General features: G+C 36.5%; 1 protein-coding gene across 1 annotated transcript; it reads left to right on the top strand.

Annotated features, from left to right (window-relative positions):
- The first annotated feature begins 49,552 nt into the window (after positions 1 to 49,552).
- On the top strand, positions 49,553 to 70,464 carry ERRFI1 (ERBB receptor feedback inhibitor 1). Its single transcript, XM_053690420.1, has 4 exons — positions 49,553 to 49,724; positions 67,024 to 67,219; positions 68,274 to 68,350; positions 69,096 to 70,464. The coding sequence occupies exons 2-4, from the start codon at positions 67,104 to 67,106 to the stop codon at positions 70,292 to 70,294; spliced, it is 1,392 nt and encodes a 463-aa protein (XP_053546395.1). The 5' UTR covers positions 49,553 to 49,724; positions 67,024 to 67,103; the 3' UTR covers positions 70,295 to 70,464.
- The last annotated feature ends 1,625 nt before the right edge of the window (positions 70,465 to 72,089 follow it).

Here is a 72,089-nt window from a genome sequence, read left to right as displayed (position 1 = left end):
CAATATAATCTTTTGTTTTATTATGTATTTTCCATAAACAAATTAAAGTTTTAAAAATGTAGAAATCAGGTAGTTTAAAATGAGGTCCACCACGGTTTTCACCATTAACCTCTCATTTAGCTATGTGATCAGCATTGTAAGCATTTACAAATGTTATGATCTATAGGCATTTCTGCAACTTATTCTGCAATTCGGTTTTCTGCTCCACCTGTCTGAACTATGTGCTCTCTCTAAATATTAATCAATTATTTACATTTATATTTACATTTCTTATGTGGACGAGATGCATATAAAAAAAACAAAAAAAAAACATACCCTCTATTAAGTTATTCCTTTAAGCAAAATACAGAATCTTCTGATGTTCTTTTGTTGTTATTTTTTTCTTTGTAGGATAGATTGGCTCCAAGGCTTTATTAGTTCAAAGAAAATAACGACAAAACGATACAGGCAGTTTTGACAAAACATCGTAATTGTTTGATGATTTTTTTATTTCACACTGATAAGGACTCAAATTCATAATACGTAATTCTGTGGACAATCATTCTAATGTAACAAAGAGTCCTTATATTTTGTAATTTTTTCGTGGAATTGTCTGTATCACATGTAACAATCAAAAATAAAATACACACACAACACACATCTGGCATTCTTGCACTCGAACAGCTGGATTAAAAGCAAAATGGAAGACTTAGTTACAGCATTTAGCTAAATGGTAATAGCCCTATGGGCTTTGCACCCAGGCTTGTCTGTGGTTAACTGTCTGAGTTACTGTGCAGCTGTCTATGAGTGCTGGTGATTACACCAAGCTGTGAGTTTTGCAGTGTCAAAGGATTAGTATATATGAGCACAGGCGAGAAAAGTAGTTGGTGCTAAGATTCTCTCACACAGGAATATTTTAAAGATAATTTGATCTTTGTCCAGCTCTCAAATATAAATATTAGTAAGACATGGTTAAAATAGAAATATATAAGGTCTTATTCATAATTATTCTAAGGGTCTGCACCAGTATTTTCCTTTACTGGGAATTTACTTTAGCGCTTTATTCAATATGATATAGAAAGATTATAGGCCTCTTTCCAAAATTCAATATTGTTTATATATAGATATATGTTTCCATACATATTTACCTTTGACAGTGGCTATGTAGTTTTGTGCCATTAGAAGAATGCAGATATTTCCCAGAAATCTGTGGGTTCCTCTGCTGCTTTTACATTTTTCTTCCAAAACCATGCCAGAACCTATTTGGAGGAAAAAAATAGATTTTGGCCCAACAACTCAAGAATGAGTCAGGCATGAGACACATACACACTCACATCCATGTTATAAACTGAATCTTTATTGTGGGAGCTTTTACAAATCATCCCATCACTATTCAAAAAAGGGCCTCATTATGCCTAGTAGATGAAGAAATCAAAAATGTGCTACCTCCTAAAAAGGTTGGTCTTCTTTAGCTTATAATCTATAAAGATAAAGGAACTAATCCAGGTGGTCTAAGAAGCCTTGTAAGATTAATTGCCATCTTTTGGAACTGAAATGAGGGAAAAACAGGTTTATAAATCTTTGTGTAAACTGTATAAAAGTTGTAACTATCCAACTCATTAAGCTTCCATTTTATTCATTCCATTTAATTCCGAATGAGAAGATATTATGGAAATGTCATTAAAGCAAGTTTATTTTGATGGTAAATCAGAAAAATGAGGGACAAGATCTCTGTTTGGGCAGAGGCAGGCATGGTTGGACAGTTTGCTAGCATATGGATGGAGCTTGTTCCTTAAAACTGCGATGCCAAGAAGCTAAGAAAACCTCCCAACCCATGGAAATCCCACAGGAACCAAGATAGTTGAGAGGTCAGCTTTAATATGCCCCTTTAAGATTCTTTTCAAGGATGATGTAGCAAAATCTCTAGAGCCAAAATTCAATCTCTCGGAATAGTAAAGATTTTAAAAACAGAACCTTTTTTCCAGAACCCTGGAAGAAAATCAAAGAATTCATCAATTAATAAAAAATAAATAAAAATATAAATAAAGAATAGAAAGTTTATCTTTCTGAGAGTTGATAGTGAACCCCTATCTGCACCAGCCTGAAAACAGTTTTCAAGAAAGTTCAGATCTGAGAAGCAGGTTCTTCCTGGCCAAAATGAGACAATTAAAAACTTCTGCTTATATTGATTAAACCAGAAGAAGGAAGGAAACTGTGAAGTCATACGCCAGTATAAACATGCAATAAGCTAATGTTAATGAGCACTATCAGGAAATGCACACATTACACAATTATAGAGTTTCAAGGTAAACTAAAATAGCTTTTATATCACGTTTTCAGGCAAAATAATTAACATGTTTAAATTAAAATTTTTATTTCATGATTCAGATAGAGAATACAATTTTAAACAACTTGCAAATTTACTTCTATTATCTAATTTGTTTCATTTTTTAGATATTCTTTGTTAAAGAAATAGCAATGCACATGGGTGAGCCAATCACACGAGGCATCTATGTGCAGCCACCAATCAGTAGCTACTGAGCCTATCTAGATATGCTTTTCAGCAAAGAATATCAAGAGAATGAAGCAAATTAGATAATAGAAGTCAATTAGAAAGTTGTTTATAATTACATGCTCTTTCTGAATCAAAATGTGGGTTTCATGTCCCTTTAAGCTCTTTCATATGAATGATAGAAGATCATTTGAGTGAGTACTGATCCCTTTAACCTTTCCCCTGGAAGAAACAAAAAAGAATTAGCATGTTTAATTTGTGTCCTTTTATATGAATGATATGAAAAGGGATATGAAACGCAAAATCTTATTTTATGATTCAGACATCATAGAGATGAGGTGATATTTTCTAGTCAGATTTTTACAGCTATGTTGCATTACTTTCAAGTGTTTCAACATTTGGGTATCATATCATGTCCCTTTAATATACCCATACCTAGTTTTACCCAGATTTATACTTAAAGGGACATGAATTTACTTCTATTATTTAATTTGCTTCCTTCTCTTGTTATCCTTTGCTGAAAGCTTTATCTAGGATAGCTCAGGAGCAGCAGAGAACCTAGGTTCTAGCTGTTGATTGGTAGCTGCATATATATATTGATTGTGATTGGCTCACCCATGAGTTCAGTTAGAAACCATTAGTGGATTGCTGCTACTTCAACAAATGATACCAAGAGAATGAAACAAATTAGATAATAGAAGTAAATTAGAAAGTTGTTTAAAATTGTATTCTCTATCTGAATCATGAAAGAAAAAAATTGGGTTGTATGTCCCTTTAATTTGAAATATTTTTTTATGATGTTTTTTTCTATTCTATTGATATTTAAAATATTACCACTTCTACCTGTTTTCACTTTCTTAAGGGTTAAAAAAAGACAAAACTTCTACCTACTGTTAATTAGCCAATTAATAGCAATCTTTTTCATTCTTCTTAGTTTTCCAGTGTTGGCAAGATAATGATGTAAGTGGTTGATAATGAAATTCACCCAAAGAAATGTGTAGTGCAAAATTGCATCAGCCTAGATTGTAGCCAAAATGTCGCTGCCAATTCAAACAATAGGTCAGACGACTCATACACTGCCTGTTTGAAGAGGTTGAGATGACTAATGGTTATAACTTACTTGGCATTCTGCTTTTTCTTAATTTCCAACAGGGTAATTAATGACAGTAAGTAAGCCAAATTACTCTCAAGGTTTGCAAAGCTGCATGTCCCATTCAAGCAGGCAAATTGGTGGAAATTGATAACCATAAATTGTCAAATTGATAAGGCAACAATAGGTTTACTTAGCATCATAGTAAATGCCCTTATTCGGACTTTGATCATTTATAGGTTTATGTCTATAACTGAATATTATTAAATGGTTGTTTAGATTAATAAAGTCCACCCAATCTTTTGTTTAAAGATATGCTTAAAAACTGAGCCCCCAAACACCTTGCAATTTGTGTGAAATTCTAAGGAAAGTGTTTTGGCTTTCCTTTACAAATACAGATATACCTCACTCATACAGCGGGTTAGGGACCGGAGCCCCGCTGTGAAGTGAGAACCGCCTTAAAGTGAAACAACGTTGTTTTAGCTTTCTTTCACTTTCCCTTTTTTTATTAAAAACTTGAAAACGTGTTTGAACTAACATATATTAGGGGTGCAATAGTGCTACATTTAGTTTAACACTATTCAATAAAAACTGTACATGTAAAATAGTGACAATTACTGTAGTAAAATTTGCCAGACTACAACACTGAGACACAGATTGCACTGTAATGCTGTAAACAGAGTGAACTGTGCATAATAAAATGGTGCCAGTCACTTTTCTTGCAATCTCACAATGAATATAGCACTGTTTTAAAATTCTTGGAGGTTGAACTTCAGCTCCACAAAGCGCTGTATTAGCGAAGCGCTGTAAAGTGAATCGCTGTAAAATGAGGTATACCTGGTTTTCAGTTGTGACCTCTTGTCACAAACAATTGCCATGGAATAAACATTGTGCTGGCCAACTCTGTTTATGTGCCTTGAATATATTTAACCCCTTAAAGGGACAGTAAACCTTAAAAATAATGTGATATAATTCTGCACATAGTGCAGAATTATATAACATTATTTAAGTGCTATAGTTGTAAATGCCTTTTTTCCCTTTTAATATTTGAAAAATATGGCGTTTTTACAGACCCGCTCTCTGCTCTCTGCTGAGCGGGTCTGTTTTTTTTACTCAGCGCATCGGGCCAGCTGTATAGTCACAGCCCGGCCCCACCGCGCCATAAGACTAAGTGCAGCTCGCTCCTGCTCTGTCTGACAGCAGGAGCGAGCTTCACTTAATGCTATGGCGCGGTCGGGCCGGGCTGTGACTATACAGCTGGCCCGATGCGCTGAGTAAAAAAAACAGACCCGCTCAGCAGAGAGCAGAGAGCGGGTCTGTAAAAGCGCCATATTTTTCAAATATTAAAAGGGAAAAAAGGCATTTACAACTATAGCACTTAAATAATGTTATATAATTCTGCACTATGTGCAGAATTATATAACATTATTTTTTAGGTTTACTGACACTTTAAGGACAAAGCCATTTTTCAATTTCTTTCCCTTAAGGACCAGGGTCATTTTTACATTTCTGCAGTGTTTGTGTTTAGCTGTAAATTTCCTCTTACTCATTTACTGTACCCACACATATTATATACCGTTTTTCTCGCCATTAAATTGACTTTCTAAAGATACCATTATTTTCTTCATATCTTATAATTTACTATAAAAAAAATTATAAAATATGATGGAAAAACTGAAAAAAACCCACACTTTTTTCTAACTTTGACCCCCAAAATCTGTTACACATCTACAACCACCAAAAAAACACCCATGCTAAACAGCTTTTAAATTTTGTCTTGAGTTTAGAAATACCCAATGTTTACATGTTCTTTGCTTTTTTTGGAAGTTATAGGGCAATAAATACAAGTAGCACTTTGCTATTTCCAGACCATTTTATTTTCAAAATTAGCGATAGTTACATTGGAACACTAATATCTGTCAGGAATCCCTGAATATCCCTTGACATGTATAAATATATATTTTTAGAAGACATTCCAAAGTATTGATCTAGGCCCATTTTGATATATTTCATGCCACCATTTCACCGCCAAATGCAATCAAATTAAAAAAAAAATCGGTCACTTTTTCACTAACTTTTTTAACAAACTTTAGGTTTCTCACTGAAATGATTTTCAAACAGCTTGTGCAATTATGGCACAAGTGGTTGTAAATGCTTCTCTGGGATCCCCTTTGTTCAGAAAGAGCATATATATATGGCTTTGCTTTTTGGTAATTAGAAGGCCGCTAAATGCCGCTGCGCACCACACTTGTATTATGCCCAGCAGTGAAGGGGTTAATTAGGGAGCTTGTAGGGTTAATTCTAGCTTTAGTGTAGTGTAGCAGACAACCGAAAGTTTTGATCTAGGCCATTTTGGTATATTTCATGCCACGATTTTACTGACAAATGCGATCAAATAAAATCGTTCACTTTTTAACAATTTTAGGTTTCTCACTGAAATTATTTACAAACAGTTAGTGCAATCATGGAACAAATGGTTGTAAATGCTTCTCTATGACCTTGGCATTACTTTCTGGTAATTAGAAGGCCGCTAAATGCTGCTACGCACCACACTTGTATTATGCCCAGCAGTTAAGGGGTTAATTAGGTAGCTTGTAGGGAGCTTGTAGGGTTAATTTTAACTTTAGTGTAGAGATCAGCCTCCCAACTGACACATCCCACCCCCTGATCCCTCCCTGACCCCTCTCAAACAGCTCTCTTCCCTTCCCCATCCCACAATTTTCATTGACATCTTAAGTACTGGCAGAAAGTAAAATAAAATCCTTTTTTTTTTTTAAAGCATTTTTTTATATATATAGTTTCTGCATTGTAGGTTCCCCCCTAACCCCCCAACCTCTATATCTCCCCCAAACAGCTCTCTTAATATCCCCCTTCTTCCTTTTTGTGGCCATCTTAGGTACTGGCAGCTGTTTGCCAGTACCCAGTTTCTTAAAAATTTGCTCATTTTTATTATTTTTATAACCCATTTTTTCCATAGTGTAGCTGCCCCCCCCCCCTCAATATCCTATCCCCTCCCCCTCTCAGATCGATTTTAAAGAAATTATTTCCCTCCCCCTCTCCTTCAGGCAGTACTTGGGAATGCCAGACTGGCGATCGGTCGCGAGTGTGCTCCCCCCTCGAGTGCACGCTCCCCCCCCTCGCACACTCCTGCCCCCCCTTCCCGGCACCCACCCGCCTCCCTGCAGCTGCTTGCACCCACCAACGATCGGCACCATCGCTGTGCGATGTAGAGAGGGCCATAAAGCATATCTATTTCTGCAGTGCCCCACTCGTGGGTCATGCAGAAATAGCCCAGTCTCGCTCTTTTTAGCAAGATTGCAGCAGAGAGAAGTCCAGGGCTGCAGCGACATATAGGGTACATCGCTGGTCCTTAAGGGAATAACGAGCTGGTCGTTAAAGGGATATGAAACCCAATTTTTTTTTTCATGATTCGGATTGGGAGTAAATTAGAAAGTTGCTTAAAATGTCATGCTCTATCTGAATCACGAAAGAAAAAATTTGGGTTCAGTGTCCCTTTAAATACCCTTTTTGCATATGTTTGAGTATAGTGCGCATGTAACCATTTTCTCTTGTTGGTAAAGAATTTGACCACACTATACAACTTCATGGTAAATACATTTCAGAAACCTTTGAACCACAAAATGGAGAGAGTGGTCACTATTATATGCAGGTTTTATCACAGCAGAAATCACAACCGTAAAATACATTGTCATATAATATTTAATTTAGGAAGAGGGAAACCACAAATTAAAGTAAAAGTATCATCCAATGAATGACACAGCATTCTATGAACGTTTCTGATGTTAAATGCAAATAATGTATTGCCCTATGGTTGGCACATAAATATGTGTTTAACCTCCACAAAGGCGTTAAACATATAGTAAAAGTCAGCCCTGGATCAACATTATGCTTCAACTCCAGATTTCAAAATGGCCGTCAAAGTACATATGATGCCCCAATTGGCCGTATTTGGCTCAAGACCAGTAGAGATTCCTTAAACCATGTTTTAAATCCTTTGTGTGGCTTATTGTGCAAGCAATAGTGCAATAATAAAACACTCTAATGCATAAAACCATTTTATTATTGCTCTTTAAAGGGACATTATACACTCATTTTTTCTTTGCATAAATGTTTTGTAGATGATCTATTTATATAGCCCATAAAGTTTTTTTTTAAATAAATGTATAGTTTTGCTTATTTTTTAACATTGCTCTGATTTTCAGACTCCTAACCAAGCCCCAAAGTTTTATGTGAATACCGTCAGCTACCTTCTCCAGCTTGCTCCTGTTTGTGTAAAGGGTCTTTACATATGCAAAAGAAGGGGGAGGGGGGAGTGTCTTATTTGCCACTTGCAGTGGGCTTTCCAACTACCTTTTCAACAGAGCCAAACTGTCAGCTTCTAAGTAGGTTTTTAAACAGTTTTATACTGGATTTTTATATCAGTATCTGTGCATCTTATTCTTTATAGTAGTGTCTATTACATGCAGTTATATGAAAATGAGTGTATACTGTCCCTTTAATGTCTTTTTAATTTTCAATAGCCAAACTTCATTTACCACTTGCCTGACTTGGAGTAGCCATTCCCGGTTTGAGTTTGCAGACAGCAAGGCTAGCCACAGTCATAATGTTAGTATACAATGCATTGTTTTGCAGTTGTTATCAGTTAAAGCCAATTAAAGGGTTATTAAAAGAAATGAAACCCGAACTTTCTTTTTTTCCCCAATGATTCAGATAGAGCATACAATTTTAAACAACTTTCCAATTTACTTTTGTTATCTAATTTGTTTTGTTCTTTTGGTATATTTTGTTGAAAACCATACCTAGATATCCCCAGAAGCTGAGAGCTAGCTGCTGATTTGTGGCTGCAGATCTATGCCTGTTGTCATTGGCTTACCGGTGTGTGTTCTGCTAGCTCCCAGTAGTGCACTGCTTCTCCATCAATAAAGAATACCAAAAAATTAAACAAAATTGCTAATGGAAGTAAATTGTAGAGTTGTTTAAAATTGTATGTGCTATCTGAATTATAAAATAAAAATGTGGGGTTTCATGTCCCTTTAAATACTATGAAATTGTCTTAATTATGTGTAGTTAAAAATTGTGGGTAATACTTTAATTATTTATTTTGTCCCCTTTTCTTGTAAATTAACTCTGAAATTTTTTTTTTTACATTTCACTAAATCTCTATGAAGTAATGAGCATCACCATGTTTGAACTTAAGATTTCCCATTATCTCACATAGGGACATTTATAAAACAGGCAATATATGAGACTGTCCAAACAACTATGTGGAACGTAAGATTATCTAACATGGTTTCCACGCAGCCTTGTTTGTACAGACTCTAAGGGCTTGATAACAAGCCCTTAGAGTCTGACAAGATGATCTAATACGTCTCGTCAGTACTGCGAGGTCCCTTAAAGACTTTTAAGACATGATTTTTTTCTTGAGAGTTGTTTATCTCTCTATGCAGCGTTCTGGATGTGAAGAAGAGACACCTTCCATTTAGTGTACCAGACTATCCCACGTTGGTTCGTTCCTCTTACACTGACAAATCGAGGGGTGTAGCAATAGTCTTCCATAGAAATTTAGGGGTCGAACAGTTATATCTTGAATCTGACGCAGAGGGTAGATTCCTGATCTTTCAATGTAAATTAAATGGTGCCCTTTACACCTTGGTTAACTTGTATGCCCCCAACCAAGCTCAACCCAGCTTCTTGAGAGACCTTTGGCTTAAGGTAGATGCGATAAAAGTGGGAACTCTGATCCTGGAAGGGGACTTTAACATGGTCTGGGATCCGGAGGTGGATAAGAGGCTAAAAAAAGGTAAAAACTTGGACTTATAAATGGTTAATTCAGACTCTAAGTTTAGATCCTATATTGTCCAATATAATCTTTATGATATCTGGCGGGCTCTTCACCCCAGCGATAGGGACTTTACTTTTTTCTCTAAACCATATAACTCCTACTCCAGATTAGATCACTTCTTTACAGATTTCTGGACTCTGGACAAAGTCACTAAATCCACAGATACCCAACTCTCTTCCCTTTCATCTTGGAAACTTCCAAAGGGCTTGTGGGAAGACCCGGATTTCAAACCCTTGATCCAGTCTTCCATAGTAGAATTCTTATCCTTTAATGAAAACCCACAGACCTCATACCAAATTCTTTGGGGCTCCCTTAAAGCCTACCTTAGAGGAATCTGTATCCAAAAGCAAGCAGCACTTAAATCACAGAGGAGTGCCCCGTTAGGTCTCCTAGTGACTAAATTAAGAGTTAAAGAGTCTCTCAATAAGTCCAACCCCTCTCCAGCCATTGCAGAGGAGATAACCGCTCTAAAAACCCAAATTAAGAATAAAGAACTGGAGAGAGTACGACATGCCTGTGATAGATTCAAACAACTTTTATACTACCAAGGAAATAAAGCCTCAACCATTCTGGCCCATAAACTCAGGGGCAGAACTGTGGCCTCCAGAATTCTGGCTATAGATAGAGAAGGTATGCTATAGAGAAGGTATGCTAGTCTCTTCGCCTAAGGGCATTGGAGATACCTTTGCTAGCTACTATGCCAATCTGTATAATTTGAGCCAGTCTGGAACTACTCCTGAGTTGCCGTTGGACCCTATCACAGCACTCCTGCGGAACCTCAACCTCTTTTCCCTAGAGGAATCTGTTAAGGAGGACCTGTTGGCTTCCTTTTCCCCCGATGAGCTCCAATTAGCATTAAAGCATATGCAAAACACAAAAGCCCCGGCCCAGATGGTTTCACGACATGTTTTTACAAAACATTCCGTCCCCTGCTCTCCCCGGTTCTTCTAAACTTGTTTGCTGAGGCATGAGATAGCGGCTCCTTTAACAAGGAATTCCTCAAAGCCTCCATCCTGGCAATTCCGAAAGACCCAACCCAATGCAGTAGCTACCACCCCATCCCCCTGATCAATTTAGATGTGAAGTTGTACGCAAAACTTTGGGCAAATCGCATTTGCCTTTTACTCCCAAAACTAATTCATCCAGATCAGGTAGGGTTCACTTTGTGTAGAGAAGGCCCAGATAACACCAGAAGGGTCCTTAACATCTTCTTGGAGGTGGCGAGACGGAAGATGCCCATGATGGCCCTGTCTCTAGATGCCGAAAAAGTGTTTGACAGGGTCAGATGGGTATATCTATGGGAGGTATTCACTCAATTTGGATTCCCTAGTGAAGTAGTTAAAGCGCTACAGGCATTGTATTCTGCCCCCCCATGCTAGAGTCAGGGGGATGGGGTTTTCATCTCCAGAATTTCAAATATCAAATGGAACTAGGTAGGGATGCCCCCTCTCCCCGTTGATTTTCACTTTAGCAATTGAGCCGCTAGCTCACGCGATTCGCAACTCCAAAAAACTCCAAAGTGTCCAAGTCAGCAGAGAAGGCGAAAGGATTGCCCTATTCGCCGATGATATTACCTTATTCCTCACAAATCTGATAGTTTCTCTCCTGGAAGTGTTTGAAATTATCGACCACTTTAGCAAACTTTAGTTGTTATAAAGTAAACCTCTCCAAAACGGAGGCCCTCCCTCTTAATTTTACAAGGTTTGAAATGGAGATCCTTCATTCTACATATGATTTTAAGTGGTCTACAGATTCATAACATGTCAGAGATTCCAACTATTCTTTCCTAATACTCAAGGTTCAAAATTTACTAACCTCTTGGAATTTTCAAGAGGAGTCCTGGTTAGGCCGTATAGCGTCCTTAAAAATGACAATTCTTCCTAAGGTACTTTATTATTTTATATGTTTGCCACTGAATGTACCAAAAAACATCCTACATACCCTTCAATCCATGATTTGGAAATTTTTCTGGCAGAAAGGAAAACCAAGAATATCAGGCTAAACTCTTCATAGAAGATTCGAAAGAGGGGGTGTCTCTATGCTGAACATAGTAAGCTACTATGAAGCGGCAAGGCTGTCTCATATACTGGCATGGGCTAATTCTGGGGAAACTCAGAGATGGAAGGGTGTCAAACAGTTCTCACTGCCAGTGGGCATGCTACTAAATGATCTACCTTGGGTGCCCACTTATAAGTAGAAGGAAATAAAAGTACGTAATGATGTTGTCCGGGAGGGTCTCGAGGCGTGGAAAGACCTGAGGCATTATCCTGACATCCCCCCACATCCATCCCCTATCCACTCGATCCCTGGTCTCCTTACCACTCTTCCAGACTCACATGGATCCCAATGGAGGTTGAGAGGTATTCTGTCGATCTCCCAACTCTACTCTTGGAACTCTTTGAAGACCCTAGACCAGGTCAATTTTGATCTTCCCAACAACCACCCCTGGCTCGAGTTTGAATACACAAGTCTGTGTAGTCTCTTAATTTCCTGGGGGTTCCCCAAAGGAGGATTGAGAGACCTAACTCTTTGGGAGAAGATTTAGGAAAGTGGCTCCAAATTACCAAATCCTCTGTCATGGCACTATGAAGCAATCCTGAAATGTTCTAGCACTGATAGGCTTTGGCAGGTCAGTTTGGTCAAAATATACATGAAGATCCTCCTTCGCTGGCACTACACTCCCCTCAGACTTTCCCAGATGTTTCCTTCTCACTCTCCCCTCTATTGGAGGCAATGTGGAGAGAGAGGCTCAGATCTCCACATCTGGTGGTCTTGCCCGGTTCTGACCCCTACCTGGAGACAGGTGTTCCTACTTTGCAAGAAGCTGGGTGGTAAGGTTGACATAAACCCAGAGGTGGCTCTGTTCAATTTGTTCCCTCTTAAGTTGCCAAAAAATTTGAGACTCCTGATTTTCATATTCGCAGCAATGAAAATATTCTTTGTGCATCTTCCCTCTCCTTACCTCGCCTTCCCTCATACGCACCCTCTTACACCTGGAGATCCTAACTTGGGCCAATGCACTGTAGGCCTAGATGAACTAGATGAGACCGGACCGACCTAAGGTCTCCAAATCAATGAATAGTCAAGCATATGTTAAATCTTCACCTTGACATACATCTAAGGCACGCTACGTTATGTTGCCATATTTCGACCGATACCCAAAAAACTTTAGATGCTATGGTAGATTTTGGCCATTACCATGGGTAGCCCACATCTCACTAAGGGTAGAAATTTAGTTAATTTAAGGGCATAAGCTCCCCTTCTGAGGAAAATGATTTATTTCAGGTCTACCTAAGTCGAAAATTGTTGATTTTCTTTCCTTTTCATTCCATAGTTATCATCAGTAAATATACTGTATGTATTACAATATAAAAAACAAAAAAACAAAAAGAAAACTTGTTTTTCACACATTGAAATTAAATTCAGATGTTAGCAAATGAAAAAAAAAAACTAGGTAGGCTCATAAGAGCTCAGGGGGGTGCACATATCTTTAGTACTCTATGGCAGCAGTGTTTTTTATCTGTAGCTTTTTTATACAATGTTGTAAAACACTGCTGCCATAGAGTACTAAAGACATGTGCACACTCCTGAGCTCTTATGAACCTACCTAGTTTTATTCTTCAATAAAAGATACCAAGAGAACAGCAAATTTGATAACAGAAGTAAATTGGAAAGTTGTTTAAAATTGCATGTTCTATCTGAATCATGAAAGTTTAATTTTGACTTTACTGTGCCTTAATGTTATATGATTTACTAGTTAGTGCTAGACTTTTGTCATCTCATATTTATATAAGGCAGGTGTGTTTCATATAGTTTTGCAAGCTACTTATATGATAAATTAATTTTTCCTTAACATTCCCCCTAACATGAATGACATGAATGACTTGTATAGAGGCCCATTTCTCAATTGGGGTAAACAATATTGTCAAATCTATAGATCCATCTAAAGATAACAGGAATATTATATTCATATATATCTATCAGTTACCTTCTTTAAAATTGAAGCTTCCTTTACTGGAGTTAGAGTGGCCATTACGCTAGATTGAAGGTTCCCCTATATCTAAAAATACAAAATTGAGGTTTTACCACAAGGTTGGAGCCAAAAGAGGTCCCCTATTTATCATCTTTAGGTCCCCTATTTATCTACTCTAGCTTGTAAGTCATCTCGCAGTATGGAGAGTCCAACCCCTAAACCGCCAGCCCCCCACATTGCCATAAACTAAATTAAGCTATTAATTCCTATTGGCTGATAGAATTCTATCAGCTAATCGGAATGTAAGGGACGCCATCTTGAATGACGTCATTTAAAGGGAAACTTCATTGTTCCAGAAGACGTTGGAAGAAGAGGATGCTCCGCGCCGGATGTATTGAAGATGGAGCCGCTCCGCACCGGATGGATGAAGATAGAAGATGCCGTCTGGATGAAGACTTCTGCCGGCTTGGATGAAGACTTCGGCCCGCTTGGATGAAGAATTCTGCCGGCTTCGCTGAGGACTTCTGCCGCTTCATTGAGGATTGATGTCCGGTCTTAAAAAACTGTAAGTGGATCTTTGGGGGTTAGTGTTAGGTTTTTTTAAGGGTTTATTGGGTAGGTTTTAATTTTAGATTAGGGACTTTGGGCTGAAAAAGAGCTAAATGCCCTTTTAAGGGCAATGCCCATCCCAATGCCCTTTTCAGGGCAATGGGGAGCTTAGGTTTTTTAGATAGAATTTTATTTAGGGGGTTTGGTTGTGTGGGTGGTGGGTTTTACTGTTGGGGGGTTGTTTGTATTTTTTTTTACAGGTAAAAGAGCTGATTTCTTTGGGGCAATACCCCGCAAAAGGCCCTTTTAAGGGCCATTGGTAGTTTATTGTAGGATAGGGGGTTTTTTAATTGGGGGGGGGGGGCTTTTTATTTTGATAGGGCTATTAGATTAGATGTAATTAGTTTAAATATTTGATAATTTATTTTTTATTTTGTGTAATTTAGTGTTTATTTTTTTGTAACAGTGTTTTTTATTTTGTGTAACTTAGTTGTTAGTTTTTTGTAACTTAGTGTTTTTTATTTTGTGTAACTTAGTTGTTAGTTTTTTGTAAATTAGTAATTCTTTATAGTAGATTTAAATAATTTAGGGTTAGGTTTTTAAATATTTAATATAGTTAAAGGGACACTGAACCCAAATTTTTTCTTTCGTGATTCAGATAGAGCATGACATTTTAAGCAACTTTTCTAATTTACTCCTATTATCAAATTTTCTTCATTCTCTTGGTATCTTTATTTGAAATGCAAGAATGTAAGTTTAGATGCCAGCCCATTTTTGGTGAACAACCTGGGTTGTTCTTGCTGATTGGTGGATATATTCATCCACCAATAAAAAAAGTGCTGTCCACAGTTCTGAACTAATAAAAAAAGCTTAGATGCCTTCTTTTTCAAATAAAGATAGCAAGAGAATGAAGAAATAAATGATAATAGGAATAAATTTGAAAGCTACTTAAAATTGCATGCTCTATCTGAATCACAAAAGAAAAAAATTGGGTTCAGTGTCCCTTTAATTTAATTTGTAGTTTAATGTAATTTTAGTATAACAGTTAGGGTAGATTAATTAATAGTTTAATATAGATTATTGTAATTTTAGTATAATAGTTAGGGTAGGTTAATTAATAGTTTAATATAGTTTAATGTAATTTTAGTATAATAGGGTAGGTTAATTAATAGTTTAATATAGTTTATTTTAATTCTAAAGGTAAGTTTAAATGTATTATAAGATAGGGATGAGGTAATTTTAATGTAAAGTTAGCGGGTTGTTAGGTTTAGGGGTTTATAGCTTAATTTAGTTTATGGCGATGTGGGGGGTTGGCAGTTTAGGGGTTAATAGGTTTAGTAAGTGGTAGTGATGTGGGAGGCCAGGGGTTTAGGGGTTAATATATTTAGTTAGTTGCGGTGGGCTCCAGGAGCGGCGGTTTAGGGGTTAATAACTTTATTTAGTTGCGGCGGGGTCCAGGAGCGGCGGAATAGGGGTTAATAACATTATGTAGGTTGCAGTGGGGTACAGGAGCGGTGGGATAGGGGTTAATAACTTTATTTAGGTGCGGCGGGGTCCGGGAGCGGCTGAATAGGGGTTAATAACATTATGTAGGTGGCAGCGATGTCGGGGCGGCAGATTAGGGGTGTTTAGACTCGGGGGTTATGTTAGGGTGTTAGGTGTAAACATTACTTTTATTCTACCATAGAAATCAATGGGATATCAGGCAGCAGCGAACATAAGCTGTCGCTGCTTTCAGATTCCCATTGATTCCTATGGTATCCGCAGCCTCCAGGGTGGCGGATTGAAAAGCAGGTACGCTGGGCCGGAATAGTGGCAAGCGTACCTGTTAGCAGTTTGATAACTTGCAAAAGGTCTCATATAGTGCCGAATTCGTATTCAGAACATCTGTAATGACGTAACATTCGATCTGTGTCGGATTGAGACCGGCGGATCATATGTTACGTCACAAATTTCAACTTTTGCCGGTCTGTAGGCTTTGCTAAATAAGGCAAATCAGGCTTGCCACAATTACGCTGCGGAATTCCAGCGTATTTGCGGTTGACGGCTTGATAAATAGGCCTCTATGTGCACTGTATATACATGCGCATTACAGCACACTTCTTCCTGCGCGGCTGGCCAATCCGGATCGTTTTATTTCATCACACATTGTGCGCGTGCTTGTGAACTTAGCGTGTGCTCATTTTCTTATAAGGGGGCGATTTCTCACTAGCTTGCAGTGATCATGGGTAGGTTTGCTCTGCAAAACCAAGTAAGCATTGAATCTTGTGATTCAATGTTTACTTGGCTTACATCACTGAGAGTCTTGTGCATGAGCTATTTAAGAAACCTGTCGGGAGTGCGCAGAGGAGATGACGTGTACAGAGGGTGGGATTGTTATGCAAATCACTTCGGTGCTAGAAGGGAAATTATTGGGGGTGGAGCAAATAAGCACCATAGGATTATTATAAACGGATCAAAAATATTAAAAATTAAGTACAAAACAACAACAAAAATGTTGCGGTTTAAATGTTTGATTAATGAAGATTTTAATTCCACAGTTTTGTTACAGCGGAGATTACCATCACATTAATATTCAATGTGACACATATTTTTTCTTATTATCTTTTGCTGTATAAGTTAATAAGCAGATAGAAATGATTAATGTATGTGCATCTATGATTATATATTTGTTTATCACATTGTAACTTGACTGATGTGCTGTATATGGTAAACCTCAATAAAAAATAAAATAAATAAAAGCCCCTAAAGATTTGGCAAGCTTTCACTTCATGACGGCAAATTTTTCATCATCAGGCCTTAAACATTTTATACCAAAATATCAAGATGTTTACTGGCCCTTTAATATGACATAATTCTAGAGGATACCTTGTCTGTGGGGGGTTTTGTCCTTAATTTTTAGCTGATACTTTTTCCCGTTTTATCCATTATATGTTCACCCACACAGACACCCTCATGGACCACTCAGCCATATTTACCAATTGGCCTGACACGCACACGATCCCGCCCATTCTCCATGCCTGACTCCATCTCTTCTAAAACAGCCCTGCTCACAAAACAGTAACTGCTCCCATCATAAACCCTAATACCTAGCCACAAATGTTGGAAGATACTGAAATATTACAAATAACCCAACATTTTTTATATTTATTCTCCACTATTCACTACTATCAAAATGTGCAAATCTCTAAAGTAAACTTTTTTAATTCAGATACAAAATAAATTCACAAATAGCATTAGCAAGCATATATTGTAGAAAAATAAATGTTGTAGACACATATATAAGATTGAAAATGAGATCCTGTAGTTTAATAGTAAATGTAAATGTTAATTTTATAATCCTGAAAAAACAAAGGTAACAAATTATAAGAGTAGAGTATATTAGATCAGAGTTATATTCTGAAGTGATATACAAGATTGCTGCATTTTTTGGCAAAGTGGCTAAAATGTGTGCATACTTTATTCCTTATTGTAGTCAAACTTGAAAGTGTAAAAGGTAATAACACACACATACTCACATACAAAACACACACCACACACTCTCAAACAAAACACACACCACACACATACACTCTAATACCACACACACTCTCATACAACACACATATACCACACACACTCTAATAAAAAAACACTCACACTCTCATACAACACACACCACACTCTCATACAACACACACACCACACACACTCTGATACCACACACACACACACACATTCTAATACCACACACACTCTCATACAACACACACAACACTCTCATACAACACACACACACATCACACAAACTCATACAACATAGCAACACACACTCATACAACACACACACCACACTCTCATACAACACACATACTCACACACTCTCATACAACACACACACACACACCATACACTCTCATACAACAGACACACACAGTCTCATATAAACACACACACACCACACACAATCTCAATCAACACACCACACACACTCTCATACGACACACACACACACTCTTATATAACACACACACTCTTATACAACACCCATACACACACATTCTCATACAACACACACACCACACACACTTTCATACAACACACTCTCTCATACAACACACATACCACACACACTCTCATAAAAAACACACACTCTCATACAACACACACACCACACACACTCATACCACACACACACTCTCATACCACACACACAAACACTCTCTCATACAACACACACATACCACACACACTTTCATAAAAAACACACACACTCTCATACAACGCACACACACACTCATACAACACACACACATCACACTAACTCATACAACACACACTCATACAACACACACACCACACTCTCATACAACACACACACTCTCATACAACACAAACACACTCTCATACAACACACACACACCACACACACTCTCATACAACAGGCACACTCACTCTCATATAAACACACACACAGTCTCATACAACACACACTCTCAAATAACACACACTCTCATACAACACACACACACTCTCATACAACACACATACACACACACACAATCTCATACAACACACAACACACACACTCTTATACAACACTCACACTCATACAACACACATACACACACACATTCTCATACAACACACACCACACACACTCTCATACAACACACACACTCTTATACAACACACACACTCATACAACACACACACCCTCATACAACACACACTCTCATACAACACACACACACACCATTACTCTCATACAACACACACTCACCATACACTCTCATATACCATGCACACTCTCAAACAACACACACACAATTTGTGACCCATTAAACATGGAGTTGCAAACCAGTAATGGGTCCAGACCCGTGGTTTGGAGAACCCCCTGGTATAGATAGCACACTTCCTAAACTGAAACATATTGCAATTTAATTTTATTGCATGCTAACTTGAATGAACTCTAGAGATTCCATCCTGTAAGATTAGCAATCAATGTTTTATCTATGAAAAGTAAATTGTGCCCATGTCTGAAGAGACCTTTGAGATAGGTATGCAAGATATTACCAAATTGCAACATCTGCTAACTATTAAAGGTCAAATTGCCTATGGGCATGAAGCACACAGATAGTGAATTGATAACAGATTTAGTGAAATTTTATATTTTCAACATGTCAAAATATTTCATACTAAATGATACATTTTTAACACTGGGGACAGTAAAGACTTTTGAGATTGTAACAAAATGCTTTATTATTATTATTCATAGTAAAACAACTTTAAGAACTATTTTTTTTCCTGTAATTTAAAGGGACAGTCTACTTGAATTTTTTTTATTGTTTAAAAAGATAGATAATCCCCTTATTACCCATTCCCCAGTTTTTCAGAACCAACACTGTTATATTAATATACTTTTTACCTCTGTGATTACCTTACTGCTCCATAACTTCTCCTCCACCTTTTAGGTGGCCGACTGAAATCATTCCAATCCGATCAGGATGATTGACACCCCTACTAGCGGCCGATTGGCCGCCGGTGAGCAGGGGGCGGCATTGCACAGGCATTTCGCTAGAATTGCTTGTGCAATGATAAATTAGCGATGTCGAGCAGACATGATTCGCTATAGCGAATCATGTCCGCTCGACATATGGTAAATCTACCCCTATGCCTTTACAGACTTCCCCCTTATCTCAGTGCTTTTGACAGACTTGCATTCTAGACAATTAGTGCTGACTCAGTTTGTGCCTACCTAGGTTTAGCTTTCAAAAATGAATACCAAGAGAACAAAGCAAATTTGATGATAAAAGTAAACCGGAAAGTTGTTTAAAATTGCATGCCCTATCTGAATCATGAAAGTTTAATTTTGACTACACTGTCCCTTTAAGTCTGAAAGTTGTGGATTTTTCCAGTCCAGTGTGGTCGGGATCTTTTACGCACACCCGGTTATAGTGTGACCTTGTTAAGTCAGTAGGTAAAAGTTTGCTATGTTGTTGCAAACAATAATCTAATGGACCTATCAAATGCAAAAGTGCAGCTCCATGAATACAGACCAATAGGAGATGTCCACAGAAATCATTATGTATGCAATAAACATACAAAAAAAAAAGATTTTACAAACATTAAAAGATGCATCCCAGTGGTCTCTTGACTCTCTTCACTTTCTCTGCTGTTGACATATAAGTAGCAGTACATGTATAAACATTATTTACAGGGGTAAATGTCTTAAAGGGACACTCAACTCAAAATTAAACTTGCACGATTCAGATAGACTGCGATTTTAAACAACTTTCCAATTTACAGTCTTTTTATATTTACACTTTTTGAGTCACTGACTCCTACTGAGCATGTGCAAGAGTTCACAGAATATAGCTTTATGCGATTGTGATTGGCTGATGACTGTCACATGATACAGGAGTAGTGGAAATAGACATAACTGAAATTTGTCAGAAAAAAAATCCTCTACGCATTTGCAGTTCAGTCTAACAGCTATTGCATAGTCTTTTTGTCATGCATTTGTTGATTATGCAAATCTAATATATTTACTGGTCCTTTTCTTGTAATGTAATATAGTTTAAAGGGACACTGTACCCAAAAATTTTCTTTCGTGATTTAGATTGAGCATGAAATTTTAAGCAACTTTCTAATTTACTCCTATTATCAAATTTTCTTCATTCTCTTGGTATCTTTATTTGAAATGCAAGAATATAAGTTTAGATGCCGGCCCATTTTTGGTGAACAACCTGGGTTGTCCTTGCTGATTGGTGGATAAATTCATCCACCAATAAAAAAGTGCTGTCCAGAGTACTGAAACCAAAAAAAAGCTTAAATGCCTTCTTTTTCAAATAATGAAAGCAAGAGAACAAAGAAAAATTGATAATAGGAGTAAATTAGAAAGTTGCTTAAAATTGCATGCTCTTTCTGAATTACAAAAGAAAAAATTTGGGTTCAGTGTCCCTTTAAAGTCTTTCTATACAAATAGTGTTACTGGACTCATCAACACACCTTTGTCTTAATCCAGGCCTTTATAATAGCTGAATATCAACATAAATGTTGCAAATATGTCAAGGCATATCCCCTAAGTGACAACAAATATGTCAAGGCTGTTACTTAGGGGATATCAGGGGCTATAATTCCCTATATGTCTATAAAGCTTTTAAAATGTCTGACTTGCCAGCCAGGTGAATAGTGATGAAAATCAAAACTAGAAATATATTTTTTTATAAGAATTTTTTTTTTTACTATTTCCCCATGAAAAATAGAAATATAGCAGAAAAAATAAACATGGCTTCTTATAGTATTCTACTTATAGCATAAAAAATGACTTCTGAAGTCTTTTTGTGAATATTTAAATAAACATGTAAAGTAAAAATGACAAACACACGCTCTGTCTGGGCCTGTGTAACTTCTAGCTGCAACCATCTAATCAAAACCTGGAGCGATGCCAGCCAACTCCCACTCTAGCGTGCATTGTCTGAAACCTAAAATCCCGCTCACTAAATCATCATATGGGAAAGGATAAAAGCTTTTGTTAGGAGGCTGAATAGAAATAATGAATGAAAAGCTGCCCATGGTGTTGATTTAGAACAGCAGTCCTCAACCTTCGACATTGTTACTTTTTTTGACACCATTGCATACTTCCGAAATGTGTGCAATATTCCTAAGTCCTGTAGTAAATGTCTATGGCACATCAAGGTCAAAAATAAAGATTTTCAGCCTCAGCATATATATTTATATAAATAAAAAAAGTTTTGCCTCTATATAGATTCACCTACAGGATTTTACTGTAATTCAAGTACAGGCATATCTCGTTTTATTGCGCTTCGCAGAAATCACTCTCTTTTTTTACTAATTAAAGGTTCATGGCAACTCTGTCGATCAAGTCTATCGGCACCATTTTTCCAACATATATACATATATACTGTAAATATATATGTTTATATATAGCTACACATATAAACACATAAATACACATGAATACACATATATATATACACACCAGCAGCAAAAAGATGATTATGACTCACTGAAGGCTCAGGTGATAGTTAGCATTTTTTAACAATAAAATATTTTTTAATTAAGGTATGTACATTATATTGTTTTTTTAGACATAGGAGTATATTTATCATAGTGCGAGCGGACATGATGTGATGTAGCGTATCATGTCTGCTGCACATTGATAAATGCTGACAGCATACGCTGTCGTCATTTATCATTGCACCAGCAGTTCTTGTGAACTGCTGGTGCAATGCCTCCCCCTGCAGATTTGCGGCCAATCTGCCGCTAGCAGGGGGTGTCAATCAACCTGATCGTATTTGATCGGGTTGATTTCTGTCCGCGGCCTCAGAGCAGGCGGAGATGTTATGGAGCAGCAGTTTTTAGACCGAAGGCTCGCCGGAAACAAGGGGCATCAAGCGCCGTACGGAGCTTGATAAATCGGCCCCACAATGTTATTTCACACTAAATGCACTACAGTTTAGTGTAAATATAGCTTTAATATACACTATATACGTTAAAAAAAATAGTGACTCACTTTATTGCTATATTCGCTTTATTGCGGTGGTCTGGAACCAAACTCGCAATATCTCCGAGGTACGCCTATACTTAGATTATTATTGTAGTTGTTTTGTTCTCTGTTTTATCTAATAGAGGGCACTTAAAAATGTGTTATAGTTGGGTTTTTTGTTTTAAAAAAAATGATGTTCATGTCCTGTATAAACCAATGTGTTCTCATCAGATCCAGTAGTGTTTCTATAGGGGTGCTGATGGGTATTATGCATCTCCAAACACGCATGTAGCACCATTTTTGAGCTTCGAAGGTCTCAATATATTATGTTCACCACCTTTGTTAGCTCCCCAATTAGCCCCCCTCACATTTTAAAGTTCTAGAACCACCACTATCCATTTTACATACTGAAGTGTATTACATTATTTAGAAATTGCTCTTTTACCTTTAATTTGTCATTGGAAATAGCTGCTTTTGCCTTAACCTCAGCCCATTTTAATGGGCTGTGTTTTCAAAGAACAAAAACAGCTATTTCATGTACAAATATAAAATGAACTGGTAATATATCATACATTTTATACTCTGCTGGTGGTATGACGTAACTGGAAACACTTTAAGGGGAAACCAATTTAATGATACACTGTCCCTTTAAAGGGATATAAAACACTAAATACATTCTAGATAGAAGGATGTATTCAAAGCAAAGATTAGCCGGGGAATGTATTTTTTTAAATTCTGTTTGTTGTTTAGATTTTGAAAAAATAAGTGTAATGTTTTAGTGTTCATAAAGCATAAGTGCCACCATATTGTAACCTAGAATTCCTCCTCTGCTGAGGCCATTTAGCGACAATTATAAATGTGTCACTAGCGTGTGCAGCCATGGAGTCGGCATTTCCACTTTTAAAAGGACAAAACTCAAAACTTTTTTAATTAAATGACAGGAAAGGAGGGGAAAATAATAAATGGATATTACAAGGTTGTTTTGCTTGAAATTATTAAGCATTATACAGTTTATTGCAATATCAAAGTGTTTAATGTCCCTTTAAGAGGTTTGTATATTTCACACCAATAGAGCTGTGGCAGTTGTCCTTATCCGCCAATAAGAATTAGTAGAAATTACACAACTGCATTAGTTCCAGTTTTTATGTTAACAGTTTTAACAAAAATGTTTCAGGCAAAAATATATATTTCCAACATGATTAAATAACACTCTTTTCATTTGCATTATATATTTTTGTGTGTAATGTTTCTTTAATTGTAAAAGTTGAATTTCTACAACTCCTTCTTAGTTTAAAAAAAAAAATTAACTTATGCAAAAAAATATGTTTGACATAATTAAATAGTGTTTGAATGATAGAAGTCGAGTTTAAAGGGTTATTCTACTGTCAAAATGAAATCCTCAAATTTGTTACAGAACGTAAGTTTTGCATTACTGACACTAGCTAAAGAAGTGTTTAACAGCCACAAATAGGTTAAAGGGACAGTCTACACCAGAATCTATTTTAGCCAATCAGAGCTGACTCCCTGGAGCTGCACGTGCATGAACACAGTGTTATCTATATGACACACATGAACTAACACCCTTTAGTAGTGAAAAACTGTCAAAATGCCCTGAGAGAAGAGGCGGCCTTCAAGGGCTTAGAAATTAGCATATGAACCTCCTAGGTTTCGCTTTCAACTAAGAATACCAAAAGAACAAAGCAAAATTGATGATAAAAGTAAATTGGAAAATTGTTTAAAATGACATGCCCTATCTGAATCATGAAAGTTTATTTTGGACTAGACTGTCCCTTTAAAGGGATCTGAAACCCACAAGTTTTCTTTCATAATTAACTTTTATGGTTCAGATAGAACATGCAGTTCCAATTTACTTCTATTGTCAATTTTGCACAATTTTTTTATATGCACACTTTCTGGGGAACAAGATACCACTGAGCATGTGCACAACCTCCTAGGTTATACATTTACTAGTCTATCATTATCTGATGTCTGTCATATGATACAGGGGGCCGGAATATGAGAGAGAAAAACAATTTGCATTGTCTTTTATTATGCACTTGTTAATTATGCAATTCTAATGCATCAAAAGTGGTCCTTTAAGATAGAGCATGCACTTTTAAATAACTTTACAATTTACTTCTATTATGTAATTTCCTTCGTTCTCTTGATATAGTTTGTTGAAGAGAATACCTAGGTAGGCTCAGCAGCAGCAATGCACAGCTGGAAGCTAGCTGCTGATTGGTGGCTACACATATATGCCTCTTGTCATTGACTCCCCCGATGTGTTCAGCTCTTTCAAGAAAGGATACCAAGAAAATGAAGCCCATCTGAAAATAGAAGTAAATTTAAAATTGCATGTTCTATACGAATAGTGAAATAAAATTGTTAGGTTTCATGCCCCTTTAAACATACAGGTAAAGTCCTGTCCAATGACTGCAAGCTTTGCAGCTCCTGGGCAGAACACAGACGGTCAACCAATCAAACGCAGCCATCGCATAACACTGCTAATCACCAGCTGTGTCTGCCTTGGAGCTACAAGGCTTATAGCACAAAAGGGGGACCTTACCAAGGTCAGATTGGCCTACAAGGATACCAGGAGTTCTCCCGGTTGGCTGCAGCACCTGGGGCTGGAAAGCTACAATTTAAAGGGGTGATTAATAGATGCAGTTGGGTTGTAGGGTGCTTATATAACCACAATCTGGCACTTTCTTTTTTAATACAAACTAATATAAAATGTAATTATAATATAAAATATTTAGGGAAGGAGTATCCCAGTAATCCTCTTTGATAAAAATATGGTGTGCGCATTATACTAAGTTGACGGAATATAGGGCTGGTTTACACATTTCCAGGATTGCTTTTTATACCCAGTCCGGCCCTGGACCTTGCCTATGTGTTTAACTCATTTGCCAGGGGTTAGTTAACCTCATAGTTATCAAGTGTAAGCAATAATGACATAGGTTTTGCATTATAGTATCCCTTAAATGGATACTTAAAGTGCCATAGAACATGTTGAGAACTGTACATATCCTAAAAGGGCTAATTAAGTAAAAATAGTTTGCATAATTTTTTTTTTTTTAAATTGCTGGCAAGTATTTTAAAATAATTTTTAAAAATAAGCTAAATTAGTTACATAACCATGCTGTCTGGAGTAGTCTGGTCCACCCCCCCTTATCAGTGTTAAGCATCAGACACACACGCATTGTATTTCAAGTTCACATCAGCTTATTTGCTTCTTGGCATGCTCCAGCAAATAATGAGTGTTAAAGTCTGCATTCTACCAAATCAAAGGTGGGTATAGATACAGCCATAGAAGGAAATGTGTGGGGGGAGTTAGAGCTGTACAATTCGGAAACTTAAAATAAATTATTAATGGCGAGGCACTGCAGTATAAATGTGCAGGTAAAGTAATTAAAGTACATATGCTTATATTTTGTCTTTATCCCAACTTGTTTTATGTCTCTTTAATTTTTACGTGGTGCAAATCATACTGGAATTTGACATCTTAAAAAAATGGGCTTCTTAATGTGTACTTGGGCTTTCAAACACTTCTATATCCTGCCACTGTCTCTAGGAAGTCATTGTAGCCTCAGAGGAAATGCATTTTATTAGATTGGCAGCCTTACAGTAGAATGAACATATTGCATTTTAAGCCAGATCCTATATGTAAATTATTTCTTGCATTAGCCGAATAATAATCTCAGTATGATAGCTACAAAAAATATTTTGCATACGTTTTACGATAATAAATAGATAATATTTTTTTTTTTTAAATGACTTGATTTGAAAATAAATCAAGAGATTAAAATAAAACGGAATTCAAGGGGAATTCAATATTTTTAATAAATGCAATGTCAGCATCTAAGTACAGCGTTACAAAATATCTGAATACAATATACCTGTTTTAAGAGCATTTAAAACTGCTATATTTTTTGCAGAATTTGCTTTGTTTTGCAGTCCTGCGACACACACCTTATAAATCATCTTGAGTATTTTTATTGCATCCTCTTGAAAAATGGCACCAGTCAAACATCTACTGTGTCGAATGTTGCAGGGACAATGCTCTTAATCATAACAGGATGTATTCCAGCCTCTGAGTCTGCAGGAGAAGTGGAATAAAATGAATAGGGAAATAACACAACTGTGCCTGCGCATGCCAGATGCACGCTCCCTTGCAAGTCCTGGGACTAGTATCCTAATTGGCTGCTTAAAATCCCTTTACAAAGGCGTGTAAAATACTTTGTCAGCTTTTTACAGCTATGTTGCATCACTTTCAAGTGTTTCAATATTTGGGAATCATGTCTCTTTAAGCATTGTATGAGGAATTTGATTTTAATTTTAAAAATGACAATAAATAGCTCTTGAGTTTGTATTGTGCAAATCATGTGATCTGCAAATCAAATTTTTGTTTAACCAAAAGGAAGAAATGTATAATGCCCCTTTAATGAACTTTAAGAACCTTAGTACCAAAGCACCTCTATAGAAAATGAAGGTAAGGTTATGTATCTGTCAATTCAAGACATCTGCCAGTCTAGTTAGCTTAATAATTAGTGCAAGGACTTTTAGCAAATAGGACAAGCAATGTTTATTTATGATATGATGTATAATACTATAATTTCTGGAACCACTTGCTAGATTCGTCTCAGTTATCCAGGATCTGGGAAAGGAGAGGGCACACCCTACTGGTTGGCTGTTATGAGTAATGTGTGTACTCTAAATATTCCTAATATGGAACAACAGGAAGAAAGGATATACTGTATGTGGTTTTGACAGTGCATGAACTGAGTTCTTTCTTATGTTTTGGTTAAAATATATATATATACCTTTAAAACATTATAAATAATATTGTTATATAAAGAATTATATAGGTTATAGTCAGGACCGTTTTTGGCCTAGGCAAAAGAGGCACTTGCCTAGGGCAGAAGATTGGAGAGGGGGCAGCACATTTTGTGCTGCTATATTTATAAGAAGCTTAAAGTTATTTTAGAAGTATTATACAGGTATATAATGGGAGATTTTGCCCAAGGAGCTTACATTCTAGCGGGTATAATAAGAGAGTGTCCATGGAGCTTACAGTTTAGAGGTAACTCTGAACCTTTTATTTTTTTAGCTAGCTATTGCCTTTAGTTCTGTTGGCTTTTAGCACTTAGGGGCCGATTTACCAACAGTCGGACAGACATGATCTGCACAGCGGATCATGTCCGTCCGATATCGCTGAATGCCGACAGCATACGCTGTCGGCATTTAACATTGGACAAGCAGTTCTGGTGGACTGCTTGTGCAATGCTGCCCCCTGCAGATTTGCAGCCAATCAGCCGCTAGTAGGGGATGTCAATCAATCCGATCATATCTGAGCCTGAAGACTCGCGCGGAAACAGGGGTATTCAGGGACATTCGGCCCTTGATAATTCAGCCCCTTAGTATTGTGTTTGTGGCAGTATTGTTTCAAGAATTTTTTTTATATGTATTGCAGCAATAGATACATATGTGTGTCTGTGTGACTGAGTGCACGTGATCGTGTGTATGTGTATAACATCTGTGACTATGTGTGTGTGTATATGTATTTCTTTATGTGTGCCTGTGTATATGTGTATGCAAGTGTACAAAATATATGTGTACAGTGTATGGTTGGCTAAACCAATATATTTTATTAAAACAATATTTTTTACATGCCATGCCACAGAATATATATATTAAAGGGACAGTCTAGTCAAAATTAAACTTTCATGATTCAGATAGGGCATGCAGTTTTTAACCACTTTCCAATTTACTTTTATCATCAAATTTGCTTTGTTTTCTTGGTATTCTTTGCTGAAAGCTAAACCTAGGTAGGCACATATGCTTATTTCTAAGCCCTTGAAGGCCGCCTCTTATCTCAGTGCATTTTGACACAGTTTTTCACAGCTAGACATCTTCCTTACACGTCGCTCTTCATCTGCTGCACCTCTCTGCCAATCCCTTCAATGGCCTCCTCTTGCCTCTAGGATTAAACACAAAATTCTCACTCTGACATACAAAGCCCTCAACTGCACTGCTCTATATCTCAGATCTTGTCTCCAGATACTCTCCTGTCCCCTTCACTCTGCTCACAACCTCCTACTCTCCTCCTCTCTTGTTACCTCATCGCACTCCCGTTTACAGGACTTCTCCAGACTGGCTACCATCTTGTGTAACTCTCTGCCTCGCTCCACAAGACTCTCCCCTAGATTTGAAGCTTCAAGTGCTCCCTAAAGACTCTACTGTTCAGGGATGCATACAACCTACACTAACCTTTCTATATACCAGTTCCTCTCCTCCATTGCTATCCCCTGAACACCCTTAGCATGTAAGCCTAAGAGTCCAGCTGTTTGTAGATCACCTTCATAAGAGCTGACTACAACAGTGCAACTCTTGGCAGGGCCCTCTACCCATTTGATCCCTATAATTGTTTTGTTGTACTCTGCACTTTGTTTATAGCCCTGCAGAATCTGTTGGCGCTCTACAAATAACCGATAATAATAATAATAATAATAGACAGCGCTCCTTCATGTGTGCCATATAAATAACTTTGTGCTCACTCCCGTGGAGTTATTTATGAGTCACCACTGATTGGCTAAAATTCAAGTCTGTAAAAAAAAAAAAAAAAAAAAATATGGGGGCAGTCTGCAAGAGGTTTAGATACAAGGTAATCACAGAGGTAAAAAGTATATTAATATAACTGTGTTGGTTATGCAAAACTGGGTAATGGGTAATAAAGGGATTATATATATTTTTAAACAATATAAATATTGGAGTAGACTGTCTCTTTAAGTTACATTAGTAATTTAAATATTGAAGAAGAGTGGTGTTTTAATCACCATTAAGCAATGGGTCTCACCATATTGAAACCTAGGTTTCCATTCTCTTATCTACTTTGTTTAGGATAATTTGGGACATACAGTTTATGAATGAGTTACTAAAGTGAGACAGTAATGACTATGTAACATACAGCATTTTTAATCCTATAAAATCTGCAGTCTGTACTTCCAGTTCCTATAGACTTTGAAAGCACAGAAAAGCTAGAATAAGCTGTGAAAATATATTATAAATTGTATTTTTTAATTACACATAATTAAAGGTATAGGAAAGTCATAATTAAACCTGCAAGAATCAGATAGAGCATGTAATTTTAAGTCACTTTTAAATTAACTTCCATTTTTAAATGTGTTTCGTTCTCTTCGTATACGTTGTTGAAAAATAATATGTACATATCCTTAACAAGTGGAATCTAGCTGCTGATTGGTGCCTGCACACACTTGTCTCTTGTGATTGGCTAACTAGATGTTTTTAGCTTGCTACCAGTAGTGCAATGCTGTTTCTTCAGCAAATAATTTAAATTGGAAAGTTGTTTAAAATTGTATGTTCTATCCGTATCATGAAAGAAAATGTTGGGGTTTCCTGTCCCCAACATTAAACTCAAATTGTTTAATGTTCCTTTAAGTTTAGATGGGCTGTTTACTTTGATTAGGGACATATTATTTATTATCCATGCGGTTCTCACTCATTACTGTCTGATTATTTTAAGTGCAATACTAGGTGACAGAATAAAATCCTTTAGTCGTTATTATAACCAGCCTGCAGACTGCCAGATGTGCATCTTGATTGCTATAAACAGCTTTTTTATTTATATCAAAGTGCAATTGAAGGAAATAAATATTATGATAAAGCCAGACAGTTTTTGGTATTAGACTAAATATGGTTGATGCAAAGACAGATGAAAAAAAATCATTCAATTCAGTAGAATTTTTCCATCATTATTTATAAATTACTAATTTATATGTTCTATGACAAGATTGTCTAGACCTTGGTTTCTCAACAGCCAGGCCACGGCCCAGTATCGAGCCTTGACAGCCTTCCTGGTGGACCACAACCTGAAATGCCCTCTACTGGGAGCTGTGACAGACCTGCCACACCACACATAATTAATACCAGGCAGGCCTGTCTGAATGCCAGTGCACATATAGTGTCAGTTCAGTGGGAGGATAGTGTGGGACAAGGAGCAGATACGACTGGACCTTGGTACCGCAGTGATACCAACCCACTGACACCAATGAATGTATATATTTTCTTCCCCCACTTACACCAATGCATTATATATACACAACACAGGGCCATGGACAGGTCCAGATAAATTTACCAAAAAAATAAATTGAGTTCATTTGGGTCCTCCTTAACATACCAGATTTTCAGGATTACCTTGGGTGAGAGCAAGTAAAATAACTAGGTTTACTAATCAGCTGATTATTTCACTTGTGCTCTAGTTCAGATATCCTTAAAATCTGGCCTGTTACGGAGGCCTGGTGATGGGCCTTCCCATTACATTATCTCACTTTACTCCTATATGTTTCCTATTTATACTTGCCAATTGTCCCTATTTTCCTGAGACAGTCACAGTTTTGAACTTCTGTTCCATGGCATAATTGTCTTTGGGGTCTGTCCTGCATTGTAAAAATCTGCCCAAATGTGTTGGCTTGGTATGTAAAAGACATCTTTGTTGGTCTGAAGTAAGTATTTGAATATTGTGGCATCTTCATCTCCTACATAAGAATAGCAGACTAATTAAATAATGTGTTATTTAGTAAACTGGTATCTGAGAATCTATATACAGTATCTAACAAAAGTGAGTACACCCCTCACATTTTTGTAAATATTTTATTATATCTTTTCATGTGACAACACTAAGGGAATGACACTTTGCTACAATGTAAAGTAGTGAGTGTACAGCCTGTATAACAGTGTAAATTTGCTGTCCTCTCAAAATAACTCAACACACAGCCATTAATGTCTAAACCGTTGGCAACAAAAGTGGAAATGTCAAAATATTTTGTGTGGCCACCATTATTTTCCAGCACTGCCTTAACCCTCCTGGGCATGGAGTTCACCAGAGCTTTACAGGTTGCCACTGGAGTCCTCTTCCACTCTTCCATGATGACATCACGGAGCTGGTGGATGTTAGAGACCTTGTGCTCCCCCACATTCCATTTGAGGTTGCCCCACAGATGCTCAATAGGGTTTAGGTCTGGAGACATGCTTGGCCAGTCTATCACATTTACCCTCAGCTTCTTTAGCAAGGCAGTGGTCGTCTTGGAGATGTGTTTGGGGTTGTTATCATGTTGGAATACTGCCCTGTGGTCCAATCTCTGAAGGGAGGGGATCATGCTCTGCTTCAGTATGTCACAGTACATGTTGGCATTCATGGTTCCCTCAATGAACTGTAGCTCCCCAGTGCCGGCAGCACTCATGCAGCCCCAGACCATGACACTCCCACCACCATACTTGACTGTAGGCAAGACACACTTGTCTTTGTACTCCTCACCTGGTTGCCACCACACACGCTTGACACCATCTGAACCAAACATGTGTATCTTGGTCTCATCCAGTTCCAGTAATCCATGTCCTTAGTCTGCTTGTCTTCGGCAAACTGTTTGTGGGCTTTCTTGTGCATCATCTCTAGAAGAGGCTTCCTTCTGGGACGAATTATGCAGTGTGCGGCATATGGTCTGAGCATTGACAGGCTGACCCCCCACCCCTTTAACCTCTGCAGTAATGCTGGCAGCACTCATGCATCTATTTCCCAAAGACAACCTCTGGATATGACGCTGAGCACGTGCACTCAACTTCTTTGGTCGACCATGGCGAGGCTTGTTCTGAGTGTAACCTGTCCTGTGAAACCGCTGTATGGTCTTGCCCACCGAGCTGCAGCTCGGTTTCAAGGTCTTGGCAATCTTCTTATAGCCTAGGCAATCTTTATGTAGAGCAACAATTCTTTTTTTCATATCCTCAGAGAGTTCTTTGCCATGAGGTGCCATGTTGAACTTCCAGCGACCAGTATGAGAGAGTGTGAGAGTGATAACACCAAATTTAACACACCTGCTCCCCATTCACACCTAAGACCTTGTAACACTAACGAGTCACATGACATTGGGGAGGGAAAATAGCTAATTGGGCCCAATTTGGACATTTCCACTTAGGGGTGTACTCACTTTTGTTGCCAACAGTTTAAACATTAAAGGCTGTGTGTTAAGTTATTTTGAGGGGACAGCAAATTTACACTTTTATATAGGCTGTACACTCACTACTTTACATTGTAGCAAAGTGTCATTTCTTTAGTGTTGTCACATGAAAAGATATAAAATATTTACAAAAATGTGAGGGGAGTACTCACTTTTGTGAGATACTGTACATACCATCACATTTTACAGCATCTTTGCTATGGGTTTAAGGGGTCTGGCAGCCACCTACCCCGTTTTAAGGAACTGCATGATCCAGGCCTACGACCCACTCAAACACACCCAAAATGAGACTGCAGCTCCACTCTCCTAGCAAGGCCGACACAATTCCCACTCACAACCCTGGCACTCCCAACACGGTGCTGCTCACAAGCAATTGAAGATCCCACATTACAGAAAGCCTCTGGGAAATAGCACAGAAAATAAGGTTGAAAGGAAGAAGTAGATAGATAGATAGATAGATAGATAGATAGATAGATAGATTGATATAATATTTTGTGCATATATTGAGTGCAATTTACATTGGGTATTTTGGTGTGGAGCAGAGTGTGCAAAGCTATGAAAACCATCGTTGGGCATGTCAATGCTCCCGTAGCCTGCTTCAAAATGTCACTGGATTTCTGTTTTTGTTTTTAAGGGCCATAAAAGTAAAAAAAATGCATCCTAATTTGTTAGAGCATGACATTTTAGACTATTGACCCTGCATTTCTGTGTGTTTAACACCACAAAGGGGTTAAACACAAAATAGAGTGCAGCTCGGGACATATAGAGCACTGCTGGTCACTGATCCAATTTGTAAGCCAATGAAAATGGGCATACAAGTTCAGCCACCAATCAGCAGCTAGCGCCAGGCTACTAAGCCTATCTAGATATGCTTTTCAACCAAGGAATAACAAGAGAATGAAGCAAAATTAGATAATAGAAGTAAATTGGAAAGTTGTTTAAAATGGTATGCTCTATCTGTATCATGAAAGAAACATTTTGGGGTTTATCTCCCTTTAAGCTTATAAAGCAAAATAACATCCAAATGGTTATATCACTTTAAATGATGTATCCAGCTCTTCTGGCAGCACGATTGAAGTTCTATTTTCTGATAAGTGTGCTATTTTTTGCTCGCGCTGTATAGCTGCCAACAGCTTTTCTGATGAATGAGCCGTGTTCTCTTTTACTAAAAGAAAAGCTGATAAACATTACACCACAAGGGAAAAACACAAACTTTGTCTGCAGTGATTTAGAGTTCATTCTATTGCATTAAAGGGATAGTAACGTTAGATTGAGCACATTTTCTTAATTAATAGTTGGTATATTTAAAGTACAATAGTTTTCCCTCCGTTTTCTAAAATGCCTATTATTATTATTATTATAATATATTTATCTCTTATGAATAACTTATTCTCCCACTGTCTCCTTCTCTCCACTGTTTCTTTGTCCAATTTGCCCAATGAGATTCATTACCGCTTAAAGGGCCATAATACCCAAATGTTAAAACACTTGAAAGTGATGCAGCATAGCTGTAAAAAGCTGACAAGAAAATATCACCTGAACATCTCTATGTAAAAAAGATAGATATTTTACCTCAAAAGTTTCACTGTAGCCACATCCCATTGTAAAGGACTTCTAAGCAGCAAATCAGTATGTCTGTCCCGGGACAGCGGAAGGAGCGAGCATTCGTGTACACATTATTCATTTGTAATACTTTTGTATACAAAGTACCATCATAAAGATAATACAGTACTGTAATCAGAAAGGTAACAGTTGTTTTAAGAAGAATAGACAAAACAAACAAAAGACACAAGCAGAGACGATTATGACTTACGGGTGGGGGAAATGTAAATTTTTAATAATTTTAATTTAAAAAAAAAAATTAAAGGGACGCTAAAGTCAAAATTAAACTTTCATAATTCAGAGAGAGCATGTAATTTTAAACAACTTTCTAATTTACTTCCATTAACAAAATGTGCACAGTCTTTATATTTACACTTTTTGAGTCGAAAGCTTCTACTGAGCATGTGCAAAAATTCACAGAATATACCTATTTGCATTTGTAATTGGCTGATCGCTGTCACATGATACAGGAGGAGTGGAAATAGACATAACTTTGAAATTTGTCAGAAAAAAATCGACTACGTATTTGAAGTTCAGTCGAAGTGCTATTGTATTGTCTTTGTATCGTGAAATTTGTTGATTTATGCAAATCAATGTATTTACTGGTCCTTTGGATTTCAAAAATGTGGAACTCTGCGCTACGGAATTTGGTGGCGCTATACAAATAAATGATAATAATAATAACTCTGGATCAGTGTTCCCTCTAAGGCCAGTTTTGTGTGCAGCCCAGCAGTGAAACAGTTAACAAGAGAACCATACCTTGCCATCTGCATTGTGCAGTGTTTGCTAATTGCAGGGTGTGGTTACCTAATTAACTGTTTCACTGCTGGGCCGCACACAAAACTGGCCTTAGAGGGAACACTGCTCTGGATTTGGGAATTTGTACCTGTAATTCCTAATTTATACTGGCATGTATAGGGTACGTGTTTAAGACCTGACTTCATACATGCATCTAACTTTCATACCTAAATTATTATAAATACAAAATTCTCTTAGGAGTTTTCTGTTTTGGAATATAACTTTATTTTTTTTACAGAATAACTGGCATCTGCAAATAAAGATGTACATCTGTTTTAAAGACCCATATGTCATTAATTTGGGCATAAGCCTCTTTGTAGCTCAGTGTGGGCAAATAAAAATATTGGTAACCTAGGCTAAGTGGGTGACTTTGTGAAAAGTGCAAATAAAAAGCCTTGGGTTTGGAATTTCCTGTGAACAATTTTGCCTCCCCCAGTTCACATTCCTAATTCTTTATAAACACCCAAATGCTATCAAGTGTTCTATTTTATAACATGGAAAACGTTTATTGCGTGTTTAGGAAGGTGTATGAAAGCATTTTATTTAATTCACTCACATTTTAATCAATTGAAATAATTCATAGACTACATTTTTAGATAAGGCTCACTATGCTAAAATATTTCTGTATTATTTTCAAACAGATGTTCAGTAACTAAAAGAATACAAATAGTTTTAGTAAATAACAGGCAGTTAATGAATAACATGCCCTGCCGCCATTCTATAAGCCGTGGAAAATTATTAGTGAACAACTCACATGATACAATACAGACATTTGCATAATATTAGTTGGAATTGAGAAGACAGCGATCTAACTGACCCACATAAATGTATTTGTTTGTTACTGAACCGTGCTGCACATATTTGCAGAATGCCCTGTTATTCACAACAAAACCTGTTCCAGTACAGAATGCAAAATCATGTGGATTTGAGTTTGAGAAAAAAAAATGTTACTGTGTTACAAGATATGTTTGTGATTAATTTTTTTTAGTGACAGGAGACGCCTTAAGATTTGTATATAAAATGTAGGTATATATAGTAAAACAACTTTACAATATACTTTTCATAATTTACTTTGCCACATTTTCATGTAAATTGTGGATTATCTTATTTTAATAACTAGAAATGCACACTACAGGTTTCTCAAGGCTAACCCTGATACATATGTTTCCATAATTGGCTTTAGCAGCATTGTCATTCTTAGACCAGATGGTCTAAGACCAACCAGGGCCCCAAGAGCTTCAGGCCTCCACTCAAAGGCTAGGCCCAAGGCCCCCACACCAGGGACTTGGCCCCCATTCCTGTGTTGGGACATCCCACTCCAGGCACAGGGCCCCCACTAAAAGGCCAGGCACAAGGCCCCCACACCAGGGACTTGGCCCCCACTTCTGTGTTGGGACCCCCCACTCCTGGGACAGGGCTCCCATTCTGCCCACCCTTAACTGCTTAGTTATTGCTAGTGGAGCTGTGCTATTTCCTGATTATCTGCTACCCACCCAAGCTCACAACCACAATTTGACTCCTCCAAATAAGGCAAATGGTGAATGGAGTTTGGCTGTTGAAAAATAATTGCAACAAACAAGATGTTAATTTGGTTTAAAAATGTTTACACTTGGCTGGTATGTTATTCTATAGCAGTACAACAGAAATGTCTTGTAATTAGAAGGTGTTTAGAGTCCCTTTAAAGGGAAATAAAAATCCAAAATTATTATTTATGATTTAGACAGAGCATTCCATTTGAAGCAATTTTCCAATTTACTTCTATTATCTAATTTGTTTTGTTCTCTTTTTATCCTTTATTTAAAACCATACCTAGGTAGGCTCAAGTGCAACAATGGACTACTGGGGGTTAGCTGCAGATTGGTGGCTGCACGTACTGTATATGCCTCTTGTGATTGTCTCAACTGATGTGTTCAGCTAGCTCTCTGTAGTGTATTGCTACAAAGGATACCAAAAAATGAAGGATGTTTGATTAAAAGAGTAAATTGGAAATCTGTTTAAAATTGTATACTCTATCTGAATCCTGAAAGGAAAAATATAGGTTGTATGTTCCTATAAATGGATAGGGAAGTCATATTTAGACATTAATGATTTAGACAGAACATACAATTTTAAACAACTTACCAATTTACTTTTAATTAATTTGCTTCCTTCTCTTGTTATCCTTTGCTAAAAGGTTTATCTAGGAAAACTCAGGAGCAGCAAAGAACATAGGTTCTAGCTCCTGATTGGTGGCTGCATATATTTACTGATTGTCATTGGCTCGCCAGAAACAGAAGTTATGAAGCAGCGGTCACAAAGACCGCTGCTCCATAACCTGTCCGCCTGCTCTGAGCAGGCGGACAGACATCGCCGGAAATCAACCCGATCGAATACGATCGTGTTGATTGACACCCCCCTGCTGGCGGCCCATTGGCCGCGAGTCTGCAGGGGGCGGCGTTGCACCAGCAGCTCTTGTGAGCTGCTGGTGCAATGCTGAATACGGCGAGCGTATTGCTCGCCGTATTCAGCGAGGTCTGTCGAACCTGATCCGCACTGTCGGATCAGGTCCGACAGACCTTGATAAATATGGGCCATAGTGCTATTGCATTGTCTTGTTATCTTGCATTTGTTGATTATGCAAATCTAATGTGTTGACTGGTCCTTTAAGTAGAGTTTCAGTTTGATATAGTCTTACAACCACAATGTAAATATTTTGTATATGGGCCATTTGACTTTGTCCTGACATCTAAAAATAAAGTATACGATGTGCTTGTTGGACTCTGTGGGTGATAGTGCAATGGGTTAAGTTCCTTTTGTTGGGTTCTCTCCCAGAGGAAGGTAGGGAAGACGTGAGTAGAAGCAGAAAGGAGTTGAGCGCATTCTTACAAAGGTATGCAATGCTGCAGATGATTAAATAGTGGCAGTGAATGTTTATGAAAAATCTTTGAATCACATGTACTTGTTAGTGCAGTACGTGACAACACTGTTTCTTACTTGTGCCAATGTGCTCATTTGTATTACGCTAGAAAAGCTGGTGATTAGCAGAACATAAACCAACATATTTTCTAGTTAGTAGATAACCACTTCATGGCTGGTACTGCCCCATTCAAAATTATAGCTCATTACTTAATCCTACAGCTGATTAGAGATTTAAAGGGACAGTAAAGTCAAAATTTAAATAATATAAAAAGAAATTCCTGAGGAGGAAAAAAACTTAAGAGGATGCGCTTGGAACACAGGTTATCAAAGTAGGACCTAACACTTTATGATTGGGTTTGTACCCGTATGCATAAATAAAAAAATATAAACAGCACAGTGTTTGGTATGTGTGAAAAATTAATAATAATGACGAAAATAAGTTGTGAGTAAAACAAGTGCTCAGGACAATTTGTGTATAATATTAGTGATACATTGAAATAATCAGATATCACAGATAAACAATGATATTTGTGGCGATGAGTAAAATATATAAAAAGTACTTATCAATGTCCCAAAAATTGCTGTGATGTAAAAAATAAGTGTCCAATCCTAATATGTGAACGGTGATGTGTTCAGGTGTTTGGCGTGCTCCTCTTGTGTCCCGCGGTGCGATGGGTCAGGGTGTCTAGAATGGAAGATAAACAAGGGGCGCCAACATAGTGTGAATAGTTCAAGCAACAAATATAAAAGTGATGTGCAAAAAACTACTCACAAGGAAAGTGGCACCTTAAATGAATAAGGTGCGATAAAGCAGGCTGACATTCAAATTCCAGTAGTCAGTACGCTGAAGGTCTCACCCAGAGGACCTTTGGAATCCAGATAGGCGTCTAGAAAGTAGCACCCACGTTTTTTTAGGGCCAATGGCCGGACCAGGTGAGCTGCAAGCTGATAGGTGTTCTCCTGCTGCACTCACGCCACCGAGACTTTTCTCCAAAACTGACAGTGTCAGTGTATGAAAGGTTCCGTGGTAAAAGTCCTGTTTCAAAAACAAGTGGATCGTGGAAAGAAGCAAAAATATCGGGTCGTGGTATAAAACAAACAGTATTTATTTTGAAACGCGTTTCTCAGTCTATTCCAGACCGTTTCATCAGGCACTGAGAAACGCGTTGCAAAATAAATACTGTTTGTTTTATACCACGACCCGGTATTTTTGCTTCTTTCCACGATCCACTTGTTTTTGAAACAGGACTTTTACCACGGAACCTTTCATACACTGACACTGTCAGTTTTGGAGAAAAGTCTCGGTGGCGTGAGTGCAGCAGGAGAACACCTATCAGCTTGCAGCTCACCTGGTCCGGCCATTGGCCCTAAAAAACGTGGGTGCTACTTTCTAGACGCCTATCTGGATTCCACAGGTCCTCTGGGTGAGACCTTCAGCGTACTGACTGCTGGAATTTGAATGTCAGCCTGCTTTATCGCACCTTATTCATTTATGGTGCCACTTTCCTTGTGAGTAGTTTTTTGCACATCACTTTTATATTTGTTGTTTGAACGATTCACACTATGTTGGCGCCCCTTGTTTATCTTCCATTCCAAAGTCAAAATTTAACTTTCAAGGCTCAGATAGATCATCATGTGATTTTAAACAATTTTCCAATTTACTTCTATTATCAGATTTGCTTTGATCTCTTAGCAGATGTGATACGAAGTAGCGTATCATTCATGATCGCCGCACATTGATAAATGCTGACAGCATACGCTGTTGGCATTTATCATTACACCAGCAGCTCTTGTGAACTGCTGGTGCAATGCCGCCCCCCTGCAGATTTGTGGCCCATTGGCCGCTAGCAGGGGGTGTCAATCAACTCAATCGTATTAGATTGGGTTGATTTCTGTCCACCGCCTCAGAGCAGGCGGACAAGTTATGGAGCCGGGGTCTTTAGACCGCTGCTTCATAACTTCTGTTTCCGACGAGCATGAAGGCTTGCTGGAAACAAGGGGCATCAAGCTCCATACAGAGCTTGATAAATATGCCCCTATGGCTCATGATGCGGTCCTCGCCATCTTGTTTGATAAATAAGACTGTAGCCAGTGGCCTCTGCCTTTATATGGCAAGGAATACCTGATCCTTCGCCCTTTACCATATGACGGCAGATCTCCGATACAGACATGACATTTAGGGGTCGATTTATCAAAGGCTTTTGCCAGACTTTGAGCCCCTACGGCTGCATGTTCTCACAAGAGAACCTGCACACCGTATTTAACAAGCAGCGGTCATCAGACCGTTGCTTTCCTGACCTTTCGCCACTTTTAAAGTGCCGAAAAACAATCTCTGCAGTCTAATCCGACTGTGGTGATTGACAGCTCCTGTCCGTGCGTGATTGGCTTTGCATGGACAGGGGGCAGGATTGCACGTGTGCTCAAAATAGCGCTTGTGGGCAATGCTGAATTCCGCCAAGGGAATTCAGCCCGCTAGAGGCGAGCTCCAGGGGACAGGGGCGTGTATGTGCGCCCCAGCTTGATAAATCGCCCCCTTAGTGTCACTGTCTGTGTCAGCTTGTGATGATGCCGTGGGTGATGTGGGAGGGTAGGAAGGAGGCGGGTGGCCGGTGCATCACAGGAAGGAGGGGAGAGTTCACTACTCTACAGAAAAAATATTTGGTGAGAGAGGAGGAGGAGGAGGGGAGGAGGAGGGATGGGTACCCTATGCTACAGAAAAGGGTTATGACAGGAGGAGGAGAGCCTTATTGATGATGATCCCTTCAATTTGCCGGCCCCCTGTATCATGTGACAGCCATCAGCCAATAACAGACTCAAATATATAAGTATATACTATGAACCTTTGCACATATAGTAACTGGTGCCTCAGAAAGTGTGCATGTAAAAATATTGTGCTCAATGTGATACTGGAAGAAATTGCAAAGTCTCTTAAACCAGCACGCTCTATCTGAATCAGAAAAGTTTAATTTTGACTTTGTAAGTCAAAATGTATCTAATGATTTATGGTGAAATAATTTGATAAACTTTGTTAAAGGTTTGTGATCGTCCCCATAGTAAGCTATGGTAAGTAGATTAAGTTATGCAAACATTGCATGTTCTGATATATTAGAGAATGTATTTTTTGCATTGCAACATCCCTTTAAATAAATGACTGTGAGGTTGTTAATAAATAACAAGGCTTTAACTGGTCATATAGATAATGCAGCCCTGACACTGCTTAGTGTTGTAGTTGCAATAAGGAACTAATTCTGCAGCTATAACCCATCTTGGCTATTTTTGAGTTATTTATAAAGTTTATTCCAAATTCATTTTTTGTGTATATATATATTTTTTTATTTTGGGGGTCAGGAGGCAAAACGAGTAAAATGTAAAATAGATTTATGCACCGTAATGTTAATGAATTTTAATGAAGTAATTATCAGAATATATATACTGAGATTTATATATATATGTTATACAGTCAGTTACAAAACTAATTATGTAAATTTATATATAAAAAAATGTGTGTGGCAGATTGTGGGGGCAAAATGTGAAAAATGACAATTAATTATTACTATTGAAAATTTGTGTGGACAAACATTTATCCCTGTATATTAGTAATTTGATATAAATGCATTTCTGTCTAAACCTGCTCACAAACACCAATCAGGGGGGTTACCCTACTAATCCTATCCACTAGCTGGAGAATATATCTTTATTTGAAAACTTAAATTCCCTCCCCCCACAACAAACATCCTATCTATTTTTACCACTCAACACACCTCCACACTCCATTTCCTCTTAATTATGCCTTGCAACCACACACACTGCCAACTGGCCCAAACAAAAGAAGAATACATTCATAGAATGACTGAGGGCTTAATTTTCTTTTTATATATATATTTATACTTTATATTAGCAATTAAAGGCACAGTCTGCTCCAGAATTGTTATTGTTTAAAAAGATAGATAATCCCTTTATTACCCATTCCCCAGTTTTGCATAACCAACACAGTTATATTAATACACTTTTAACCTCTGTGATTACCTTGTATCTAAACCTCTGCAGACTGTTCCCTTATCTCAGTTTTTTTGATAGACTTGCATTTTAGCCACTCAGTGCTGACTCATAAATAACTCCACAGGAGTGCGCATAATATAATCTATATGGCACACATGAACTAGCACTGTCTGTGAAAACTGTCGAAATGCACTAACATAAGAGACGGCCTTCAAGGGCTTAGAAATTAGCATATGAGCCTACCTAGGTTTAGCTTTCAACAAAGAATACCAAGAGAACAAAGCAAATGTGATGATAAAAGTAAATTGGAAAGTTGATTCAAATTGCATGCCCTATCTGAATCGTGACGTTTTAATTTTGCTAGACTGTCCCTTTAAGTACAGAACTGCAAAAGACCTGCATACAAAATAAAGTTTTAAAATAATTTAAAACTGTCACTTTATTAAAAGGACACTGTACGTTAAAAAAAAACCTCTCTCTTTTAACATGTTCCTAGTGATCCATTTTATCTGTTGGGGTGTATTAAATGGTTCATAAATAGCTCCTTTACATTTATTTAGTCATTTGAAATATATGATTCTGTCTGCTGAAACCACCACCTATACTGAAATATTTGATACTGCAGTATTGACTATAGAAAACCAATGTTAACAAAAATCAGAGGGCGAGAGAAAGCACAAACCATTTGAAATGGTATTCCTACAGGAGATTTGAATACAATTAACTCTTTAAAGAGTTGCAAACCTACTTGAAAACTCTGGTGAATATGTTTATCTATAAATGTATATAGCATAGCATATCTCCCAACATTTCCTAGATGCTATCCAAAATGAATAAGGGAGACCAGTGAGCAGCTTAAAATTTCATGATTCAGATAAAGCATGTAATTTTAATAGACTTTGAAATTCCCTTCTTTTATCTATGGACCTTGTTGTCTTGGTATCCTTTGTTGAAAAGCATATGCACATATAGACAACTTCAACAACACTGCTACTTCATGTGGGCCATATAGATAACATTGTGTTCACGCTTGAGGAGTTATTTAAGATTTAGCACAACACAGTACTAAAGTCAATAGATAATAAATAAAAAGTCATGTGATCAGGGGGCTGTCAAAAGATGCTTAGATACAAAGTAATCACAGAGGTAAAAAGTATATTATTATAACTATCTTTTAACCCCTTAACGACCAAGGACATACGCCATACGTCCTCCAAAAAAATACAGTTAATGACTGAGGACGTATGGCGTACGTCCTTGGTCTGGAAAGCAGCTGGAAGCGATCCTGATCGATTCCAGCCGCTTTCCGGTTATTGCAGTGATGCCTCTATATCGAGGCATCCTGCAATAACCCCCCTTGGCCATCCGATGCAGAGAGAGCCACTCTGTGAGAGAGAACTCTGTGGCCCTCTCTGCACCGGACATCGATGGCCGGTATCGTTGGTGGGTGGGAGCTTACGTGGGAGGCGGGTGGGCGGCCATCAATGGGCCATATGACGTTGAGGGGGGCGGGATAATGTGCGGGGTGGATGCGGGTGGGAACGGCTACACTAGAGAAAATGAACGGGGGCGGGGGCGGGCGCGTGCACAGGTGGATGAGGGTGGGAACGGCTACACTACAGAAAATGTATAATAATAAACTTTGGATACAAGTAAAAAAAAAAAAAAAAACTGCTCTGGGAGGTGGAGGGGGGTTGTTCTTTGGGGGGGGAAGCTACACTACAGAAAAACTGTAACTGGGTACTGGCAGACAGCTGCCAGTACCCAAGATGGCTACCAGTAAGGTAGAGGGGGAGGGTTAAAGAGCTGTTTGGGGGGGATCAGGGAGGTTGGGGGCTAAGGAGGGAATCCTACACATCAGCATATGTAAATATGCTAAAAAAATATATATATTTTTTAAAATACGTTTTATTTTAGTACTGGCAGACTTTCTGCCAATACTTAAGATGGCGGGGACAATTGTGGGGTGGGGGAGGGAAGAGCACTGTTTGGGAGGGATCAGGGGGTCTGATGTGTCAGATGGGAGGCTGATCTCTACACTAAAGCTAAAATTAACCCTGCAAGCTCCCTACAAGCTACCTAATTAACCCCTTCACTGTTAGACATAATACACGTGTGATGCGCAGCAGCATTTCGTGGCCTTCTAATTACCAAAAAGCAACGCCAAAGCCATATATGTCGGCTATTTCTGAACAAAGGGGATCCCAGAGAAGCATTTACAACCATTTGTGCCATAATTGCACAAGCTGTTTGTAAATAATTTCAGTGAGAAAACTAAAGTTTGTGAAAAAGTGAACAATTTTTTTTTATTTGATCGCATTTGGCGGGGAAATGGTGGCATGCAATATACCAAAATGGGCCTAGATCAATACTTTGGGTTGTCTACTACACTACACTAAAGCTAAACTTAACCCTACAAGCTCCCAACAAGCTCCCTAATTAACCCCTTCACTGCTGGGCATAATACACGTGTTGTGCGCAGTGGCATTTCGTGGCCTTCTAATTACCAAAAAGCAATGCCAAAGCCATATATGTCTGCTATTTATGAACAAAGGGGATCCCAGAGAAGCTTTTACAACCATTTGTGCCATAATTGCACAGGCTGTTTGTAAATAATTTCAGTGAGAAACCTAAAATTGTGAAAAAGTGAACGATTTTTTTTTATTTGATCGCATTTGGCAGTGAAATGGTGGCATGAAATATACCAAGATGGGCCTAGATCAATTCTTGGGGTTGTCTACTACACTAAACTAAAGCTAAAATTAACCCTAGAAGCTCCCTACATGCTCCCTAATTAACCCCTCCACTTTTGGGCATAATACACGTGTGGTGCGCAGTGGCATTTAGCGGCCTTCTAATTACCAAAAAAAATGCCAAAGTCATATATGAACAAAGGGGATCCCAGAGAAGCATTTACAACCATTTTTGCCACAATTGCATAAGTTGTTTGCAAATAATTTAAGTGAGAAACCTAAAGTTTGTGAAAAAAGTTGTGAAAAAGTGAACAATTTTTTTTATTTGATCTCATTTGGCGGTGAAATGGTGGCATGAAATATACCAAAATGGGCCTAGATCAATACTTTGGGATGTCTTCTTAAAAAAAATATATACATGTCAATGGATATTCAGGGATTCCTGAAAGATATCAGTGTCCAAATGTAACTAGCGCTAATTTTGAAAAAAAGTGGTTTGGAAATAGCAAAGTGCTACTTGTACTTATTGCCCTATAACTTGCAAAAAAAGCAAAGAACATGTAAACATTGGGTATTTCTAAACTCAGGACAAAATTTAGAAACTATTTAGCATGGGTGTTTTTTGGTGGTTGTAGATGTGTAACAGATTTTGGGGGTCAAAGTTAGAAAAAGCGTGTGTTTTTTCCATTTTTTCCTCATTATTTATAAAAAAAATTATAGTAATTATTAAGATATGATGAAAATAATGATATCTTGAGAAAGTCCATTTAATGGCGAGAAAAACGGTATATAATATGTGTGGGTACAGTAAATGAGTAAGAGGAAAATTACAGCTAAACAGAAACACAGCAAAAATGTAAAAATAGCCTTGGTCCCAAACGGACAGAAAATGGAAAAGTGCTGTGGTCATTAAAGGGTTAAAACATTAAAAATACTATTGTAGACTGTCCCTTAAGCAAACACAAATCATTTATAGATAAAAACAAATGTTTTAAAGGTATTTTAACTCTAACTTTGTTAGCAAAATGAGTTTTGGTTTGCAGTCCAGGGGCATAACCCTTGGAAAGAGATAAATGTATCTTATCTGCTTTGCTGTGGCCAGATAGGGTTGAACATAAATGAATTGCAGTCCTGATAAAGCAATCACTTTGTATAATGTTGCAGGGTTGTTTTTCTGCATTATGCAGGATCAACTCCAGTTTTTTCTCAAAGCAGTAAAAACCAAAACAAAACACAGTTTTCCCAGAACAGAGTTTACCCCGTTAAATTATAGGAAAAGAAAAAAGCAAATATAGAAAGTGCAAATTTGTTATACAACACACAATTGTACATTTTATGGGAAAATACAGCAGCAGCAGACCCAGCTGTACAACTGCCAGTGCTGATTGGCTCACAAGCAGTGTCTGCTTAGGATCAGAAGTTCCCTGAAGCTCTCAAGCGATACTTTAACTATGTGTTTAACCATTTTGTGGGGTCAGTAGTGCTAATATTACTTGGTCTAATGAATAAGCTCATATCATTTTAGCATTAGTGTTCATTCCTTTAATTAATATCTTTCGCTTTTCTAACCACACAGGACACAAAGCACTCCAGAAATGACCTGACTAGCTCTCTGTGCAATCATGGAAAACACTTCTCTTATTGTATATGAAATAGAACATTTCAAACCAAGCCAAGTCAACATCTCTGTTTCTCTTTATGCCTCTTCTAGACAGCATTGAGCATTTACCTAACATAACCTCAAAGATTTTCTCCTGCGATATAGCTAGGTAATTTCCTGGATGAAAGGCTGAAACAAAATCATTTATGTTACCTGCTTGCTTGATAAACAAGTAGTAGGTATATGCATGTTGCAGGCAAGTGTGCTATTTGTGCAAATGAGTGACAATTGCTGCTGTGCATTCACAATATTAACGCATAATTTTATATCCAAAGGTCCTGTAAGACTTCTAAATCAAGGAAATTCTATATGTGGATCTCTTATCTTCAGTATACCTAGTGCCCTCCTAAACAGTTCAAGTGAAGGTCAATTTCGATGAATTGTGCCCGGTATTTAATAATCCTATTAAAAACAAGGGCACTTTAATTAATCAAAATTGACATTTCACTCGTTTTCTTCAAATACTTACCTTTTAATCTTCACAGCCGCTCCAGCGATTCCCCCGGTCGTCGGAAGCCTCTTCATACATCAGAAATGACAAATCCGGCTTTCTCCAATCATGGCTACCCCCCCCCCCCCTGAGGCAACACCATGATTGGAGGAAGCCGGATTTGTCATTTTGGACCCGCAAAGAGGGCTTGCGACGGGCGGAGGAAGAGCTGTAGCGGCTGTCAGGATTAAAAGGTAAGTATTTAAAGGGAACGAGTGAAATGTCAATTTTGAAGAATTAAAGTGCCCTTGTTTTTAATAGGTTTATTAAAAACTGGACACCAATTCATCGAAATTGACCCTCTCTTTAACTGCACAACACAAATTTTGTAATTAATTACACGCATAAGAATAATAGAGTAAATTACAACATAAAATGAATGTTATGAGAGATGTCGACAATTTAACTCCACTGTTCTAGGCAAGAGGGGAGGAGAGCTGTGATTTAAAGTGACAGTAAACATCTTGTAATTACAACACATTTCTGTTGTGTTACTATAGAATAACTTATCAGCCATATCAAAACATTTTTAAAACAAATTAACATCTTGTTGGCTGCAATTGCTTTTATAAAAGACAAATTGTACCCACCACATGCCTTATTTGGAGAAGCCCATGTTGGCTTGAGTCTGCAGCTGACAAAGCTAGCCACAGTCATATTGTTAGTATAGAGGGTAGTAGATATGTGCATGGCGAAAAAATTTGGTTCGGTTCCGTTCGGATCGATTCGGAATTTTTCGAATTTCGGTTCGGATCGATTCAAATTTGGAAAATTTTTAATCGATTCGGTTCGGATTCATTTCGGATTCATTCGGATTCGAAGAAATTCGGCTGGATTCGGTTCGGTTTGGAAATTCGGAATTTCGGTAAGTGTTAGGTGGGATTAGACTAGTATTATGTACTGTATATTAGGTGTAACCCATAGCAGAGTGATATAACCTAATATACTGTACAATACTAGTGTAATCCATGGCCATCCGAATTTACCGAATAAATCCGAACTAATTCGGATTTATTCGGTAAATTCTGCAGTATTTTAATTCGGAAATTTGGTTTGATCCGAATCTCCGAATTTGCTGAATTTTCCGAATTTCCGTATCGATCCGAAACGAATTGCACATATCTAGAGGGTAGTCTTTTAAAGCCAGTTAGTGGAAGATATGTAGCAAGGTTGGCCTTGACAACTGTGCTTTTTTTCCAGAGCTAAATTATATGAGATAAATAGAAAGATGATAGACAGACAGACAGACAGACAGACAGACAGACAGACAGACAGACAGACAGACAGACAGACAGACAGACAGATAGATAGATAGATAGATAGATAGATAGATAGATAGATAGATAGATAGATAGATAGATAGATAGATAGACAAGTGGATAGATAGATGGATGGATAGATTGCTCCTATATGTGTGTAATGTATTTGTACATTTAAAGGAACCCTGAATATAATAAGAGATACTCTCATAAGAGTATGTAAACTCTTAGTAGACATGGAAGGCTGCAACATGTTCTTGTGTAATTGTTTATTACAAATATTATTCACATAAACCTTTTTTTTCTTTACAGTAACAATGTAAGTTCTATTTTTATCTGTACTCTTTCATCACCCTCAGAAGTAACCTGCATCCATGCTCTATTCAACCTGCATATGGTCTAAATTTCCATACGCTTATTTGTAGCAGAATCTAATGTTGTTTGTTTTTTCCATGATACAGCCAATTTATCTCTCCCCCCCCCCCCCCCCCCAAGGAGGAAAGTATAAAACTAAAACTAGTATAGAGTTTTAGGTGGAAAAAATATTTCAGTTACAGAAGTTGCACTATCAGTTTAAAATATAGTCCCTTGATCTCCCTGGGCAATAATAGTATATAGAATACAATATTATACATGAAAATGAAATGCAAATAAATAAAAATGATTATGACAGAGATAAGTTTATGAGGGGATGGTGCTGTATAAGGAACACTACCAAAATGTTTTGATTGGTTTATATTTTTTTAATATTATTTGAAAAACTCTGATTTAATATACTGCTAGGGTTCATTTTAATGTTACTAATCTGCCCAGGAGGGCTAACTATAAAAAAAGGGGCAATTCTCACCCAATAGTGGTCCTAAAAACAGTTAGAAGGAAAGGCTGGTTCACTGGATCGTGTGTAATGTAAATCCTGTCAGAAATCTGTCAAACCTCCCTTATTTGTATAATTTACTTTAACCCCCTTTGTGAGAGGGCAGCAAGTAATATTATTGAGCAATATAAATTATCCTAATAATAATAATAATAATACAGTAATAATAAAAAATGTATCACATCTCCTATAGTAACATTAACCCCTCCTTGTGTCTCATAATATAATCCATATACAGGAATGTTAATAATTTACATAACAAAATCACAATCAGTTAAAGGTAGATCATTGTCAGTCAGATGAAAAATGGGGCAAAGATACAGTAGCAAAACTTAGCTCCATACAGTGTTTATGATAAATATATCAGTTTGTTATTGCTTCCTAATTTATGGCTCTTGAATGATGTTTTGGTCTGAGTGTACTGACAGCAACTGAAACACACATTTCTTTATTAGAAAATGTACAATGATATTAAAATAATGTCTTTAATTTTAATTTAAAACAAAACTGTGATTTACAATTCTAAGCATTAGTACTAAACATAACCCCTTGTTTAGTAGTTTCACCCCCAGATTAATACACTTCGCTGCACTTAACCCCAATAAAAAAAAGCACAACTGCACTAGTAAATGTTTAGTTTGTCTATGCTCTGTCAGTCCAATGTCCCACATAGTGTGTTGCCCTTTAAGATGAGACTTGGTGTAGGCGGGTATGTTGTTACGTCAGCCGCCCAACCCGTTCCATATAAATGTGCTTCCAGCAGCCAAGAGGAATAGCTAGTGAATGTGGAGCTGGGTAGCATTAGGACATAATAAACTTCAGCTAAAGAGTGCTCGGGTTGGAATGCTGGGGGCACTGGGACTGTACTAGACAGGAAAGGGAGGTCTTACAATGTGGGTATATCTGACAGTCACACACTAATGGATGAGCTGAACTGAAGGTTTTAGTAATCAGAAGGCAGAGGTAAGACTTTGTTCCTTTCTTACATATTTACTAATTTAATATAATCATTTTATCATATGCAATATCAAGTAAGATATTACCATATTTATATTTATTGATCCTGTGTCTCATATTACATATTGCAGTGCTGATCACTTGTTTTTTTGTTACAGTACTGATACTATTTGTGCATACAGTGTGTGATCTGCTGTGCATTATCAGTAGTATGTGTGCTGTAAAACACGTTCATTTCTTTTAGTTGTTTTTGCCTTGGTTATTATATAAATTAAATGAGTGTGTTGTAGTTACAGATATTGCATTTTTTTTGCCTGTATTAGCTGGTAAGAGATCTTCAAGGTCTTTAAAGCTTATACAGTGCAATATATGTGCTCTATAAAAATAGGTTGGTCCACTAAAAAGCATCACAATATATTAGAAACCTTTTTAGTTTGTGTAAAATCCTGCATATCTCTACAAGTTTATATTATGGTTACTTAGTACAATTTATTTTTAATTGTTTAATGTAAAAAGGACAAATATACATTCTACCTTATCATAAGATACCCATATGTCCAATTATTTTATATGGGTTTCCTGGAGAAAAAAAAAATCTTACAGTATACATATTTTATATATATTTGTTTTATAAACCAATATTGTTTTCTTTTGTGAATATAATTAGCACTCCGAATTCCATACATTTTTGTTCTATTAACTGTATGGTCTTAAATCAAAACAGCTTAATACCCATATATATTATATTTAATACTCATTAAAAAGTTTGTCATTAATTGCTGTAGACATAAGGAACACCAATCATCAATCAAATAGCCTTTACCACTTAATATTTGTATTAGGAAAGAATGGAATGTAGTTTCATCATCTGTAACAGCAATTATTTAAATATACTAGCAAGAATTCTCTAATAGAAAAGGCGCTATAGCTTTAAGGGGGTGTGTATAGTAGGTGGTTAAAGGTGCACCTGCCACACAGGTATGACAAGAATGGTTACTAAGCAACTGTCAGGGGTGAGGAAAGGTGAGGATTTTTTTTTCTTAAAAAAAAGATTGGTGCCATGTTTATTTCAGAAAGTTCTCTAAAGGGACCAGCATTGTAAACATAGTATGGACTATGAACCTCTCTTGCTGTGTACATACTGTACTCAATGTTCTTTTTGTCTTAGTGTGACTGTTCTGTTTACAATTTAACCTAATTCTCTTATAGTCTACATCTATCTGAAGGAAGATATTCTATAAGATAAGATTTTATTAGATATTTGATACTAGATGAACAATGATATATATTCTCATGAGCAGTCAAAATGTTTAGGGAAAAGTGAACATAGTATTTGAAAAGGGAACATTCAAATCCTTATTTTTATGATTAACTTATATGTGACCCTATTATAAATATAAAGCACTTTCCTGTGCTTGTGAGAGCTGGTTTTGTAGGTTTATTACTTTAACTTTATTTTTTTTTCTCCAGTGATCACTTAAATGACAGCTTACACAATTGATAGTAGCAAGCAGTTTGCATGATTTGACAAGAACATAGGTGAGCCAATATAGTGAGTCACTGATTATTATCTTGCAAAAGGTACAATGTGAGTGCTTGTACATTGTAAATAGGTGTTTTAATCCAAGTGGATGTCATGATTATAGCCCTGTCTACAGTATTTCATAAAAACTGAAAAGTAACCATGGAAATAATAACACATTTTCTGTATAACAGATTATTTATCAGCATACCATGACTTTACTAGAGAATTTGAATGTCAGACTGTCTATATTTTCTGTTAGATTTGTTTCAGTAGTATATTTTGCAATGTTGTTTGAAATAATAGCTATTATTTAAATAGCAGAATATCTGTATAAATTGGTTCTTACATTTTTAGTGGAACAGAAAATTACTAAGTGATCACACCACATAAATGAAAATAAATGCAATGACAGAGATTTGTCTGTTCCATAGCCATTTTTAAATCTGATTTATTAATAACACAAGTACAAGATTGCTTACTGACTTTTTTTAAAATGTGTTATAAATACAGATAATAAGGAATTTTCCATTTGTGGATAAAGGATTACAGTAATTTAGATACTTAAAAAAAATTGTTAAATTAAGATACCATTCTGGTTTGCACTGTAATATCTCAGTGTTTGCCAAATGTATATTAAATGTTTGTGCCATCTACACTATATTAAAGTAATAGTAAATCCTTGAGTTTGTGTAATGCTAGGATTTACCTGTGGAAAAAATAAAATAGACTTTCAGTCATGAGCACCTCAGGCTGCCCGCAGCAGAACGCTAATTTTCAGTGAGGTGACAGTTCCACCTCTTAGCCAATAGCTGTGCGGACCAGCTGGCATTATGCCGGATAGCTAGCACACTCTTGGCTAAGATCACCTCACTGCAAAATAGCGTTTTGGGGCTCTCAGCGCGGCAAACACTGCAGACAAATAAAGGAACTTCAGCATGATATATTTTATACTTCATGACTGAAAGTCCCCTTTATTTGTTGCACTGGTAAATCCTAGCGTTTTTAAAAACGCTAGGATTTACTATCACTTTAAGAGCCAGGCAAGGTGGTTTTGTATATAGATATATTTGTAGAAGCATGTTAATAAAAATAATAGGCTAGATAAAATTCTTGGACCTACAGCTTCTGGTACTTGTCCTGCATAACCCTATATAAGACCAGAATTTATTTTTCAGATTTAGAAACTTGTTTGAGAAGGCAGAGAGGTCATGTGTAATAGTAGTTGTTAAAGGGACAGTTTCCAGGGACTCTGTATACCTGTAGCATAGTATAAAATGTATGATAAATTGCACCTTCAGGTTTAATTTTGTATATGAAGTGTATATATATATACTGTATGTGTGTGTGTGTGTGTATATATATATATATATATATATATATATATATATATATATATATATACTGTATGTATATATATATACTGTATGTATATATATATATATATATATATATATATATATACACACACACACAATTCATTTTATTATCTCTGTCTGTATACCAAATATCTTATTGCTTCTCTCCTACCCCGTTTGGGAGTGTAATTTCTTCTGCTGGCTATGTTTGTACATAACTTTTCCATAGCCAATACTTAAGTATTTCAATTTTCAGTACAGGTGGGGATACCTTGGGCAAAATCAACCATTTTAAATGCCAAAACAAAGATAGAAGAGATGTGTAAACAAATACACTCCAGCAGTTAAAATTAATGAGAAGAAAATATTACAGTACACTTTCCCATTAAAGTTATTTTTTAAATAATGTTTTTAAAGCATATAAATTATTTATTTAAACCTAACTCCACATTGTTCAACAAACTGTACTATTCAACCTTTTCTTTTCCTCTATATAAGTTTGCTCCAGCTGTGACTTTACCAGTATGCAAATAGGTCACATAACTTAATGACTGAAAACAAGTCTGATAGAGGATGCATGCCTCATGAAAAATGGTTCTTTCATTGTTCGTCTTCACGGTCATTCAAATAATCCAAATAACCCTTTGCTCACTCATTAGTATTTCCTCCACATTAGTCATAAACGCTATATAGGAAGCATTGGGTGTGGGGACATAGGTACTGTAACAATATTCACAAATGAGACATACTGTTCATAGTGTACTGTTGAGCAGATCACATTTTTTTTTCTATAAAATTGTGCCTCATAATCTATTTCTGCACATTCCAGAACCAAGTTGTAGATCCTGTTTTGTAAGTAAGCTGATATGCAAAAACTATTGACTTCTGTTGTAAAAGAAAATATTTTAGATCGAACTTCTGGTGCTAAATAGAAGGAAAAATAGGTTTGTTTTAGGTTTTTTTTTTGGTTTTTTTTTATTTAAAGGGATATGAAACCCCAAAATATTTTTTGTGTGATTCAGACAGAGCATACAAATTTAAAAAAGTTTCCAATTTGCTTCTATTGTCAAATTTGCCATGTTCACATGATATTATTTGTTGGAGAGATGCGTAGGTAGGCATCTGGAGCACTACATGACAGGAAATAGTGCTGCCCTTTAGTGCTCTTGCAAATGGATTACACTCTTGCAAAACTGCTGCCTTAAAGGACTTGATTTATCAAGCTCTTCGCCTGCCTACAACTGCAGGTTCTCACAAGAGAACCTGCAGTCAGTATTTATCAAGCAGAGGTCATATGACCGCTGCTTCCTAGACTCTTCTGCACCTCTTAGGTGGAGAATTTCAGTCTCTCCAGTCTCGTCCGACCAGGGAGAATGACTGCACCTGCCTGTGCGTGGACAGGAGGCGGGATGGCACGCGAGCGCAAAATAGCGCTGGCGTGCAATCTTAAATTCCGTAAGCGAATTTCTGCACGCCGGAGTCGAGCTGGGGCGAATAATTACATCCCTGTCCGCCTCAGCTTGATAAATCGAGCCCATAGTGCTCCAGACAAATGCACACTTAGCTCAAATCCCTGGTTTTCTACAAAAAACAAAGAAAATTTGATAATATAAGTAATTTAGAAAAAAAATAGGTTTCATGTCCCTTTAATATTTGCAAATGTGTTTATTTTAACTCATATTAAATAAAGTGAAAATGACTCAAGCAAGTTGAGTGCATAATGTATAAGCTTTCCAAATCCTGTGTTTTAACATTACATATTTTTGGGGATTCTTTGCAATTTAAGAGCAGTGTATGATAAATCCATGTTAGAATTAATGAGCCTTGTTTTGCTCTATTTGCCCACAGCCATACTGTTATTTGCTTTAAAGCGTATTGCGCACTATAACCACAGAAATTGCCTTTTGAGTTTCTCAAGGTATAATGGAAATTGAAGTTTCCATGTGTAGATGGAAACTAAATAATAATTTCTAATTATGACGCGTCTGATTCAAAGCCCAGTGCACAAGGGCAGATCAGTGAAGACATTACGGCCATGTAAAAACAACTACTTTGTGTTAGGGGCAATCAGGGGTTAAATCACTACTTGGGTAGAGTTATGCAACTGTGATTTGTGTCTGTTATTCAAGGTGTTAATTCACTTATGCAGGTGCATTTCTAACATACAAGAGGTTAATACACACAAACACAGAAAAACAGTCATTTTAACTGTCAGGGACTTGTCAACTCAATGTTAAAGGGATAGAAAGATCAAAATTGAAATATGCATTTACATTTTAAATAGAAGCTTTTTTTGCAATCTACTTCCATTACCAAAAATGTTTCTAGTAAAAGTTATTACTGTTAAGTGGAATATTCACATATGCTTTGAGTGCCCCGTGCATCAGCATTCAAACACCTTTCGCAGAGAGTCAGCAGAGGCTTTTATGACACACATTAAAGGGACAGTCTAGTCCAAAAAAAACTTTCATGATTCAGATAGAGCATGTAATTTTAAACAATTTTCCAATTTACTTTTATCACCAATCTTTCTTTGTTCTCTTGGTATTTTTAGTTTAAAGCTTAACCTAGGAGGTTCATATGCTATTTTGATAGACCTTGAAGGCCGCCTCTTAAGAATGCATTTTAACAGGTTTTTCACCACTAGAGGGTGTTAGTTCATGTTTTTCATATCGATAACACTGTGCTCATGCACGTGAAGTTACCTGGGAGCCATCACTGATTGGCTAAACTACAAGTCTGTCAAAAGAACTGAAAAAATGGGCAGTTTGCAGAGGCTTAGATACAAGATAATCACAGAGGTAAAAAATATATAAATATAATTGAGTTGGTTATGAAAAACTGGGGAATGTGTAAAAAAGGGATTATCTATATTTTAAAACAATAACAATTCTGATGTAGACTGTCCCTTTAAAGGGACAGTAAAGTGATTCATTTAGAGCATACCATTTAAACCACTTTACAGTTTTCTTGTATTATCTAATTTGCTTTTGTTGTCCTGGTTGAAAAGCATACTTAGGTAGGCTCAGGGCCAGCAATGCACTACTGGGAGCTAGCTGCTGAGTTGTGGCTACACATATGATTTATGTCATTGGCTCACCATATGTGTTCATTCAGCTAGCTCCCAGTAGTGCATTGCTGCTCCTTCAACAGAGGATACCAAGAGAATGAAGCAAATTTGATATTAGGATTAAATGAGAGTTTTTTTTAAATGTTATGCTCTATCTGAATTCTGAAAGAAAATGGATTTCATTGTCCCTTTAAGTTGTAACAGATGAAAACACCATCACCATCTCTTTGAGCAGGTATGATATTTGAATCTAGATCACATGTAGCATATGTGTGTATGCTGCTGAAATAGTAATACATTTTACTAGAAGCACTTTTTAATATAAAATTATATTTTATATATATATATATATATATATATATATATATATCTCCCTTTAAAAGTCTTTTTTTTTTTTTTTTTTTTTACTTGCCCGCAGCATTTCCAGTCCAGGTATAGTGGAAATTTCCATCCCTTTATGTTACCAGTGCTCACACACCATGAAAACTACTGAAATTCTGGTGCCTAGATCATTTGCTAAGCCCTGAGTTAAACGTTCCATTACCTTTCCAAGCTGAATTACTGATGGGGTTTTTTTTTCGTTTTTTTTTTTTTAATGAAGTTGAAATTGCATCAGTATATGAAAGATTTGGGCAGTACAGGATGAGGTGTGTTTCAGAAATATGCTTCTCCTCCTTAAATTGACTACTGCTCTTCATTAATAATATGCCAGCAAATTGGAACAAGGCGATTCCTTTTAATTATATGAATATAAAAACATGGACGATTACACCCTTCATTTATTGTGAGACTTAGGAATGGCAAATATATAAATAGTAAAATAGCTGCAATGTTTATGGCCAACTTTGATGCGTGTCTAAATCATGAAAGAAAAAACTTGGTTTCATGTCCCTTTAATAAGCACCTCTTTTATATAAAATGTGCTTATCCCTGTAGATGCCAAAAAATATTTGATTTGCAACTTATTGAAGAAAACTAGGCTACAAGAATTTGCTTTTTGTCCTTTAAAAAATATTTACTAAAAACATATCTTGGGGACCCCCGCTTTCTTTATTGGCCAGAATTCTCCAAGACCCCTTTTCACTTATGTATTCATGTGTATCCAGGGTTAATTATTAACAATTTACATGGATCAGAGTTAAACACAATTTCACAATACAATGTTTTACAAAATATATTAATATTACTGGTGACAACTAATGTTTCTTTATCATGCATCTTTCAAGCTTACTTGTCAGCAATATGTAATTTTGTATTCTTCCGGGGTTTTTTCTCTCTATAAAAGTAGGACGGCCAACTGTGCTTTCATAATACTGCCCATTCACAATTCTGCATTGAAATCCTCTAGCAAGTCACCTCTTTTAACACAAAGACTTCATTTGTCTATCATAAGAGACTGAAGGTCTTTTTTTTTTTTTTTTTTTTTTTTTTCTTCCCCTACGCTTGGAAGCTAGCAGATTTTTTTTAAAGAATAACAAAAATAATCATTTTTTCTTTTTTTTTTAGAGTGTATAAATATTTTAAGTGTTCATTAAAAGTTTAGAATTCCACAGGGATTTTAGAGCATTCAAACGTTGTACAAATACCCTGTTGAAAGATGAGATTTAGGCTGAATTAGTTGTCTTACACACAGTAATTACTACTAGGACTTGTTGTCACTCTTGTATGTGGGGGTAGGGAGAATATCCTAAGGCTTCTGGCTGCAACAAGATTTAGGAACAGGAACCTGACAAAATGTTATCTTGCACTTTAATTTTTTTTGTATTGCTGCAAATACTTTGTTTGCCAAATAATGTAAGTGCATTAGAATTCAAGCTTTGCACCCAAATGATGTTTGAAGAAAAATACACCATTTTTTTTTTCAACAACTTTATTGGTTTAAAGGGATAAACAGTCTTCATTATTGTAATAAAAAATCACTAAGCAGTGGTATATACTTAAAGGGATATGAAAGCCAAATTTTCTTTTGTGACTCAGACAGAGCAGACCATTTAAAAAACAACTTTCCAGTTTACTTCTATTATCAAATTTTCTTTGTTCCCACGATATTATTGTGTGTTGAAGAAATACTTAGGTAGGTGTCTGTAGCACTGCATGACAGGTAATATTCCCGCCATCTAGTGCGCTTGCAAATGGATAGCATTCTTGCAAAACTGCTGTCATATATTGCTCCAGAAATGGGCCGGCTCCTAAGCATATGTCCCTGCTTTTCAACAAAAGATACCAAGACAACAAAGAAAACTGATAATAGAAGTAAATTAGAAAGATGTTTAAAATCCCTTTATAAAATCATTGTAATATGTATTATTCATCTGTTAAATAGATTTTACCTTTTATGTTTGTTTGTTTTTAAACTTCATTTGTGCAGTGTCCATTACTTCCTGTCACAGCCCTGCAAGGAGGCTGACGCCTATAAAGGAAGCTTATGTAGCATGATGTCATAAAACTTTCAGAGTTGGTTTAGTATTAAGTGAATAGCCTAGATAAACAGGGAGTCAGATTTGCTCATGCTCAGAACTGGCAGAATGAAACTTAAGTTTCAAAAATGTTCCACTTATCACACTGGGGGCAGAGGCTACAGTGAGAAATTCTAAGTGCTAATTTTTACACAAGTTAGAGGTTTACTTAGTTAAACACTCCCAGGGCCAAAAAGCAAGATCAGTAAAGTAGGTTTTCAAAAGGCTGCATTTGCAGGTTACATAATTTGCTTTTTGGCCTGTCTAGGGAGTATGGATATCATTTATTTATTTTTACACAAAAAACAAGTGGGGTTTAATGTCTCTAAGCAGTCATGTGAGATGCCAGTCTCTGTTCTGATAACAGAGCTGAACGGTAAGTATGCTCTTTGGAGCTTATCCACCAATCCACGTCCAGTCATGCAGCTCTGAAATGTTTACAAAAAGATTAAAAACTTTTATTTTTGTGACGTTTTGCACTACAAACTGTTTTACAATCGTATGCTCATCAGGGTACTTCTGTGTCCCTTTAAAAGATGTTCTATGGTCTCCTGCGAAACGTACTTGTAACATAGAAAGTGGTATTTAAAGGGTCATAATAATGTTAAAATTACATGCTCTAATCAGTTAGAAGCATGTCCTTTTAACACTAGCAATGCTGTCATTTCTATATATTTAAAGGGATACTAAACCTACATTTTCTTTCGTGATTCAGATAGGGCAGACTATTTTAAGCTACTTTCTAATTTACTCTTATTAATTTTTCTTTGTTCTCTTGCTATCTTTATTTAAAAAAAACAGGAATGTAAAGCTTAGAAGCCAGCCCATTTTAGGTTCAGCACCCTGGATAGTGCTTGCTTTCTTTTTGGTGGCTACATTTAGCCACCAATCTGCAAGTGGTAGTGGTACCCAGGTGCTGAACTAAAAATGGGCCGGCTCCTAAGCTTACATTCTTGCTTTGCTGTTTCAAATAAAGATACCAAGAGAAGGAAGAACAATCGCACATAGGAGTAAATTAGAAAGTTGCTTAAAATTGCCTGTTCTATCTGAATCATGAACGTTTAATTTTGACTCGACTATTCCTTTTTAATTCAAATATATTTTATTTGCAATAGTTAAACGTAATAAATGTTGTACCATCTACAGAAACATTTACATAGTTTTTCTTTATTGTAGTTTAGTTTCTACTCTTTTGCCAGATAAAGAAAATTTCTCATGACTCAAATGGTTGTTTTCAATTTCTTTGCAATAGAGCTGCAACTGTTTGCAACACAAAAAGATTGTCCAACCTTAGACATGTGGGGCCACAGTCATGTGATCCTTCAGTGACATATATTAGTCCTTTTCTTCTCCAACCCATATATTGTAAGATTCTTAAAGGGACACTATACCCAAACATTTTTCTTTCATGATCAAGGTAGAGAATATAATTTTAAACAACATTCCAATTTACTTCTATTACCTAATTTGCTTTATTCTTTAGATATACTTTAATGAAGAAATAGCAATGCACACAGTGAACCAATCACAGGAGGCATCTATGTGCAGCTACCAATCAGCAGCTACTAAGCATATCTAGATATGCTTTTCAGCAAAGAATATCAAGAGAATAAAGAGAAATAGATCATATAAGTAAATTAGAAAGTTGTTTATAATCGTATGCTCTTTCTAAATCATTAAAGAAATAAATTGGGTTTCATGTCCCTTTAACCAGGAAGGAACTTTTAAACGGATAGAAAGTTCAAAATTAAAATGTGCATTTACATTTTTAATAGACTTCTAGTAAATATTGTTACTGTTTTGCAGCGGCATATGTACATATGATATGAGGGCCTTGCACCAGTATTTAAAGGACCAGTCAACACTGTAGATTTGCATAATCAACAAATGCAAGATAACAAGACAATGTAATAGCACTTAGTCTGAACTTCAAATGAGTAGTAGATTTTTTTTTTCTGCCAATTTTAAGTTATGTCTTTTTCCACTCCCCCTGTACCATGTGACAGCCATCAGCCAGTCACAAATGCTTACACGTACCATGTGACAGCAATCAGCCATTCACAAATGCATACACACTTATTCTTGCACATGCTCAGTAGGAGCTGGTGACTCAAAGTGTAAATATAAAAAGACTGTGCACATTTTGTTAATGGAAGTAAATTGGAAAGTTGTTTAAAATTGCATGCTCTATCTGAATAATGACAGTTTAATTTTGCTTGAGTGTCCCTTTAAGCTCAGAACGCTGGCGGTGATGTGTATTGTGCCTGTGAATACTTAATTTATGTTATAAAATTCACTGCTGACTCTCTGAAAAGGTGAGCATATGTGCATATGCCGCTGCAAAACAATAACTTTTACTGAAAGCATTTTTGATAATGGAAATATATTGCAGAAATGATTCTATGCACCCATGCACTTTTCAGTTTTGACCTTTCTATCCCATTACTTTGATTTTATAAAATCAATATTAGTTCTCAAGCAGCCAGTGTGTACTAATAGAGATATGGTGAAATAAAAATTGGCAGGTATTCAGCATATGTCTCTGTCTATATCTGTATAATAAAACAAGGTAGATCACCACATCATATTGACACTTGTGGAACCAAAACAATGGCATAGCTGTAGCTAAAGCATTACTGATTAAAAGTTTGGTTTTATATATGTTTGGTTTCCAACCCTCCGAGGAAAAACTTAAAGGGACACTGAATCCAAATTTTTTTTCTTTCGTGATTCAGCTAGAGCATGACATTTTAAGCAACTTTCTAATTTACTCCTATAATCAAATTTTCTTCATTCTCTTGCTATGTTTATTTAAAAAGCAAGAAGAATGTAAGTTTAGGTGCCGGCCCATTTTTGGTGAACAACCTGGGTTGTCCTTGCTGATTGGATAGCACCAATAAACAAGTTCTGTCCATTGGTCTGAACAACAAATTTGCTGGCTCCTTAGCTTAGATTCCTTCTTTTTCAAATAAAGATAGCAAGAGAACAAAGACAATTTGATAATAGGAGTAAATTAGAAAGTTGCTTAAAATTGCATGCTCTATCTGAATCATGAAGGAAAAAATTGGGGTTCAGTGCTCTTTTAAAGGCATAAATAAGAATGTCAAAATTAAACTTGCATTATTTAGATAGAGTATGCAATTTAAAGACACTTTTAAATTCACTTTTATTTTCAAATGTGCTTTGTTCTCTTGGTATCCCTTGTTGAAAAAGAATACGCACATATGCTACACTAGTGGGAGCTAGCTGCTTATTGGTGCCTGCACACATTTGTCTCTTGTGATTGGCTAACTAGATGTAATAGTGCAATGCTGTTTTTTTCAGCAAAGAATAACAAGAGAATGAAGCAAATTTCATAATAGAAGTAAATTGGGAAGTGGTTTAAAATTGTATGTCCTTTCCGAATCATCATAAAAGAACATTTTTGGGTTTCCTGTCTCTTTATTATTACCAGGTACTTAAAGTAAAAATTAAACTTTCATGATTACGATCATAAAAATCATGCTATTTTTTAAGAGACTTTCCAATTCACTTCCATTATCACATTGTGCATAGTCCTTTTTATATGCACACATTCTGAGGAACCAGCTACTACTGAGCATGTGCAAGTTTTCAGTGTTTACGTCTGTGATTGGCTGATGGCGGTCACATGATGCAGAGAGCCAGCAAATTGAACTGAAGTTTTAAATTTGTCAGAGAAAAATCTACTGCTCATTTAAAATTCAGAGTAAGTGTAATTGCATTGCATTTTTATTATGTACTTGTTGATTATGCAATTGTATTTATTAGTCCTATAAAAAAAACTACTTGTACACTACACCACTTGCAGTTCTCTGTGGAGGCAAAGTTGTTTCAGCACTAAGATATTTACTTGTTGACATGTGCAAAACATTGTTTATTAGTTTGTCATTCGTTTACAAAACAAATTAACACATTTTAGACAAGTGCATGAGACAAATATGTCATAATACAGATATTTTAGTTTTACTTTTTTACAAATATATCTGGTGCCAAAAAGAACTGTATGGCACTGACCATGTCTATTTGCGGAAATTTCTTAGTGAACAATTGACAAAATGAATATGTGTAACCAATTTGAGTAACTTTTTGCTGAAATTGATTCATTTAATTTCTCCAGATAATAGACAAGGTTAGGAGACTAAATGAAGACATTTCTGATGAAATTACTTCAAATTCATTCATTTGTTTTGCAAACCAATGACAAATGAATACTGAAAACAAATTTGTGCACACCTATTTATCTTTATTGTAATTATCAAATATATTAATATCCATTTGACACTTTTATAGGAAGGTCTGCTCCGACTTGTCGCTTAAAGCGACAGTCAACACCAAAACTGTTATTGTTTAAAAATAGATAACAGCTTTACTACCCATTCCCCAGCTTTGCACAACCATCATTGTTATATTAATATACTTTATAACATTTAAACCTCTAAATTTCTGCCTGTTTTACAAGCCACTACAGACAGCCTCTTATCACATGCTTTTTTTATTAGCTTTTCACAACAGAAGACTGCTAGTTCATGTGAGCCATACAGATAGCATTGTGTTCACGCCCATGAATTTGTGCACAACACAGAACTAATTGGCTAAAATGCAAGTCAATAGATAATAAATAAAAAAGTCATGTGATCAGGGGGCTGAAGAGGTAATCACAGAGGTAAAAAGTATATTAATATAAACGTGTTGGCTATGCAGAATTGGGGAATGGGTAATAAAGGCATTATCTATCTTTTTAAACAATAAAACATTTGGAGTTGACTGTCCCTTTATACTTTAAACTGCAAATCCTCATATTTCCATGTAGTGCATTTAAAATCTTGAGGCAAAGGGCTCCATGTATGAAGCAGCGAAAGCTGCTCCGGAGCCTTTGCGGGGCAGGTTCGCATATGCAAGCCTGCTTCCCGCAATGTAAGAAGCAGCGGTCATTAGACCGCTGCTTTCTACACCCTACGCCACCTCTTAGGTGGCGAAGCAAAATCACAGAGAGCACGCTCGCTCTCGGTGATTGACAGCCCCTTCAGTCGCGTGATTGGTCGCGCGATTGAAGGGGCGGGCATTACACACTCCGATGAGTGTGTAATGATACATACGGGCAAGCAGATCAATAGATCCGCTGCCCATGTGTAGCGGAGGCGGGCGGACAGCTTCGCGAGTTAAGAAGCTGTCCGCCCGCCTCTTAGTACATGGCGCCCAAAATCGTGTCTGCAGTTAAATCCAAAATTTCTAGTTTACATCCTCTATTCTCAAGTGCCTCTTGAGTGGGTGTTAATAATTCTGTTTCTATCCCAATTTAATTCTATTTAGACCTAATAGACTTCTATTGTTAAATATTTCATAATTTTTGCTATGCCAATTTAAAGGATTATCCTAAAAACAGTGCTAGTTGCCATTGTATTCATTCAAAGAAAATGCAAGTGTATTACTTAGTACTGCTCCAGTATATTCATAACATAATTCACAGGAAACAATAAATGATACATAAACACTTACATGACAAAAGTATATAGACAGGTTTTGAAGGGTGAGACATCTCTTCTTGTGACCATACAATTTAGGTAGCAAATCTTCAGCGGTTTGATTGACTAATTTATATTTTAAAGTCAAAATTGTAATACACTATTAAAATTATTTTGATGCAAATCACATTAAAGGACTAATAGTTGAAAAATGATGTGTTGTAATTCACTAAAGCATGTAATGTAAGTGAAAGTCAACAATAGCGTTATTGAAACGCTAGGGTTGACTGTTGAAACAATTAAAGGGCACTTTTATTCATGAAGTATAAGACACTTCATGCAGAAAGTGCCTTTATTCGTTTCAACCGTTCGCCGTTCGCCCATGGTCCAACATTTTTTTTTTGCTAAGAGGTGATGTTTTCACCTCTTAGCCAATAGCCGTGCGGTAAATCCGGTTTTGCGCCCATGGGAGCCGGATTTACCGCACAGCTATTTGCTAAGAGGTGAAAACATCACCTCTTAGCAAAATATTTTTTTGCCATGGACTGCTGTAGCAGCTAAGAACGGCGAACGGTTGAAACGAATAAAGGCACTTTCTGCATGAACTATCTTGTACTTCATGAATGAAAGTGCCTTTATTTGTTTCAACAGTCAACCCTAGCGTTTCAAAAACGCTATGGTTGACTTTCACTTTAATTGTTTTAAAAATGGCGGTAACCGGTATAATATATTACTATGTCAGTTTAAGACTTGGATTATTGCTCATATCCTGGGATATTAATCATACTTTTAGTGTTTATTTTTAAAGGCATAACAGGTAGTGTACACTTAGTTTGCACAAAAGTTGCATTTTAACAGTTATAAGTAACATATACCTACATAGTAAACCATTGCCATCTAAATACTATTAATGAGACCTTTATTGCAGGGTGACTCATAGCTACACGGACTATGGTCAGACATAGTCTATGTACTACAAATATTTTGTCTCATTTGGGAAGTACAGAAACTGAGTTTTTTACAGATCTTATCCTTTACCTTAAGCGAATGTGAAATCTTAACTTATTTTTTCTTTGTTGTGTATATGTGTAACTCAACCTTTACTTTTTTTACAGTCTTTTTCTTGAAATTAAAGGGACAGTCTAGTCAAAATGAAATCTTCACAATTCAGATAAGGCATGCAATTTTAAACAACTTTCCAGGTTCCTTTTTTCATAAAATTTGCTTTGTTCTCTTGGTATTCTTTATTTGAAAGCTAAACCTAGGTAGGCTCATATGCTGATTTTTAAGTACTTGAAAGTACCATGTCGACAGTTTTTCATTTAGATAATGCTAGTTTATGTGTCATATAGGTAACAATGTGCTCACTCCCATGGAGTTATCTCAGTCAATACTGATTGTCTAAAATGCAAGTCTGTCAAAAGAACTGAAATAAGGGGGCAGTCTGTGGAGGCTTAGATACAAGGTAATCACTGAGATAAAAAGTTTATTAATATTATAACCATGTTGGTTATGCATAACTGGGTAATAAAGGGATTATCTTTTTAAACAATAAAAATTCTGGAATAGAATTCATTATACAAGACCTATTATGCAGGGCTACCTGTGTAGAACACTGGGTATTTGATTTTGGCATGTGTTAAAGGTTTACATGAACTAGCTCTCCCCTGTTGTGAAAAGCAAATAAAAAAGCATGTGAAATCATATGAGCCTTCCTAGGTTTAGCTTTCAACTAAGAATACCAAGAGAACAAAGCAAAATTAGTGATAAAAGTAAATTAGAGAGTTGTTTAAAATTACATGCCCTATTTGAAAGATTAAAGTTTTTTTGTTTTTTTTTGGATTTGACTGTCCCTTTAAGGTGAATAAGCTGTGATTTTGTGCATTGATGCACTGCAGTCTAATACAGGAAATATAACTGATACTTTCTATTAAGCATGCAGAGCATATACATCCAAAATTCATATAGTCCGTTTTTACTCTGCATGCTAATGGATGAATTATAAGAAATGCGTAATTTTATTTTAAAAGAATGTTAGATTTGTGTTGACATATTGTAAGATCATCGCAACAGGATTTGCTGTAGAATACTCCCTAATTTAATGTCTCTTAATGAAGTTTATACGCTTACAGTTCAATAGAAAATTTAAATATTGCTTCTATTTTTTTTTTCTTATCGCTTCCATTTTTATTAATATCCAGAAAATACAGGATTTATATAGTATAGCTATAAAATACACTAATTTGTTAGAGCATATTAATACACATTGCTGTGTTTAATGTGGAAAAACAGCAGCAGGAAGGTATTACTGAGAAGGACATTGTCCATGAACCAATCAGGAGTGGCATACACCCATAGTTGCCAGTCATAGCTGTGTCCTTCTCTGGAAGAGTGCATGTATTTTAGTACAACTTCATTAGGGGTTAGGTTGATATTAAGACTTCTACACTTCAAAAATTAACTTGTGAGAATGTTGACATTCGTTATTTTATAGTGATGCAATTTAAAGGGACATTATAATCAAAGTTATTCTGTCAGACATTACAAAGGGTGACATTTAAACATACTTTTTTTTGTCTACAAAATGTGCAGTAAAAGCTGTTAATTTTGAAACTAATGCAGCAATATCAGTTGCACACTTCCTGTTGATCCTCATTTCCTGTTGACATTTGTTATGTACTTCCTAATAATGCTTATTGGCTGATAGGTACAAATGAGCCAATAAGCATTAGTTGCAAATAATCATCGGCTGCTTCTGTATTTTTTTTATTTAAATGTATGCAGATTTGTCTTCACATCTTTTCAAGCAAAAAAAAAAATAATCATGTTTTAACACGATGCATTTATATTAAATTATTATTAATATCGGTTATTTGTAGAGCGACAACAGATTCCGCAGCGCTAAATTAGCTGTTTTTATACTCATATTTAATACAAAGTGGTCGTGTGTTTTTTTTAATTCAGTTTATGTAAAAAAATCTCTGTATAATGAATCATGTTCCATTTCCAAGAACAACATTACAGAGTAGGTTTATTGTCTATTACAAGGTTAGAATGGGGACTGTGTGTTTTGGCAATAATAGCGTCTCTGTAATATAACTGGCAATCTGTACTATATGAGTCGTTCCTTTGACACCCTTGTAGTTTCCTCCCTGCTCATTTAACATCCCCCCCGTCCCTGCTCCTAAAAGGTATAATTTTAGTTTTAGTGAAGTCTGGTGCCATTTTGGGATTACAGCTTTTCATTTGTATAAATCCAGAGCTAGAAAAATGCTATAACTATTACTTTAGAGAGTCATAAATGTGTAACTCAGGTGTCGTAGAAAACATCACTGGATAAACTATATTTTCTAACAAATCCTAGTGGATTTTCCTTCTGTGATTAATTGTTTGTTCTTTTTTTCTCTTTTTTTCAGTTGAAGGAATGACAGCTGCTCATAGCTCACAAAGCACTTTAGGCTGCTGAATATTTGACGTCCACAAAGAACAAAACACAATGACAACAGCTGGACTTGCAACGCAAGAAGTCCCATTGAAAAATGGGTATATGCATAATGGTCAAAGCTTAATGGGCTCAAAGTCTTGCTGGACAAATCATAGCGAATATGAAAAGTAAGTTGAACTATATAATAGCAAAGTGCAAATAGAATTATTACACCCGCTATTTTATTAAATAAATGTGTTAGAGTATCGGAACATACGTTTTTTATAATATCAATCTCTAGCATCCCGAACAAATATCTTAAAATATATATTTTATTGTGTCCATGTATTAAAGATTTTGCCATAAACATATAAAACACATATTTTAAAACATTTAAAGTGATGGTAAATCCTAGCTTTTCTGAAATGCTAGAATTTACCAGTGCTATAAATAAAGGAGACTTTCAGTCATGAAAAAAACTTTATGCTGAAAGTTACTTTATTTGTAGTGATTTTAGGCCGAACTGAGTGCCACAGGCCTCCCACGGCAAAACACTATATCCTCAATGAGGTTATGTTTCCACATCTTAGCCAATAATGTGCTAGCCATCCAGCATAATGTCAAAGAGCAAGCACGACTATTGGCTAAGAGGCGGAAACGTCACCTCATTGAGAAAATAGCGTTTTGCCATGGGTGGCCAGAGGCGCTCAGCTCGGCATAAAATCGCTGCAAATAAAGTAACTTTCAGCATGAAGTCCCCTTTATTTATAGCACTTTTAAATCCTGGCGTTTCAAAAACACTAGGATTTACCATCACAAAATATCTGTGTCAGATCATAAAGCAATTAAACACGTTCAATATAATTGAGAAAAAATGTTAAAGGGACATTAAACACTAATTAAATGCTTTTATTTGATGCATTCAAACAAAAGATTAGTCTGAGAATAACAAGTAAATGTATTGAGTTCCCAAATATCAATATATGTTTGGTAAAATGGCTATTTTAGAAGTGGGCATATTATATTGGAATCTTTTAGATAGGGCTGATCTGCTAGTCTCAGACTAGTAAGGTGTTGCAGGAAAGAAATTACACTTTTCCTGATATTTAACACTGAGTGGACTACGATTTTGTCTCCTGAATTAAATGCAGTTAATACATTAAGCTGTTTGTTTTAACTGAACCTAGCTTAAGGGTAGTCTAGGAATTCCTGTATCTAAATATATATTTTGTTTACTTGCAGTACTTATTATGATATGGAGCCCATCTCATTGTCCTATGGCTTGAGGCCACCAAATCAGCAACACATATCATCAATTGGTAAGTGTGTATTTTTATTAAACCACCACATAATGCAGATAGCCATCATATTGTATAAAACATTTTCTAAATTGATGCCTGAAGTATGTTTTACTATATGATGTTTTCCCATTGACACCTAACGTTAAAGCTGTAAAATGTCATTGATGCCAAGAATATAACATTGCATTGTTAAAGGGACAGTTAACACCAGAATTTTTGTTGTTTTAAAAGATAGATAATCCCTTTATTACCCATTCCCCAGTTTTGCACAACCAACACTGTTATAATAATACACTTTTTACCTCTCTGATTAACTTGTATCTAAGCATCTTCTGACAGCCCCCTGATCACATGACGTTTTATTTATTATCTATTGACTTTCATTTTAGCCAATTAGTGCAGTGTCTGCCACAATCCACGGGCGTGCTCACAATGTTATCTATAGGGTTTACCTGAACTAGCTCTCCCCTGCTGTGAAAAGCAAATACAAAGCATGTGATTAGAGGCGGCCTTCAAGGGCTTAGAAATATGAGCCTTCCTAGGTCTAGCTTTCAAGTAAGAATACCAAAAGAACAAAGAAAAATTGGTGTTTTTTTTGGACTTGACTGTCCCTTTAAGTAAACTTGTCTGTTTTAAATATTGATATTGTAATACGCCAGGTTCAGTGTTCTAAGTGGCAACAAACTACGTTTGTATGGATTTTAAGTGTTTGAAAAATTGAGATTCCTAATCTTTTTTTTTTTTTTTTTTTTTTCTCTTTCAGGCCACATTTCAAGGCCAATCGTAATGAATGGCCACTGCTATTCTGAAAACTGCATGAAGGTACCCTTGAAGAAATCTGGCTTGCTTCCGCTTAGCATGCCTATTGTAGAAGATTCATCTGCAAACTGTGAAGAAGATCAAGTTGTTCCATCTTTTAAAAAACTTTCAATGAATAATAGATCTGGTTCTGAGAAAACACCTCCTCTAACACCTACTAAATGCATACAATCTCCTTTTTATACTACCATGTGTGATCGTAGTTTAAGGCCGCTTCCTCCTCTTCCAATTTGTGAAGATCATTCAGATGAGGCAGATAGCGAGGTTGAATTCATCACAAGTTCTGAAACAGACTTGCTTATAGATGATGGGAGATCTTTAGCCTTTAAATACGGGGTTCCAAGTAGGCGAAGCTTTAGGGGATGTGGACAGATAAATTATGCATACTTTGAATCTCCGTCTGTAAAAAAGCCAGCAGATGAACATTCAACATCTAACCAAAATGGACATGTACAAAGCTCCAAACCACAGAAACCAGAGCAAACTCACAGACGGTTACGGAGGTCTCATTCAGGACCAGCTGGATCTTACAATAAACCCGCTCGAATAGGAAGCCTCACAAACAGGACTTCTCCTAATTCTGATGAAGACAAACCAGAAGTTCCACCAAGGGTTCCAATACCTCCGAGACCAATAAAGCCAGATTATAGAAGATGGTCAGCTGAAGTATCCTCTAACACATACAGTGATGAGGATAGGCCCCCTAAAGTACCCCCAAGAGAGCCTCTCTCAAGAAGTAACTCTCGAACCCCAAGTCCGAAGAGCCTGCCATCATACCTCAATGGGGTAATGCCCCCTACTCAGAGCTTTGCTCCTGATCCAAAGTATGTCAGTTGTAAAGCTCTTCAAAGACAGAACAGTGAAGGATCTGCAAACAAGATTCCTTGTATTTTGCCTATAATCGAGAATGGAAAGAAGGCTAGTTCAACACATTACTACCTTCTTCCAGAAAGGCCACCATACCTGGACAGATATGAAAAATATCTTACTGAAACAAAAGACAATTTTTCAGAGTCAAAAGTGCAGTCTTGGTCTAGTGACAGTAGCATATCTTCAGGTTCACCAAAGCAAGACTTAAAAACAAAAATGGACATGGTTCACAATGCCAAGCGTAAACATTTATGTGATGTAGTTTCTCCATAGACTTTTGGTAGAATATCCAGAAAAGGTCATTAAATATTGGGGGTTTTTTGTTCAGGATGTTACTTAGAATTCTTATAATTGCTGACTTTTTCTCAAAAAGCAAAGGAAATGATGAGCAAATTACTCAAATAATGAGCTTTTTTTTTTTTTAAATAAAGCATTTAAGTGATGCTTCCCTTCCTTTTTGTTAATAAAATTTAAATTAAATAAAGTAAAAAAGTGACTTTCATGCTGAAGCAATATGACTGACTGAGCCTATTAAATGGCTTCGGTTTAATAATGGAAGAGTCATTCTTTTATTAGATCAAAAGCCACCCCATCACTGCTGAATGATTATTTACTGTAAATTTCAGTAATAGATTTTGTGTAGTTACAAACCAAGAATATGATGACTGTATACTGCTAATGTTTGAAGAGAAGATTGATTTGTGAAAGAATTGTAGCACAGTGTTTAATCTGCTCTTGTATTGAACTGTCTCTTCTTGAAATGCTTAAAGGGATATGAAACCCAATTTTTTCTTCTTTCATGATTCAGATAGAACATGCAATTTTAAGCAACTTTCTAATTTACTCCTATTATCAATTTGTCTTCATTCTTTTGCTATCTTTATTTGAAACAGCAGGAATGTATAAGCTTGGAGCCGGCCTATTTTTGGGTTTCGCTTGCTGATTGGTGGCTACATTTAGCAACTAACCAGCAAGTACTATTTAATTGCTGAACCAAAAATAGGCGGGCTCCTAAGCTTATACATTCCTGCTTTTCAAATAACGATACCAAGAGAACAAAGACAAATTGATAATAGGAGTAAATTAGAAAGTTGCTTAAAATTACCTGCTCTGTCTGAATCATGAAAGAAAATTTGGGTTTCATATTTCTTTAAACCTATTTTATAAATTGTTCAGTCCTAATAGCTGACTTCTAGTTTATTATCAGAAATGCATATTGTTTTTTCGTAATAACTTTTCTGATTCTTGACTATATGTATCTACTCTGATGTGAACATATTGCGTGTGGCAGCAACACACAACTTTTGCACCCACTTTAGGACAGTTGATGCACATTTAACATTAATTAGTTTAGTGGTTGCAAGCCTCTGCCTACAATGTTTTGTGGTCCAAAAGATAATATGAAGAAAATCCAGTATTCTTTTTCTAAAACTGTTAGCATAGTGTTTTTATTTTAAGTTGCCAGTATGACCACATTAGTTGTTTGTTCTATTTTTTAACTATTCTATTTTTTTAATATTTTAATAGATCTAAAGTACAAGCTGGTCTTGTGTAGCCGTTATCTATTCAGTATTTTTTTTTTCTGTGCGCACAACGCAGGAGCATAATAAGTGTTCTATGTGCCGTAAATAAATTGACTGGGCATATATGTTGCCGGAAGACTAACAACAGAATATTTTTATTTGAAACCAGTTATTGCCAAAGGGCATCTGTTTACTAATGTCCCAGTTATAGTTGATTCAATATTAATTAAAGTTTGTGTTTGGGCCAATAACAGAAAAAAACACTTATGTATTGAATTGTAGAACATCGGTGTTATGTATGTTTGCAGGAAGTATGTACTGATCAAGAGACTGGTTAAAGGGATACTAAACCCAATTTGTTTTCTTTAATGATTCGGATAGAGCGTGCAATTTTAAGCAACTTTCTAATTTACTTCCTATTATCAATTTGTCTTAGTTCTCTTGCTATCTTTATTTGAAAAGCAGGAATGTAAAGCGTAGGAGCCAGCTCATTTTAGGTTCAGAACACTGGATAGCGCCTGCTGATTGGTGGCTACATTTAGCCA

This window comes from Bombina bombina, chromosome 8, assembly GCF_027579735.1.
Source record: "Bombina bombina isolate aBomBom1 chromosome 8, aBomBom1.pri, whole genome shotgun sequence".
Lineage (NCBI taxonomy): Eukaryota > Metazoa > Chordata > Amphibia > Anura > Bombinatoridae > Bombina > Bombina bombina.
This window is presented reverse-complemented; position numbering and strand designations above follow the sequence as displayed.

Coding starts and splice junctions, on each gene's coding strand:
- ERRFI1 (XM_053690420.1), top strand. CDS start 67,104: ATGACAACAGCTGGACTTGCAACGCAAGAAGTCCCATTGAAAAATGGG. Junction 67,220..68,273: donor AATCATAGCGAATATGAAAA/GTAAGTTGAACT, acceptor GTTTACTTGCAG/TACTTATTATGATATGGAGC. Junction 68,351..69,095: donor GCAACACATATCATCAATTG/GTAAGTGTGTAT, acceptor TTTCTCTTTCAG/GCCACATTTCAAGGCCAATC.